The 71,090-nt window shown below is 43.1% G+C and overlaps 5 protein-coding genes across 8 annotated transcripts in view; 2 read left to right on the top strand and 3 right to left on the bottom strand.

Moving 5' to 3' along the window:
- baz1b (bromodomain adjacent to zinc finger domain, 1B) overlaps nucleotides 1-10,663 on the top strand; it is a 19,786-nt gene extending 9,123 nt beyond the window's left edge. For all 3 annotated transcript variants that reach the window (XM_030067134.1, XM_030067135.1, XM_030067133.1), the window contains 10 exons: nucleotides 934-1,021; nucleotides 1,216-1,314; nucleotides 1,737-1,914; nucleotides 2,257-2,442; nucleotides 2,630-2,777; nucleotides 3,774-3,921; nucleotides 4,307-4,425; nucleotides 6,354-6,493; nucleotides 6,830-6,936; nucleotides 7,443-10,663. In XM_030067134.1, the coding sequence (XP_029922994.1) occupies nucleotides 934-1,021; nucleotides 1,216-1,314; nucleotides 1,737-1,914; nucleotides 2,257-2,442; nucleotides 2,630-2,777; nucleotides 3,774-3,921; nucleotides 4,307-4,425; nucleotides 6,354-6,493; nucleotides 6,830-6,936; nucleotides 7,443-8,121 (1,892 nt within the window). In that variant the 3' untranslated portion in view covers nucleotides 8,122-10,663. The remainder of the gene's footprint in view (nucleotides 1-933; nucleotides 1,022-1,215; nucleotides 1,315-1,736; nucleotides 1,915-2,256; nucleotides 2,443-2,629; nucleotides 2,778-3,773; nucleotides 3,922-4,306; nucleotides 4,426-6,353; nucleotides 6,494-6,829; nucleotides 6,937-7,442) is intronic.
- Nucleotides 10,664-27,712: 17,049 nt separating this feature from the next.
- fzd9b (frizzled class receptor 9b) lies at nucleotides 27,713-30,606 on the bottom strand. Its single transcript, XM_030067150.1, has one exon. It carries the CDS (start codon nucleotides 30,131-30,133, stop codon nucleotides 28,373-28,375), a length of 1,761 nt encoding a protein of 586 aa, XP_029923010.1. The 5' UTR covers nucleotides 30,134-30,606; the 3' UTR covers nucleotides 27,713-28,372.
- A 3,725-nt stretch (nucleotides 30,607-34,331) lies between these two features.
- Nucleotides 34,332-41,261, top strand: LOC115369700 (cilia- and flagella-associated protein 97-like). Its single transcript, XM_030066370.1, is given in 5 exon segments — nucleotides 34,332-34,638; nucleotides 34,641-34,706; nucleotides 34,709-34,825; nucleotides 40,999-41,037; nucleotides 41,197-41,261. Coding segments are annotated over 5 exon segments (594 nt in total).
- A 16,172-nt stretch (nucleotides 41,262-57,433) lies between these two features.
- On the bottom strand, nucleotides 57,434-63,707 carry grk7b (G protein-coupled receptor kinase 7b). The gene is made up of 4 exons (XM_030067153.1): nucleotides 63,023-63,707; nucleotides 62,372-62,809; nucleotides 60,615-60,886; nucleotides 57,434-59,545 (listed from the first exon to the last, which is right to left on the bottom strand). The coding sequence occupies exons 1-4, from the start codon at nucleotides 63,617-63,619 to the stop codon at nucleotides 59,236-59,238; spliced, it is 1,617 nt and encodes a 538-aa protein (XP_029923013.1). The 5' UTR covers nucleotides 63,620-63,707; the 3' UTR covers nucleotides 57,434-59,235.
- A 1,920-nt stretch (nucleotides 63,708-65,627) lies between these two features.
- rnf7 (ring finger protein 7) lies at nucleotides 65,628-67,883 on the bottom strand. Of its 2 annotated transcripts, none has more exons than XM_030067166.1 (3): nucleotides 67,592-67,883; nucleotides 67,428-67,475; nucleotides 65,628-66,122 (listed from the first exon to the last, which is right to left on the bottom strand). In XM_030067166.1, exons 1-3 carry the CDS (start codon nucleotides 67,823-67,825, stop codon nucleotides 66,066-66,068), a joined length of 339 nt encoding a protein of 112 aa, XP_029923026.1. In that variant the 5' UTR covers nucleotides 67,826-67,883; the 3' UTR covers nucleotides 65,628-66,065. The 2 variants fall into 2 exon arrangements, with proteins under 2 accessions (XP_029923026.1, XP_029923024.1); XM_030067164.1 differs by having other exon boundaries at nucleotides 67,585-67,850.
- Between the last annotated feature and the right edge of the window lie 3,207 nt (nucleotides 67,884-71,090).

Genomic DNA, 71,090 nt, shown 5'->3' with positions numbered 1-71,090 from the left:
GCAAAATCTAGTGGTACTTGTACATATTACACAGCCAGCTGATCTCCTAAGCTTATGTTGCTTAGACTGAGAGCAGTGCATGTCATGTTGTACAAATTGTCTCTCTGCCTCTTTGACAAATTATTCACAACAGTATTTTAATAGGGAGTGTTTTTTTTTTTTTTAAATAATGTTAACTGTTTCTTACAGGTATTTAATTGTATCAAGTACTTGCTGTGTGCTGCCTTCAGCCCCCCGACAAAGAAAGCTTTTATTTGCAAGCATTCATGTTAACTCACATTCCAAAGACACCCGCCATCTCTAGTGACACACACGTTTTTGTGTGGGTGTTTCATTGGACAAGCAGTTTGGACGGACGTGCTTGAGCACACAAGCTTCATGACGGCGTGTGAGAGATTTTGCTGAGGTGTGGTGTTTGCAGCAATATTTGAGAGAAAACAGTCATGATTGAGAAATACTAAGCATATGGCTGGATACTAGAGACTTGGATTACACAACGTGACAAGTGCGAACTTTTTAAACAGCACTTTTTATAGCATTTTGCTGTTGTAAAATCATGGACCCATGTTTTTCCATTGGATCAGAGATGGCTGGCATTTTTGAAATATGAGGTTACCGTGAAGGCTTTCGAGTAAAGCTTTCTTTGTCGGAGGTTGAAGGCAGCACACAGTGAGTAATTAATATAAAAAATAAATATGACGGGCAAAGCATTTCTTTAATAGAATTTTGATACATTTATCCCACTTATCCTCACCCATATTTCAAGTTGATTAATTGATAATTATGCAGTTGTATCTACACTACAAAAAGTAACAACATAGAGGTGTCAGTTGTTTTTTTGTGGAAACAGTGCTTTCTTTGCTTTGTCTGGAAGTCAGGCTTTGAGATGGATGGCCATTTTCTTTTTGAGACTTATGTATTTATGATTGATAGATGGTGCCGTGAGTGAGGCAGTCCAGCAGGGGGCAGCAGCAGACGTCTGCATAGAGACAACCATTCCTAAGCAGGGACAAAACCTCTGGTAAGAGCGTGGTCAGCTGATCTATGATGACAACTGTTTTGTTTGTTTTCCCCTTTCTAATAACTTTTCTTGAAATTAGCAGAATTTCAGTAGTTTTGTAATGGTGAAATGGCAACAATACATTTCCATGATATGAAACCTTTCAAAAACACTTTTCTGTGGATTCTAATCGCCCTACATCTCTGTGATTTTAGGTTCATATGCGACACCCAAGTTGAATTAGAGGAGCTGATGGAGAGCCTCCATCCTCAGGGAGTCAGAGAGAGTGAACTGAGGTCAAAGATACAAAGCAGGTAAAAATCTGTTTACACACTCACTAAGACACAGGTTCATTTTAAAAAGGCAAAGATGGAAATGGAAATGGCCTCCCACCAAGTAGAAGATGTTATTAAAGTTATTTGTCTACAGTCTTAGAAAACATTGTGACTACAGAGTGATAACACAAATTGTTTGGATGTAGAGAACAAAAAATGTAATGATGTAATTTACATTATTATTTTTAAATCATTTTAATGTAAGATTTATGAAATGCATGTGATGATAAAGTGCTTGATTGGGTCAGTCTCTACGATTGTAGCAAATTTGAGCAATCTGTTATTGTTTTGAATAGCATAGCATCTAGAAGGATGGAGATACAGATACTTAGTCTGCTGAAAATGTAAAAATGTTTAAAGCTCTATACAAATCTAAGGTTCCAATCCTGTTCCTGGTGCAGGTACCAGGAATTAGTCCACTCCATCCATTTGTCCCGCAAGGCCAAGTTGGGCCTCAGAACGTGTGATGGCCACCAGGAGCTGCTCAAATACCTGCGCAGTGACATCCAGGAAGTAGCCTCCCGACTTCAGAAAGGAGGCCTTGGATACCTGGATGAAAACACTGACATTGAAGATCAGGTGATGATTCTTTTCGATACACAGCATTAAGGACTCTTTGATTTTAATTTAAAAAAAAAAAAAGCTTTTAAATGCACAATGAAAGGGGTATTTTGATATTTTAATTCATGATGAGTCCTCTGTCACATCTATGAAATGTTGAGTGTGTTTAGTCTACCCTCTGTGCTGGCATTAAATTAATTTTTCAATTGGTTTGACTGACAAATCTAACTTATCTGTCTGTCATTTAGGGGAGTCCATATTGTGCACAAAATGTCAAATAAGAATCTGAACAAATTGCACATCTGTGTGCCTTTTGACTTGACTTTTTATGAATTTGTCTGTTCCCTCCTCCCTGCACAGGTGGTTAACATGGAGAGCTTGAAAGATTTTGGGGAGTGCATCATCACCATTCAGGCCTGCGTAATCAAGAAGTTCCTGCAGGGATTCATGGCACCTAAGCAGAAGAAGAAAAAGAAGTATGGAGGGGAAGAAAACCCCAAGGCTGAGGAGGTGGATGAGGAGAAGAAGCTGGCAGAAGAGGCCAGGGTAAGAAAAGGAACTTGGTCCATGCTAGTTAAAACAGGCCAAAGATTTAAGTGTCTTATTTGGGTCTATGTCACATTTTTGTTGGGCACAACATAGCATTCTCTGTAGCATGTGTGTGTGTTGTTCAGTATCTTTTTCCATGGTAAGTTGCACTGAGCTGAAAGAAGTCTGGGGCTCTTCCCCTCAGGTGGCAACAGCGGTAGAAAAATGGAAGACTGCTATCAGAGAGGCCCAGACCTTTTCCCGCATGCATGTGCTGCTTGGCATGTTGGATGCCTGCATCAAGTGGGATATGTCTGCTGAGAACGCTCGCTGCAAAGTCTGCCGCAGGAAAGGTAAGGGATGGATTGGAATAAATATCAACTGATGTTTCACTAATTTGGTCCCAGTGTTATAAATGTTACACAAAGTGAAAGAAAGGTATTTACATGCAGTTCAAAAAAACAGATATGACCAAATCAACTCTTTTTCCAAATGAAATGACTACAAACAAACAACAGAAGTAGTGCACCATCACTGACTCATGTCAGAAAGAGGTTGTTTCCTCATCTTTTAAACAGTGCAGTACAGCTGTCGACTTCAGACAGGCTTGCTAGATCGTCAGCTTGTCGCCTTCATGTAAACCCAGTAGCTGCGTTAGTCCTTGTTGTTCTTTGGTTGAATCAGTGCTATTCCAAATCCAACCAAAAGGCGGCGACAGAGCACCATCCTCTAACACCACTGTGGTCTTTACCTTAAGCACCTCAAGTCAATGCTCATCATCTGCCATTGCAAGTTAAGGCGGCAGAAATTATACTGTACTCGGAGGCAACCCAGGCTGTTGACCTGTTGTCTTCTGCTCCCGGTTCAGTGTTCAGGCAGTGCTCCTCTGTGCTGTGGCTGATGGAGGTTCGGCCCAGATCTAGATAGGCCTGCAGCTGCAGGATCAGTGCAGAGCAGCTTACTAATGTCAGGCAGGCCTAAGTTCAGTACCTGCAGCTCCACAGTGCAAAAGGTGCACATGTGGTGATAAGTGAAAGGGTTAAAGACTTGGCCACATGTCCAGCAGCAGAAATACACCAGGCAAAGTGTACAAGAAGTTTGGTCAGTGTCTCCTAAGGTCACCTAAATACCCTGTGTATCACATCTGTAGGCTTTTTGTCAGGGAAGACCAAGATAAGTCTCAAGGCTCTGGGAGAATAGAGATGCGTGTGCTTGGATACTCACTGAGTCCTGTAGTTGTATGAATCTGGAAGGTTTCAGTTCTTGATAGTGTTAAGGTTGACTGGAACCAGCAAACAGCTACCAGCAGTAATTTCTCACAGTCTCACTGATTTATCGTTCTCTGCCAGGTGACGATGAGAAGCTTATCCTATGTGATGAGTGCAACAAGGCCTTCCACCTGTTCTGCCTGCGCCCGGCGCTCTACCGCATCCCTGCCGGGGAGTGGCTGTGCCCGGCCTGCCAGCCTGCTGTAGCCAGACGCTGCTCCCGTGCACGGTACTGTCCACCTGAACACTCAGTTCTACTGATATAGAATGATACAGATGCTTGTAAATAAAAAAAATAACAAAGATGATTGCAAATGCTAAATAAAAAGGGAGATTTTATCAAGAATCTTTTTAAAAGAGAATAGCCTTTCACATCAGAGAAGGAAGAATTGGAGACACTGCATGCAATATTTAAAAAATCAGGAGGCAGATATCGGCCTGATAAATTTGTCTAACCCTAACACTGAGCAGGTTATGAAGAACTGTGGCTACATCTTTCTTTCATTGTCCTGTGTTATTTAATAAAACCTTACTCCGGCTGCTTTAATAACAGACCTGATTCTGTCTTCAGCTGTAATGTTAAATTCCTTTTCAATAACAACTCTGCATTGCAGGAACTACAACGAAGACACTGATGAAGAAGAGGAAGAGGAGGAGTCTGAAGAGGAGGACTCGGATGAGGAAGATGAAGACGATGAGGAGGAGAATGACTATAAGGCCATGGGGCACAGCTGTGAGTATCAGTGGGAGAAAAAAATCTGGGTTTCATTAAACCACTTTGGGAAAAACGGTATTCTTGAATCCTTTTGAGTCCAGCTGGCAGCAGATGATCTTAATGACAGCGTAATATGTAATATTCTTGCTAATCATAATGAAGATCTTAACTTGTTGTATATCAGTGGTCAACCGATAATGGTTTTTCAGTGGCCAATGTTTAGAGAGCAGGGCAGGTGATATATAATATTATTATTGTTATTATTATTGTTATCATTATTTTGCCTCGGATAAAATACAACAATTTAATAATAACAAATGAGATACAAAATTGTTGAACGTAATCGAACATATATATAATACTAATATTAATGCCTTCATTCTCTCTGTTTGCAAAAGCAGATCCTTACTCTTTCTGCAGTGCACGTATTTTAGATTTAAAAAATGTGTCAGTTAAATCTCCATCCTGTAGGTAATAAAAAAAAATGTAACTTTAAAAAAAAAACATGAATGAAAATAAGTTTACTGCATTTGTCAGTAGATAAAAGCATCTCATGCAAACCCAGGACCAAGTAGTCTGTCCTGCCTGTCAGTCAAGCTGTATTTAAGGCCCCATGGTGCATTTTGCGCAAATTTGTCTGCTGTTTATTTCATAATGAAAACTGGCATACAATAGATGCTTACAAGATAAAAACAATTTAGCAGTTTAAAATTGGCTGTGTCTGAGGTTGGATTTCCCAGAAGCATCCTTACACTAAGAACATTGTAGTTATTTGTAGGCTGGTGGATAAAGATAAGATAAAGATTTAAGAACCGAAGCGCTTTTGGGAAGTGGGGCCCCGGGCGCTGAGGGGGTGGAATGACAGGAATGCTGAAGGGGGGTTGATTTGGCCCTTGTCCTGTCCCCGTCTCCATTGTCTGTGTTGTTGTGTAGCGCTGCTCAGGCCTGAACCCTGCTTTGATGTTACAGCCCTCTCACTGCAGCTTGGCTGAGAGTATGTGGCAGGGTGATCCCTCTGTGAGTTCAAGCCTGCATGTCAAGGTAGCGACAGGCTATTATGTCAGAGGCCTGAAACTAAAGCTTTGTGACATTTATATGCGCCCAAAATCTCTGCCAGACGAAAATCATCTGAGGAGCTCTGCGTTGCTTGGTCTGTGTTTTATCCTGTTGCAGTTCAAGGTTATGGGGCATGTCCCCTGTAAACAGGACCTGCTTGCTTGACCAACCAAAAATAGTTGCATAGAGCAGATTACCTGCTGTAGAGAACAATCATGATCGACTTTTCATATAGAATGCGATGTTGTCCATAGAAAACAAAAGACAAAACTGAGGTATATCAAGGAATTTTGTTTAACAACAGTGAATTACAATTTAAAGTAAACAACTTATAGCATGGTATTGGAATAGTGTCATACAGACAGTTTGTCCTGTGAGATAGTGAAGTCACCTATTAAAGTACTGTGGATTGAATTTGCTGCCCAGATGGTCCAAATACAAATCTGGTCCCAGGGCCGACCCCAGTGTTACCAAACGTCTGCACGGTGGAAACATGAATATTTTGTCATTGTTGTCTAGACCTTAATAACTTAAAAATTTTCTTTTTCAAATTTCTGAAGATGTGCTGGTCTTTGGAAATATGTTTTCCACACACAATAATGGCTTGTATGCAGCTTGTAGGGTATAAATATTACTAATAACTAACTATGATTAATTGTGCAGCCCAAGCACCCACAAAGCATGAGTTATAAAATTTTGAAGAGCCTTTCTTCATTAATCAGATGCTGCTGACTGTTCCAGTGCTCCTTAAATGTTCTGCTCTGGTGTATGTGAATTGCTTGAAAAAACATTTCAGGCAATTTTCCACCCTTGTTTTTTACGTCTGCTCTAGCTTTTATTTTATTTTATTTTATTATTTTTTGATCACCTCTTCAATTATTGCTGTACAGTGAGACCAAGGAAGAAGAACAAGCAGTCTTCATCGCGCCCCAAGAGCTCAAAGAGCAAATCCAAGAAGCAGTCTCCTTCTAGTGGTCGGAGTAGCAAGCAGAGGACCGGCCCGAGCAGCCCTGCAGACATCGATGAACTGGTGAGAGGCCGCTCGCACACTCGCTGACCCTAACCACAAACTACTAAACTAGTCCAGACAGTCCATGGGCTCTGTTTCTTTACCAGATCTACAAAATGCCTAAGCTTTAACTTCATCATTACTCTAAACCACTCAGCATGTGTATTCATGTGATTCTGTTTGTGAGGACAGGAACTTGTTCCTCATGAGGAAAAAAGTAACAGCAGGTGTAATATGTGAGATGTAGATTACCTCCTGTCCTCATATGGGAAACGTGGGGGAAACTGGTGATCCAACACTTGCAGATTGGGAATATAGAGGCCAAGGTGGACCTTTCTGTGTTTGTTATTTGTGCAGGTGCGGCAGAGCTCTCGATCAGGAATGCGCAGACAGGCGCTGGAGCTGGAGAGGTGTGAGGAGATCCTGCAGAAACTGATTAAATTCCGCTACAGCTGGCCTTTCAGGTGAGTGCGGAAATCGCTGTCTGTAATTTTATACTCTGTTTCCAGTTTATTAAGTTCTCCTCCCTCTTATGATGCCCTTTTTACCTCCAGAACAGCACCAAGTATTGCACCATGTTCATTCAAAGGGCTAAAATCAGTATCCGAGTGTCTGATTAGTGAAACATGGACTGAAACCTAAATCACCCGGATGATTAGCTGTGTGTTTAAGGATTGGAGTAAATTAAACATCACCATAAATAAATTATAAATATGAATTTGGAGAAGATGCTTTTTAAATCTTATGGATTTCATATTGTCACTATCTTTCCAAGTATTTGTAATACAAGGTAGGCAGGGATTAAACTCTAATTGGTTGCTGTGTACGTCACAAACGTGTTAGTGTTATCCTAGAAAAACTAATATTTGGGTGGTTAGGGATGTTGTTTCACAGGTATGGCTCTTGATTAGGAAATTATACGATTCATATTCCAATGTTTTCCTCACCAAATGCTGTCATCCTCTCACAGAGAGCCTGTGTCCTCAGAGGAGGCAGAGGACTACCTTGATGTCATCGCCAACCCCATGGATTTCCAGACGATGCAAGGCAAGTTCAGCCAGGGCTCATACCGCCACGCCCAGGACTTCCTGGAGGACATGAAGCTGGTCTTCTCTAACGCCGAGGAGTACAACCAGGAGGGCAGCCCCGTGCTCGCCTGCATGACCAAGACGGAGCAGAGCCTCACCGAGCTGCTGCACAAGCTGCTGCCTGGCCTCAGCTACCTCCGCCGGCGCTCACGCAAACGTGCCACCCGGGCACATGCAACCTCTGAGGAAGAAGAGGAGGAGGAGGAAGAGGAAGAAGAAGAGGAGCAGGAGGAGGAAGAAGAGCAGCCGAAGGGGAAGAAGATGCAAAATGGCAAGTCAATCAGGTCGAGGAGAGATGCGGCGGAGCAGGAGAGGAAATCCAGACATGGCAGGGGACAGAGGGAGGAGGAGAGCGAGAGTGAGGAAGAGGAGGATGCTGGCAGGAGGAGGAGTAAGCGGGCCTCCGCCACTTCCAGGATGGATTACAGGGAGCAGGACAGCGATGGCGAGCGGGACACGCGGAGAACTCGGCAGCGGGGGGGCCGGGGGGATGCTGGGGGGGCGAGTAGTGACGAGGACCGGTCCAGCCAGCGACATTCCAAGAGGCAGAAACGCTCATGAAGTCCAGGGTGCTTTTTCTTGTTTTGTTGTCTCCCCTTTCTCTTCATCTCTGTCCCGCTCTTCTTAAAATGATCAAGAACCCCCCTCACACACACATCCTCCTCCCACAACCAGACAAATGGGACTTAATGCTCAGATGGAGTCTTTTTTGTGTTTTGGAATTTATGTTCATATTTTGGAAAAACAAACAAATGAGAAAAGAAAACTGATTTATATTTGTAACATGTTTTCATATTGGTGAAGTGTTTTTTTTTTTTTTTTTTTTTTTTTGTTTTGTTTTTTCCAACTAAGAAAAATGAGACATTTGAAATAATTGAGATGTCCTGAGAGCTCTTAAGAGACTTTAATTTGAATTTCAATCCAAAGTTGACAACCTCACACCATGTTAGTCTTTACAAAATGTAATTTTGAATTAATGTGCCAGAAGTTTTGAGCTGGTAAATAGTAATCCAGGAGGAAGCTAAAAACTGTTGTCATGTGAACTGTTCCGCTTTCTTTCTGCTCTGCGTGACCCTGAAACACCGGCCTGTGGTGTTATCAGAGGTCTGTCGATCTTCCCTCAGGCCATACACACACACACACACACACACAGTCCAGCCATCACTTGACCTGGGTGTTGCAAAATAGAGAATTCTAGCCGTAAAACCTCTGTCCCACCCAAATCTGTTATGATCCATAGTATTATCAGTGACTAGAAGTACTTTTTGTGTTAAAGTGTTGATGTTCTTGTTGCCTGGTTTTAGAAAAAGATCTGACAGGCTGACAGGATTCTGCTTCCTGTTTCCTGTCCCCTGCAGATCGTTCTCATCACTTAAGCATCTTATCACTCAGATTGTCTCTGCTCTATTTAAAGCCTGTGGACAAACATGATGAAATCATATTTGTATCCTGGCTTGAGGCTACTCTCTCTCCTTTTTTTTCCAGCCCAGGTTAAGACAGATTTATTGCGAGGCAAAAATTGAATATGGGGGCCAGGGATAATTCAACTACACTCATCGCATTGGTGCTGAAAATTTGGGTTTCGTCCCAGATTTTGGTGCCAAGATGAATTTGAGAGCGGGGAGCCTGTTCTTGAAATCTCATAGAGCTAACCAGCCTTTTGCCCTGCAAAAGGAAGGATTGGTACCTCCATACTGTCAGTTTGCACTCCACATACAAGAAGTGCACCACTTAGGCCAACTGTGGCAGAACCATGCTTTACTCTGTTGAATTATGTTTATAAACATTTGTATCCAGTGTTTAATACAACAAATGTGATGTTTGTTCAGAAAATGGGCATTTTGAACTTTTTGCACATTTTATTTGGTATTCTATGTGACACTTGTTAGTCTATCTTAAATGCATCCTGTAGATTAGCGAGGTTCAACCCAGGCTCTCCTAGTCTGTGCATCAATCACATGTTGAAGTCCTTTTGCATTTTATTTGGCACCACTCCCATTTTGCATCAGATATTTTGTGTCTCCCAGTTAAGAGACACAAAAGAAGTCAGCTGGTGTCATTCCCAGCACATGTGCTGTCAGAGTCACCAGGTGGTGCTGTATTCCTGCACTCAACACCTTTTCCAGGGTCCCAAAAGTAGTCCAGTGGCCCCGTCTCAGACATCGCTGTGCAAGCAGGACTGTCGTAAACCTAACACCCAGCACCCTGCTGCTTTGTGGGTGCACCCACCTCTGGCAGCCAAGAAGTGGGGCGCCTTGCAGAGCTGTTCCATGTTGGCTCAGAGTTCGCCAGGTCCTGTAGCCACTTTGCTGAGTAACCAGTAAGCTTTTCAATTTCTAAAAATAAATTTGACAGTAACTGTAGCAAGTATGTTTCAGAATGAGATAGGCACAGTGCCCACCAAGCAAATACCTGTTGACACACTTGTGAATGTCCAGAGAATTTTTTTTTTCTTAAAGCGGCAGTGGTGGCCCCTCAGCAGTGTATATATCGATAAGGCAGTGGTTTACAAATATTGGTTTACCCTGTTCTGTTGTACTGTGCTGTGCTGTTTTCCTAAGTGTTTCTAGTGCTGGTATCATCAAGCCTTTTCTGATTTTAGTTGGATTTCATTTGGCCACTTTTGTTTTTTTTTTTTTTTTTTTTCCTTCAGTGCATCAGGATGCTTTTTGTTTTTGTTCACCTCTGTACATGACATAATTAAAAATTCATCATTGGCTGTTAATCATTATAAGTCTTTTCAAAAAAACATGCAAAAGTGACTGCCCTCCTCAAGTTGAGACCTGTCTGTAAATGCTTTCTTTATTTCTGGAGGAACTACAAAAGTCTTTTACACTTTCATTTTTTATATATATATTTATAGTCTCTAAAACTGGGTTTGGGGAGGTTCGGGGCAGGGGGGGATTCACATGTAAAGAATTTCCAATAAAGGCTATGGACGAAGAGCGTAGTCCTTGTTTCTTTGTGTTGAGGTGTTAAACATCTCCAGGCCAGACATCACTGCCAGCTGTAAACTTTGATTGATAATGGGGAGGAGGATGGGGTGGCCATGACCGCAGACCAATGTCTTCTTTACTTTTTAATAAAATATCCTGCAATTGTCTTATTCTCTGGTGTGGACTCTTTCTCAAGAATTCTCAAAGTTGTTCTCTTCATTGAGGGTTAAAAAAAAAAAAAAAAAAGGGTCGAACCTTCATGCAGCAGGTCCACTGGTTACAGGTAGTTTTAGGTAAATTCTGCCACAATACACAAACAGCCTCATTCTTTATAGGGCATTGGGAGACTTTGCCCTGAACTGTTCCATGAAAGCAGTTTCTGTGGAAAAGGTGAAGCTGACCTGATGGTTTCACTGGTTAAGGTGGGACGGTGCAAGTTGACCACACAAGTTAAACCACACAACACAGCCTCTGTACTAACCACAGTTTCTGTGACTCAAAACGGGCTGTGGGTGTATTTCCCAGCAGGTCCACACATGGTGAGGGGCAAATGGACAGTTGGGGCATATTTTCATTAAGTTTGCTTTCACAGTGAGACTAAATATGAAGAATAATTTAAACCAAAAAAAAAAAAAAAATCCATTCCAGTTTGGACAGAAGGAACCTGTGGAGAAAATTTTGCAGTAATAAAGCTGCAATAGTGTCTACATGGTCTGAATCAAGATAATTTATTGGTCAGAGCTTGTTTCACTGAGCGTTTTCTCCACTAGAACAGATGGGCGTTTTCCAGCTACTCACAACGAAACTGAAAACATAGTGATGAATTTAGCAGAGGAGAAGTGACAAGAGGACAAGATCTGATGTCAATATAAAAGGTGTTGACAGCCTGTGAGCTGTCTGTAATTTGGCAACAGGTGTAGGAGCTGGGATGGATCAGAGTAAAGGTCAGAGATGTGACAAGTCACTCGTGGCTTAGTGGAAACACTTGATTAGTGCTACTTCAGCTGATGCTATGTGGGGGAAATCGGTGACTGCTCTGCAACTCCAGTAAACCTAAATTTGAATATGCCAGGACTCTACTGAGCTCCACAAAATGTCAAGCTCTCGTATTTACCCCCCAGGGATTTATATTTACTACTGGCTCTCATTCCTTTTACATGATTCGCTGTACAAATATTGCAAACGCACAAAATCTTTCTAACCGTTCCAGCTTAAGCCATGGAAGCAGAGAGAGGATGCGGGTCCATGGGACATTACGTGCTCTTGACCCAGAAAAAAAGAAGGTAATGGCAGATTGAGGACATTATGAGCTACAAGCCTTCAGGCGATAGTGAGGTATTGCAGTCTTTTGACGGTCTTGTTGTTATTTGTGTTTGAAGTCGTATTTTCTTGCTGACTGAACACCTATGACAGCCAACATCGGTGGCTGGCTGCTCACCACAATGGGAAACGAATGCCAAAACCAACTGCACTGTGCTCTACCAAAATGAATATGTTTTGAACGAACTTCAAATGAACTCTGAGCTATGTTTTGGTTCGCTCTTGGAATGCTTGGTCTTTTTAGCATTCAGGAATTTGACTCGAATACAATATAATACAATGCATTCACGATACATTAACATTATTTACAGTTTACCCAACATTTTTAATTCTGCGTTTAGAATTGCAGTGGTGGATCTATCAGGCTCTCTCTTGTACATGAACAAACATACATATGTCAAACTGTGCATCCTTTACTGAGAACAATGAGACAAGCAATAATAGACATGCCAAGATTCACTCCATACTGAGGTCGAAGCATTCAGCGCATGTAGATGCTGCCTACAGCATAAACCTGTGGCCAAGACAAAGCAAAAATACACATCTTAACAAGACATTTTGTCTCATACTTGTTTTTTTTTTTTTTGTAAAACAACGGAAACAAGCTTTGTGCTCCCCATTCCCTCAGGTTTATGACAGGAGTCAATAAATTTCTCAAAAGAGCAACTTGGAGCAAGTGCAGAGGTCATTTAACATTTAAGAGAAAGTGCCTCAGTGACGATGGTGTATTGCACACTAATGAAGGCTCTGTTCACAAAAATGGTTTTGTTAAGAGTGGAAAAATTGTGTGTCCATCACAAAAGCAAAACCACTGCAGCCCTGCCTCCACCACTCCTGGCTGACCCTGCACTCTGACCCCTGTGGTGAAACGCATGCAAGCGCGAGTGTCCCGGAGGGATTTGTTAAATAAACTCCTATTACACAGCACATGGTGAAGGAGTGCTCTACATTTAGATTGTCCCCTCCTTACCACTAGCACCCTGTCTCAGGATAAGGGAGGATAATGTCAGCACTAAGATACTTTGAGGAAACCCCAAACTTGAGAATCAGCAGAGTCCAATGGGTCAAAGCAAAGTCACACCTGGTTCAAATAGAACATCTAAATAATCCTGTTTTAATCTCCTTGGAGTAGCAGACAGGTGGGGTTTAACTGATAAGACAATGCTCTGAGTCTGTAGGAAACTACTTCAAAGTCTTTATTTGATTATTTCTCTGTGATCTAAACTGTCTTAACGCAGTAAACCCCACCCGTCTGATATGTAAAGACTTATTTGCAAATGCTAAGTTACCAGGTTTAGGGCTGTGTCAGCTACCATGTGACTGCTCAGCTCAAAAATTTGAGCAAAACAGTATCAGGTGCTGCAGCACTTCAGCAAGCAAACACTGACCACGCGCAGAGTAATCTTTGAACCCAGCAGGAGCGTATGAGACAGCCGCAGCCTGTATGTATGGGAGAATAGCAGAGCAACCAACCCAGCAAATATTTACCTATAGTTAGAAGGCCCTATTCGGTGCAGAGGGCATCTGGCAAGGAGCGAACAAGTGCGTTTGCCACTCTCGTTCTCATCAAACATTACGTTCTGCAGGCTGCTGTGCATGTTAGGGACGAGTTTGGCCTTTAGTAAAGTCACACTGACATGGAAAAAACATACATGCAGAATATTCACCAGTTTAATTGTGCACTGTGCAAAAGAATGTCAAGGGTTTGATCAGTGAGACTCGACTAATAAAAAAAACATGCACTAAACACATAATTTATCAGTTACAGGGGCTCATGATGAGAACCTTGTAGGCACAACCACCAAATTACATGCTTACGCCACATTTTTGTTCAGTTGAATCTAAGGGCCCTTAAACCAGCCCTTGACAATTTTTGATAGTAGACCTTTAATAATAAATGTCAGTGAATTTACAGTCTATATTATTTTATTTATCTATTTATGTATGCTTCTATTTTATATCAAAATCCCATGACTTGGGATTGGGATTGGATCCTCAGTAGTGATGTCACTCTGAGCCATTCTGCCTTTTATGCCTCAACCATTAAAAATATTACATTTTAACATATATTTTAATTACACGCCTCCCATCGAATAAACCTGCCTTTTTCTCCTTAACTGATCTACTACTGTTTAATACTTTTGAACAATGCCTTTCTGTGTGAAGCCCCAACAACAACCTGTTTCAAGAGGAAACACATCAAATTACAGAAACACGAGGCTCTGAAAAATGCTGTTTCGCTGTGACTTTAAGACAATTGTGAATAATATTATGACTGTAAATAAAATTTGAATCAGCTAACAGTACGACTGTGATGCCAGTGGAGTGATGACAAAGATGCTACAAGCTAACAAGTGCAGATATCAGATTTCTGTCTGTCTTCAACATGATATCAAAATAATGATGTGTGCAAACGGCTGAACAACATGTAGGGCTTTGTAGCAGTGAGACTTCGCCTAAGAGGAGGTTACAGTTTTTTTGCCTAATTTATTGACACTTGGCATCACCCAGATCACATAGTGAGTCAGGCTCTCTTGCTGTGTGGAGTGTGCAGGGAATTTTGAGCTGAGGGAGTAAACTCAATTTGTGTCATGCCATGGCACAGTGCAGGATGAGCTCAGGCAGCAGCATGGCAGTCGGTATGGCAGTCTATCACCCCAGCAGTTGCAAGAAGGCACACAGTCGCAATAAAAGGAAAATGAGGACAAGGAAAAGAGACAGAAAAATCCTGACAGTCTGCCAGAACAGAGAGAGACAGTAACATAATCATTCACAGAGCATAAAGGTGACCTGAAAATTGAGTGCCAAAACCAACTCATATGACCGCAGCAGCGACATGCCCTAAATTTCGCTCTTCCTTTTGCTTTCAATGCAAGTGCGAATGATTATTAATGCATTATTCACAAAACAGAACTCACTACCCCACCCTTCTCCCCCAATTTTCTCCACTGATGTGCGTCCTCTCCCTTTGATGATATAACCAAAGTAAGTGGGGGAGAAAAAAGCAAGTGAGTGCAGAAATAGAGGAGTTCAGAGGATGGGTTTTCTCTTGGGAAGACAGAGCTCTTATCCCAAAGGGGATCCTGCACTCTTCAGAAACAGTCTGAATCTTCCTGCAGACCAGACTCCAAACAGCAGCATTTACATATCAGTCATATATCCTCTCTGCCATGACTGCAACCAGACGCACGAGCGCCAAGCCGACATCACACAGACTTGGCCAGGCTTTTCATCAAACTGCTAAATGAAGGGCTCTTCCTCTACGTGTTGCATTCTAATTTGTGAATAATAGTTTAATTAAAGGATTTTTTTTTACATGAATAAATATTATAAGAAAGAAAAAAGAAAACAGAGTTACATCTGAAGAGCAAGAATGGAAAGAATAACCTCGGGATCACCTAGGGATTTCTTTGAAGTCAGGATTTGGGATATGGCAGTAGCAACAATTGGATGAACGTGCTGTGGAGAAGATGAAAGGCAGTCAAACTTGTAGACCAAATAAGTAGGTTGAGACATTTTATGATACATTCTGAGGCTTCATCCTATGGTTGAGATCAGGCTAGTGATCCCAAATACTGGATAGGCCTGTATCTTCCAGGCTGAAGTGTTGTATTTTATTTTTTAAAGTTGAGTTGTGAATGATAGAAAGCCAGTTAACTGTCTCCCACTGTTATGAGTCGGCACAAAGCAGGAGTAAAAAATAAGCTCAGAGTTGGCGTAATGGTTCTCTCATAACGTGTGCTTAACACAAAGCCCTGCCTTATTAAATCTTGCCCTCACCACCTTCTGAGATTATATTTTGGCATGTTTGCCTTCACTGGACAGTTTAAAGGTGGCGAGAGACAGGGTAGACGTGGATGACATGCAGCGAAGGTCTCGGGCCAGTTTCAAACTTAGGCTACAGTTCTGTGGCGTGTAGACCACCGAGCCACAAGGACGCCCTGATCCCCTCGTCTCTGCCACAGTATCAGCTTATAAGAATGATCCGAGGAAAACTGACAAAAAATTATTGTTAATAAAGAGGTCCTTGTGTATGGTGAGCTCACGTTTCTTTCTGTGAAGAAGTCAAAGTCTTTAGGACATAAATCTGTACCGAGAAACATGTTAATGAAGGTTTTCAGTCATCCACGGTGGTATGTCTTCGTGTAGTAAGTCAAATGCAGCTGGACGTTCTGCGTAGTCCTGAAGCCGTTTTGTTTCACTCTTCGTCCAAGAAGCTCCCTCGATTCTAATGTGGTAGGGATTTCCTTGGAAATTAGATTTGGATTGAGAAACATTTCTCAATGCAAATAAAAAGTGAAGAAAACCTAGTTTGGTAATTAATGAGTCAGGCCTGGCTAGCCTTGTCTGCCAAAGGAATCTAATGAATGTACAGTGATATTCTATCACACCAGTTTATGTCCTGTTTCCCTTAAAGCATCTTAGCAGATCTATAAGACCATCACTTTCCACTGGCCAGCTCTGTCCACCGACTGACTCCAGAACAAGGACGAACTTAGCACTAACACACATTTAACACGGCCCGATGGCCTTGCTGTCATGGCTCATGTTTCTCGGGAGTGTGCATATGCCTTGTGAGGGGATGTCAGGAATAAATAGATTAAAGTGTGTAATGGTCCAATAACCACCCATGCACTGCTCAACCAAACACGGGTGATTCATTAAAAAAAAAAAAAAAAGAAAGAAAGAAAAAAAAAGCCTGCAGCTGTCAGGCCTGACCTAAGTTCAGATTCCTTGTTTAGTAGGAAACTGGAGGTGTATGCATACACGTGTGTATGTGTGTATGTGTGTGTGAGAGAGAGAGAGAGAGAAAGAGAGAGAGAGAAAGAGAGAACATATAGAAAAATGCTTATTCAAATATGTGTGGGAATGTGAGTGTGAACATGTGTGTAAGTACAAACCTGAGTGTATCTACTTGAGTGTGTGTGTGTGTGTGTGTGCCTGTGTGCGTGTGCACTAAGTGTGCATGTGTCTTAATAGGAAGCAGTCACAGGGCTGCTGACGGCTCCATAAAGGAGTCTTTGAATGGCTTGGCTCTGGTAAATTCATAGCAGATGTGAAGGAAAGAATATCCGCCCAGGTTGAGTGGCCCTTCACTGCAAGGCGACAGGAGTCCAATCCAGGGGAGGCAGACGGACGGCAGACAGGAGCCAGGAGAGAGAGAGACACACACACACGTTGGGTGAATTCCAATCAGGCAGGAGGGACCTCTGAAAAGCACTAAGCAGGAGAGAGGAGAGAGTTTTAAATCGCAAATAATTGTCCTAACGTTCTCAGAAAGGCGCTTTGGGCTCCCTGGGCTGCTCACACAGGGTTTCCATGAAAGTATAAAAGTCCTTGCAAGGTGGAGGCTGTAGCAATGGCCCCAACAGACTGAAACATGCCTTCTGCTTCCCTCTGGACCCAGGGAGTCTGGAGCTCTCTGAGGCCAGGCTTTATGCCACCTTTCCTGGCTCGGACTGACGCCGGCGGAGGGGTGCAAAAGGGGGGAGCAGGGGGAGGGGGTCTGGCGCCTCACCGCCAATTAACATCCTCTCACACTGAGAGCATGGCCAGGTAACACATGATAGGTCAGACACTTTTGAGCAAAGGGCCCAGCCGCCAGTTGCTGAGTGACAGTCAGGTGAGGTAAGTCTCATTACCGTATCCATACGCTGGACATCTGTCAGTGGTAAGACCCCAGGCGAGCGCGTTTCAGAGCCCGGGGTGAGTCCCAAAGGTGGCTCATGACAAGCAAAAAAAAAAAAAGTCACCAGATCAGTGCTACCCATAGTTGCTGGGTTTGTTGTATTGTAAAAAGCTTTTTGTGTTCCAAGCTGAATAAAATACCGCTAATTAGTCAGGTAGGAGGCTTAAAAAATAGAATAGAAATAACAACAGAGACATGTTTTGGAAATCTAAACCTTGAGAAAAATCTGAAAAAAAAAAAAAAAAAAAAAAAAACAGACTGTGAGTCATGTTAGTGGCTCAGGGGGCTGACAAGAGAGCAACAATTTAGAAAATTAGTTGCTTGAATGCTTGAATAAACTCACTCTGGCTGGTCGTATCACCAGCAACCCACTCCAGAACGATTTATGGTCTGCAAACGCTCACATTGTTGTCAAGTAAATTGTAACAGGGAGTTGATTTATCATTTGTTTTACAAGTAGAAGTGCTGATTTAAAGTCATGAGAAATCCTACAGTTTAAAGTTAATCTAGGGCATGCATGCATATGGACATAACCACTATAATCCCTTATAATAACCTGTTTATTGAGCACAGTAACCTGACCATTGGGGTGCTGGGGCTGGATGTTAACAATATGAACATAGCCTCACGTGCACATAGTTACTTGATCTATGCCAACTCAAAAAGCACAAGCCTGGATTGATAAAAAGTGGCATCACAACCTAAGGAAACAGCAAATGACTGATGGAAGGTTTAGCTTTATTTTTATAAACAAAGTGTGTATATAGAAACAAGCTTCAGGTGATGAGTTCACCGTTTTGTATTTATGATATGAGCACTGTATCATAATTACAAGCCAGTGAACTCCCATTCTTAAACCCCAGACTGTAGGTCTGACTGTGTGTACAATTACGCAAAAGCTGCAGTACTGTCAGCCTCACTCAAAATATCTTCGCTTGAACTGAAACGAATGTTCGAATGTCATCGTTCATTCCAAAACTGCACACCATCTGACAAAGGCGAGTTCCAGAAGAGTGGAAACAAAGAGCAGAGTGGATAGAAACAGATCAGTCCAATATAACTTTAATACATTTCCCCAAAACATTCCAGTGCTAAAATCATGTTTGCTGAACTTTAAGTTCCCATTTGAAAATAGGGGTTGGCACTCTTGGAGTTTGCCTTGGGCACTGGGCTGAGAAAGTGTAGGTACGCCTGCTCTGAGCCAGGAGACAGAGGTGATCTTGCATGCAAGGGTACTTTTGGGAAACCAGGCCCTTGAGAGTAAGCAGATTTTTCTGTAAGCAATACGCCCTCCCTCTCTGTGTGGGGGCACTGGGCACTTGTATGTGACCCAGGCTGTTCCGTCTGACTGCCACTGAAAACAAACGACAAGGAGGGAAATTTCACACCATCAGCACCTCCTGAGTGGATAGATCATGTCCCCTGCCTCTTCGCTCTCAGCCTGCCTGCCTGTTCCTCTTGTCTGTCTGGGTGTCTGCCCCCTCCACCCCACCCCTTCTCTCTCCACCTGTCTTTCTCTAGTCATTCCTCTCTCTCTCTCTGTACCTCTATCCCTTTCTGTTCCACGCGTAGATGAAACTTAGGCAACAGACAAAGCCGAGGGGTGGTGAGAGGTGGAGGTCGGGGGGGTTGCTGGCGGGCATCGCTTTCACTTTTAATTAAAACTTCACACCCAAATAAATGCGGCAGAGTATCACACCCACTCATATCGCCGTATGAAAAGAGCCCGCCGGGGCCAGATGTTTGCCTTAGCGAGGATAAATATCTAAGTGGCAGCTTTCTCTGTAAGGGAATCTGCTCCCTCTGTCGTTTTGTCGGATTAGCTAGGGTAAGGAAAACATAGGGATCGTGTTCCGTGTGTTTCCCACTCTCTGGCTGTTCAGCATAAACACCCTGGGTTCTTGGCCTCCCTCACATCCGCCCCCGCAGCTCCTCCACCACTCGCCTCAGCCCCCGGGGTTCCAGTAGAGGGTTTGTTTTAGTAGCATAGCCCCAGAAGAGTGTTTGGTTGTGTTGTGTGTCACACTGGGTGAGTGTTTGATTATGTTGAGTGTTACACAGCGCCGGTGTGCGTGATCAGGGCCGCAGCAGAAGGGGGGGATCCCTAATCCCTCTCTTGCTTTGTCCTATGCTGCACAATTTTACTCTTGCCGGACACTTCACGCTGGATCTGTGGAGGAATTCCTGTAAGTGCTTCGCCCAGAGGGGCTTTGTGTGTGAGGGTGACACACAAATGATGCACAGGGAATGGGCAAGTCCCCCACACACATCCACAAGTGTGCCATATGTGCTCATGCAAAGACAAGATGAATCAGCCGCAACCGCCCAGATTTATTCAGTCATATTTAAGGAAAGGTTTGGGATCTGTTGCTCTATGTTCACATGTGATCAAGTACAACACCCCTTAATTTGAAACTGTGATCTGACAAATCGTCTGTGATGGAAACAAGGCAAAAAGAGTAAACAAAAGCCACATGAAACTTCAGTGTGGGAGGGAAATTAGTGGTACAAATAATGAGTAAGGCGTGTTAAGCCCTGTTTGGCTGTGTTGTGGAAACCGCGCTGCAGTACGGAGCACCTGGCCCAGTTGGGTTCTGGTCTGGGGCTACAGTCTGGCTCCACTAATAGTCACGTCAGCCCCCCCTTACATCCGCCCTGCACCATGTTCCACTTAATGAGGCTCTACCCTGGGCTGTAAACAAGCCCAGATGCAACCCCAAAACACACACAGGAAATGTCTCATGACCATAACAACACAAGGATCATGCCAGCTCAGGCATGATGGGGTGTGAACAGGAAGGCTGATCCTTGCAGGTTTTCTCCCTCCACTCCACAAGCAGTTATTATCCTGAGGGAAAAGACTGCATGTGGTGCTGCTGCTCTAGCTCTTGCTCTGCATGCCAAATCCTCACCAGCCGCCAAGATCATCACAGACCGCTGCCTTGCTCCTTTTCCAAAGCCTACAGTTACTGTATGTACACAAACCACAGTTTATTCAGCACCGTATTGGACCTGGCATGTAAGCTTTGACACGCCACAATAGGAACAATGTCTGCCTCTACATAAAGAATATCTCTCATGCAACAAGGTTTTATTTTAGTTGAGGGGGGCTGAGACCTTGACAAAAGGTCCAGTGTGTGAGCGAGTGTGGCCCCAGCTGGTTCCCTTTACTACTACACTGGCTAATGTACAGCGATCAGCCTGAGTCAACAGCTCTCACCGGAAAAAAAGGCTTAATTGATGATAGGACATTTTTTGGGCAAATGCGTTTGAACTGCCCAGATCTGTCCTGTTGAATTTTCTGTCTCATTTTGTCCACAAAATACAGACTACACTGAGCAACCTCACCGGCTACCTCCTTACTGTAAATATATTGTGCAATATGGACTAATGTGCACTGACCGATGCTAATTAAAACGTTCATGTGGAGAACACAAACCAGGACTAAAGAACACTGTTACCATTGGGGAAACATGGGTGACACTCCAAAGGCCCCCCATACCTGCACACACGAGTACACAATACATGCACACACACTGCTTCTCTCTCTCTCTCTCTCTCTCTCTCTCTCTCTCTCTCTCTCTCTCTCTCTCAAACACACACACACGCTCACACTCAGACACATGCACACCATTTCCTTAATTAGCAGTGCACTGAATGTGGGAAAGGTCCGGGGGGGTGGTTTGTCTCATTACACCCCTCCATCCAGACCCATCAGCTGCCGCACAAAGAACTTTTAGACCTTCAGATAGTCTAGTTGAGTAAAACACTCTTTTGTCTCAGACTAGTACATGTGCCCTGTGGGGAAATTGCAATTAGCCACCCACCCCTCTGTCAGACACTCACTTCATTCAGTCTGTATTGAGATACAACCACTTTAATCAAGACCAATACCATGTCAAGACTGTCCAAATGGTGCAAATTAAGACTGGGTTCAGATCAAAATGAGAGGAGGTTCAGAGCACATCCAAGACCAGGACCAGCACTTAGTGTATGAAGGAGCAGCGTGCACAAAACACACTTGCACAGTCAACCCATGGCCTATCTCCATGGGGATGAATGTGACTTTTAACATGCCAAAAGACAAATTTTCTATCAGTGTAAATAAGGCCCTCACTCACACAGTGCAGTCTAATCTCGCATTTGCAGTCTAATCGCTCATATTGAATGATTTGCTTAGTCTTTGTTTGGGAATATTAAGAGTTAAAGCAGTTGCATCATCAAGGATTAAAGGCGGTTTAAGTGTAATCAGTGTTAAAATGCCAAGCTTGGAGTAGGTACCTCATCTGGAAACTTCATGAATCTCACCAGTCAATATGAAACAAAACCAAGTATGGGAAAAAATAGACAAGGAAAAAAAAACTTCAAAACTCCAAATCAAAGAGGGAGAAATGCAAGGGAGAAGAGAAGATCCTTAGCGACCCGGGGGGATCAGTGGATGGGGGAGGGCTGTGCCTCCTCTCTCAGAACACAGACCCGAGGGGTGAGCCTTTGATGGCGGAGCGTGACATGAGCACATTTAGGATGGGGGTGCAGCAGCAGTGTGACAGCAGCCGCACTTGCCAGACAACCGAGCCCTGGATCGGAGCAAGTTCTGATCCCTCTCAGGACCTGTTGACAGATGCTTTGCCTGATTGTGAATCACACAGTTGCTTTGTTTTCACTGACCCATCACTGAGTTTTTTTTTTTTTTTTGCAACCTTTTTTCAGTGGTTGCAATGACAAAACATTTAACTAAATCCCCATACTGATGTTAAATAACCCAAATGCTGAAAATTGTTTCACGGCTTCGTATGTTGAGTGGACAGTGTAATCTGCCATGCCGTTTTATAGAGGTCATTGTGTGACCAGACGATCCTTCCTTTAGTTATTGAGCTAGTGCCGCAAACAAAACCAAAGGGGTGTAAAGAAGCTCAGGCATAAAGAGCAAGGTTGGAGGAGGTTTCTGGGCCGAGCTTAGACGCTTACATCCTGTCCTTTTCCACTCCCTCTCTTTAGAGTGTTTCTAAAAGCAGGCCTTTGCATGAGTTCGTGTTCTTTGTTGATGTTGTTTTCCGATTTTTTTTGTCCTTTGTAATTCCTGCTCCCTCTCTTTTTCTCTGGGGAGAGACTCTTTGGTACAAGAGATTAGAGCGGGTGCTGCCTAGCAACTGAATAAAAATGGCAGCTACAAAAGGGTTGCTCTCGCTCTCCAACGTCTGACCTACATAATCCCGAGCCTCTGATCGTGCAACATAACAACATGATGAAAGGCCTGCCGTGATTTAACCCTCAAACAAATACTTGCCATTGCTGACCCCCAGCTCAAAGACCAATCTTGCCTGCTGCAGAACACCAAAGGATGACTTTTGAAATCTTGACGGTGTCTAATTGGAAAGGAAGAGGAGGCTGTGAATGCTATTGGAAATGAGATGAATGTATTTGAGGATATGGCAGCAGAGTGGCAAAGGAGATTAACAGTGATCACAGCAATGCTGTACGCTTCAGAGCGAGAGAGCGGCGGAACCTCCCTCTGTTCACTGATTCATCTCTCACTTCAGCCACAGGCAGACAGAGCACAGGAATGAGTACAGAGGGATGAGAAAGCTTTACTTCTCTGTCTTCTGCTTATTGATCAAAGGCGATGAAAAAAACACACTGAAAAAAGATACAGCAAAAAAGCTGGAAACTTTGTCTAGAAACTTCCTCCTGCTGCACCATGTTCTTAACATAATCTTTCGTGCCTTTGTGCTTCCTTATCTCTATCTTTAGTGGTGAAGTAGCAGCAATGGCCATTTTTATCTTTGACAGTAGCTTAAGTGTTTAGAAAAATATGAGTGAAAGTCATGGGAATCCCATTTATGATGACCCCCTTGTTCTGGTTGGTAAATTGTTCCACTTTGCACTTTCTGCACTCAGTCGAATATATATTCATCTTGAATACAAACCCTCTGATGTTCTGATAGCATGTACATTTCCTGCCACTTGATATATATGTGTGGAAGCAACTCATAAACTATTTATTTTGATAAGATACAAATACCTATTTATTCTGCTATTATTGTGTTGTTTCCTCTGGACAATAGCATCAACTAAATTCCTAAAATGCACGCATAAATGTCACTGGCTTTGATTTGCAACAGTTCACTTTGCCATATAGTGAATTTAAGTTAAAATCCTTTTCGAAAGTCTTTTACAATCTTTTTCGTTGAGTGTTAATTAATTATTCGCTCTGATTCGAATTAAAAGAGGTATGTCAAATCAGTTCAGATTCTTTCCATTGGTATTCATGTTTCAACCCTTTTAGATTGAGATGAAAGGAGAAGACTTGAGATGTTGATTGCGACTGACAATTTACATCCTTGAGTTCAGTTCAAATACAGTTACAACTTTCACTGGGCTGAGAGGAGGGGGAATGTGACAATAGAGAGGAACTAAAATTGTTTGGATGATTAATTTGTCGCAAATGTTGATGTATGGGCTCCTATAAGTGTATATGTGTAGGTGCAGTGATGTTACTTTGAATGGTACCAAAGTCTCGGTGTATGGCATTGTGCTACAAATCCTGACTTGAGTAGTTCCTCTGCAGAGCCACACTGGACAACACAGCCATTGCTTTGTACTGCAAAAAAAGAAAAAGAATTAATTCTCCTGGTCTGTGAGCTTCAGTTTCATTGACTTGGTAAATGCTGCAGTAAAAATTCAGCTGCTGTATCTCTTCAGCCAGATACTAAAGACTTTTTTCCTTCTTGGAGCAATGCATTACACTAAGGCCAGGCTGTCAAATTAGCCTCTGTTGCACCTTTGGCACTGATTCATCTCAGACGTCACCATGTAAATGTTTATGTTTGCATAACCATATGAGCCAGCGTGTGTCTGTGTAATTGTGAGTGTAATTTCATGTTTGTGTGTTTGTGTATGACTGTGTGTGTATGTATGTGTGTGTATGTGTGTGTGTGTGTGTGTGTGTGTCTTGCTCTAACAGGCAGGACAGCAGTGGCAGACTGGGTGTCTGATTGGAGTCTGGTTGCGAGGAGTGGCGAGCTGTGTGAACTCTGGTGCTCTCTGACTGCCGCATTTTCATGGAAAGCATCTCTTTGGGGGACTGCAGGTTTTCAATACGCTCATTTACACATCAAAACAGCACAGGAAAGGGATAGTGCTCAAGGGGGGTGAGGGACCGTGGAAGGAGGGAGGGCAGGGTAATGAAGGATGCTTTATTTTCCCTTTTTTTCCCCTCAGGGGTGGGCAGGGGTTTGAGTCTAGGAGGGAGGGGCCTTGATACCGTAATGATCGCCTTTAATCAGACCCATGACCAGATGGAGGGATTTCTACTCTCATCAGCAGACAAAAACATAGTGTCAGCAGCAAAACCAGGAGAGCCGCTTAAGTTTTCAACACACACACCTTTTAATAGAAAACAAATTCTACAGATCCTAAGAAAATATAGGTGTAGCATATTTCTTCAGTGTCAATAAATACCCTGTTGGGCTCCCAGTCAATACAATGCTGTATTCCCAAGAAATTAAGAGGAAAAAATTTCAGGGAGTAGCCTCAGTTTTGGCCCAGACAAACGAGCTGCTCAGGGCGACTGACTCTGACACTATTTAACCTCCTGAGCCAGAAGAGAAGAAAAACACTGTGGATACTCAGCCAAACTAAATCTTTCGAGCGAGACCAAGCTCACTTGCTCCTGAAATTGGGCATTACTGGAAGATGGGGTGGGGTCTTCAGAGTGGCCCCTGTGCTGATTGGCTGGCCCAGGTCCAGCAGTGCAGACCTCAGGTGTGTGTCTGTGTGTGTGTAAGGAAGGTGTTCCCGGCAGCGGCTCTGTCCTGCACCAGCAGCCACAGCTCTGGCGCCAAAGGAACCACAGCTCAAACAAACTCTGTTTTTGGAATGAACCTCCTTTTTTGCCTCTATCTGAAGTATATTGTGTGACTTTTTTTCCCCCTTCTACGAAGACAGAACAGCGAGCTAAAAATAGCTGTCAGTGACCTGAAAAAAGTAACGACAGAATTCATATCTGTGGAAAGAGAAACAGAGCAAAGACTTTGTTATAACAACATCCTGTTGCCCCTATAACCAGTTATTTCTATTGGCCTTCATCATCTGGAGAACCTGCCTCGGTAACATTCAGCAGTAAATTGGATGAATGAAAAAAGGAGAAGTGCAGCAGCAGCGAAAAGTAAATGAAAAAAGAAATGCTGAGAAAGAAAAAGAACAGTAAAAACAAAGCCATGCTGCAGAGGGTTGAAGAGAAACTTGGCCTGTGTGTTGTCCCCCCCTGCACTTAGTTCCTTCCTATCTAATCAGTGAAGCCAAGCACAGGTGGGACAGGCTGCTCTGTGTCTCACAGAGCAAGTGTCTGGCCTCTCTGGGTCATGTCACTGGAGTGTAAACCAGGGAGGAAGCACGCGCCCCCTTTCAGGCACCCATGAACTGGAACATGTGGCTTAAACACCACCAACCAAGACTCTGGCTGCCGACAGGCTCCAAGCAAAACACTCTTTTTTAATAGTTAAATGTGATCCACACAGTGTCAGAGCCCAGAACTCACAGGACTCGCCTGCCAAGCAACGGACAACATCTACAATGGCTAAGTAATGAAAACAAGAAGGAGGATGTTAATAGTTAACCCAAATCTTGTTCTGAATAAGTAAGGAATCAGTAATTTAAGTTAACTCATGCGTTCCACACATCCACACAGCACAGAACCAAGTGGAAATGTGGTTAATTTACTACAGTGACAGCTTAAATACAACTTTGATTTACTTTAGTGTGTGTTAAGTAAATGAATGCTAAACTATACATGGGACAAGCTGTAGTACAAGTTTAAATGTTCTTTAACCCTTGTAAGGCAAAGAGGGGAAAATGAACTTTAAAAACATAAACACCACCTTTTAACCTTTGGAGAAATCGGCGAGCACATGGCAGGCTCACACTAAAGGAATTTCACTTGAGCCAGCTTCCAGTAATGTCATGACGCAACATATAAATACAAGCTCCTGGTCATCGAGCTTTTCCATGCTATCATTCCTATTTGCTGGTGGTGACACCGCACACAATTACACACAGACATAATAAACAATCAAATTCACTGTCAAACACTATAATTTCCAGCGTATTTTGTTGCAAAATGGCTTGAGAGTGTGGCTGCAATTGGAGTTGACACTTAAATTGTTAAAATATGGTCTATGGATCTCAAAATGTAACAGCTATTTATTTTTACTTTTTTTATGGCCCATTTGGGAATATGGCTCTTGCACATAATAAAAATGCTTTATTGGCGAGAAGTTAGTTACAGGACCTTCTGACTCAATCACCAAAAAAAAAAAAAAAAAAAATCTCTCCAACTTGGAGTATTTTAAATAAAAGGAGTATTATGCTAAACTTTTCCTTTGAATATCTCACTAATCACAAATTAATTATATCTGCTGGTAATTATTTGAGAATAAAAAGCTTCTGTATTCTTTAGACAAGCAAAATTGAGAGTCAGTTTGCTGAAAATAATCTTTCAGAGTTTGCAGTGGAATTCTTTCCAACTGCATTAGACATAAAGCTCCTTGTACTTAAAAATACACCTAAGATAATCATAAACCAGTTATAACATTGAATATTAACAGTTTATAAACCATGTAATTGGCAACCACAATTTTATATGCTGGAGCCAAACTTAAAGCTGCCAGAGGAGCCATGCAATAAGGATGAAAATCCACTTCAGATTTGTCCTTCTAGATCAAAGTGCTGAGTATTTGCATGGGGATCAAACAGAGCAGGGAAAGTAAGAGGGCACAATAGTGATTCTGGGGAAGGATTAAAACAGCCATTAATTAAATATATTCTTCCGCAAACTGCTCCTGCATTTTAAAGATGATGATGCGAACTTGCCATGGTTTGTCACTCTATTCATCAGCGATTCTCTTTGAGGATTATTGTTGGGGACGCCTCTGGGATATAGCAATGCACTTGGAACACAACACATTTGGCAGAGTCCCACTGTAAAAATGTGTGAATCCCAGGAGAAGAATGGCAGAAGAATCAGAAGAGGAGAAGATGAGACTAAAATGAAAAAAAAAAAAAAAAACAACCCAAAAAAACCCAGTTGTGTCTATTCATATCTTCAACTGTTTAAGACTATTAAATTGTTCAATATGTATTACACCACAGTGAGAGGGGTCCAAAGCGGTTGTATACCTTACCAAGCTTCAACAATAACATCACGCAGTAGGAAAGTTGAACATGAATTCCACGATTTATTATCCTCAAAAGGCCAGAACCAGAGTTCTTATAAAAGGCACTTAATTTCCCTTGACCTTCAGAACTCAAGCCTTAATGAATGCATCCAAACAATGAATTCAGTAAGAGCCAAGGTAAATTTAAATTAAATATATTTACAATAAATAAAACATTTATACAAATTTATACAGTTTATCACGCCACTTTCAGGGAGGAGAACAGGCTAATATTTTCCAAGATACCCCCCATATCAGTCTCTTTGCTTTGCAACACTGGGCATGTCTACTGCACAGAACACAATGTAACAGAAAACTATGGATAACAATACTGAACATTTCCCTTTATGCATTGAATACTGTTTATGGATAGTTTCTCATACTGATACCTGTGCCTGTGTGTTCCTTGGCAACAGCAGAGCAGTAAATAACAGTTCAACTGAATAACTCAGCTCCTCACCATAACAAAGTCTTTTAGCAGCTCCTTACACAGGGCATAGGTGTGTGTGTGTGTGTCTGTATCTGTGTGTGTGTGGTTGCATGTATGAGTGTCTGTGCATGTGTTTGCATTTGGCAGTGTGTGTGTGTGTGCGTGTGGATGCGCTTGCACGAGTGCCTGCATGTGTACCTACGTGCACGCGCGCGCTCCCCCCTCAGACGTGCGTCGGGCTGTCTGAGTGAGGGTCTGTCTTGGCCATGTGGATGACCACAGCAGGGGATTTGTAGTGGCAGTGTGTGCTGCCACAGCTGACTCCACTGCAGGGTTTCCTACTACTAGTCCTGTCCGCCAGCTTCCTGCTGCACAGGCCCTGCCAGGTCTGCAGGGTCTTAGAGCTCCACACCCACACCCCGCTAGTGATGCCAACCACCAGGGACATGAAGATCTTCAGCATGAACACTGCCACGGTGGGCACCGACGTCTCCAGCGAGCAGTCCTCATTCCTGCGGCCGGGGAAAGACACACACTTCGCCTCCAGCCCCCGGTACTTCCAGTAGTCCATGTTGAGCCTCTCATAGAAGTAGCAGACGATAACGCAGGTGGCGGGCACCGTGTAAAGGATGGAGTAGATGCCGATTTTCACCATGAGCTTCTCCAACTTCTCCGTGTTGGTGCCCTCCGTCTTCATCACTTTGCGGATGTGGAAGAGAGCCACGAAGCCCGTGAGGATGAAGGAGGTGCCGATGACCAAGTAGCAGGACAGGGGGATGAGGACGAAGCCGGTGAGCGCCCCCGAGTCCATGCTGCCCACATAGCACAGCCCCGTCAGCTCGTCCCCGGCCACCTTCCTCATTGTGAGGATGACGATGGTCTTGAGAGCAGGGATGCCCCAGGCGGCCATGTGGAAATAGTTGCTGTGCGCCTCAATGGCCTCGTGGCCCCACTTCTTCCCCGCAGCCAGGAACCAGGTGAGCGTCAGGATGACCCACCAGATGGAAGAGGCCATGCCAAAGTAGTAGAGGATGAGGAAGACAATGGTGCAGCCGGTTGACTCCAGCCCCTCCTGGATGATGTACAGCTCGCCGTTCTCACGGTCACAGGCGATGTTCTCTGCCCCGGCCACCGAGCGGATGATGAAGGCCACAGAGTAAACATTATAACACATGGAGAGGAAGATGATGGGCCGCTCGGGATACTGGAAGCGGTGCGGGTCCAGGAGGAAGGTCAACACGGTGAAGGCTGTGGAGATGAAGCACAGGATGGACCAGACTGTCATCCAGATGAAGGCAAAGTCCTTGTCCCGCCTGGACCAGAACACGTCCACGGCGGAGGAGCAGCGCGGCGCACAGGAGCGGCTCTTCTCCACATACTGGAACTTCTCCGGGTTCTCGCAGGAGCCGAGGCTGCTGGTCGAGCGCCCGCCGCTGCTGCCCGGTTGCCTGGGGCGAGGAGGCACTGGAAGCATGCCCTCTCCTTTCTTGGACTCGGTCCTGGTGTCGTTCTCCGGGGCCTCCATGCACAGAGCATTGGGGTCGTTTCTGGTCGGCAGCTTGGAACAGTCGAGCGAGTCAGGCCAGGCGTAGTTGAACTTCTCCATTATGGGGGAGCATTTCTGCCTGGCCTGCTCACACATGGGTCTGCAGGCGGGGATGGAGGTGGACACTTTGTCTGTGCACATGGGGGCGTAGAGGGAGCACAGAAAAAAACGGAGGTGCACATCACAGCCGTACTCCACCAGCGGGGCAAACTCATTGAGCTTGATCGCAGCCTCCTTCTGGTTGTCGTGGTCCATGAAATTGGGCATCCTGGTCAAGTTGTAGCCGATTCCCTGGCACATGGGGATAACGATGGGCTCGCACTTGGCTGGTCTGCCGCGCTCCAGATCATAGGATCCTATCTCAAAGCTGGAGCCAGAGATCACCAGCAGACACCACAGGAAAATCACCACCTTCAATGGACAGCCATCCATACTCATTTTTAGTCATGTGTCAGAAAACAGAGCTTTGGCTTCTAAAATAGTGTCCATACAAAAAAAAAAAAAAAAAAAAAAAAAAAAAAAAGTCAGAAACACAGGTTCGGGTCAGAGATCCCCGCTATTTCCCCATTGCGACGGCAGGTCCCAATTTTGAGTTACCGCTCCGCTACAAAATAATCCCAGAGGCCAAACGCAAACAAAGTCACTGATTAATTACTGAGAAGATACGCGTCTTTAAAAACGAAAAGCCCCCAGCTAACGGGGATAAACGTCCGCAATTAAAATGTGAGAGTCGGAAACTTCGAACAACAATGGAGGAAAAGTGAACCACGGAGACACCGACAGCGACAATTACGCAAAAATCCGTGAATCGATTGCCCGTAAAGTGAAAAATCGCCTTTCAAGCAGCGGTTTGTAGCGTCGGTGGATCCAGATCTGTTTAGCTGGGGACTCGGTCTGCTCTTCATCCAGTGCTTTCGGAGTCGACAGTGAAGTTTGTGTGCAGCTCTCTGGGACTTCAGTGAGAGGGGGGTGGGCACTCGGTGACGCGCACAGCTCGCCTGGCGCGCAAGCAACGCACCACACAAGGAAAATTATCTGACATTTTTTGGAGGTCGGTCAAAATACCGTACACATTTTTACCGTGAAGTAGGCGACAGCCCCACGGGCAGAGATGGAGGAAGAAGTATTCACTATGTTGAGACACCATATCATCTACCAGGCTACCAACTGGACAGAACAGTTAATATCAGTTAAAAGCATAAAATGAAAATGAGTGCTATTTTAGGAAAAGCGTTAATTTTTTCCCCCTTTTAAGGCTATATTCTGTCTTACAGCAGTTTGACACTTACTGCTATGATTTATAATACAAACTAATTCCATAAAGTGGCAGCCTAAAGAAATAGGTAAACTATTCTGACACAAAGGTGGATGATCTGAATCTGGCCAGGTTTTCCTCCCACTAGATCCCTTATCATGAGAGAAATTCCAATATTACATTGAATCAAACACCGAATGGGTTATTTTGCCACAAAATGCACCCCAAGTAGCCTATTGGTAAAAAACACAGTCCCAATAATGGGTTATTAATGTTGCTGATTCAGATGTACTTGAATCTCTGCCACTGTTAGTCATCATTTTCATGTGATGTTACACTTTATGGATCCCTGCAGGAAAAAAAAATAAACAGCAGGCCTGGAACTGGTAGAGATTCAGCATCTTGCTCAAGGACACTAAGGCAAGATAGATACTTGAAGTTGGACTGGGTAACAGATGTGTGTGTGTGGTCAGAGACACCATAATTGATTTAACAATGGGGTTGCCTTCTGCCCTCAGAATCATGCCATTCAGTTCAAACCACCTCTGACTATCATTTCAGAGGCAAACCAGTGCAAAGAGTCAAGCTTAACATGCAACAAATGAATGCTAAAGCGATTGTGCTGTGGAGAAGGCTATTGTTTCCATCTAGTGGTTGAATGGGAGAGCCAGCAGCTCCACAACTGTTCCAGTGAGCATTTGATCTATTCTCAAACAGGGGTGGAACCTGAGGATTTTGGCCTCTAGCCCCTCAGGACTCAATTGGCTGTCAACTGCATACTGTCTCTATTAGCCACTATTAAGACAATTACAATATACAGAGTGGGTAAATTTGCACCAGCCTGGTCACAGAAATAATTGTCAATGAACTTGAACCTGAAGCAGTGACCTGTTGTACAACAGCTAACACATACAAGTATATATAATTTTTTAAAGATCACTACCTTCCCACACCAGTTTTTAAACATCTCACATATCATTTGAGGTGTAAAAATACTGTTGCATACATACCACACTTTGGTCAACAGACTGAATTTACAATATCTCAGCAAAGGAAATCTCTTTTTCTTATGGTTTCTTGATGACAAATTGAGGTGGATGAAGGCAATGTGTGCCTCTATATCAGATCTGGCGTTAGGTAAAAGCCCCCTTTCCCTTAGCCTCCAACTTCAAATTAAGCCTGATCGAGCAAAGGAGGAAATACATTCCAGACGCTGAGATGATATCTTATTTTACGTCAGCACAGAGACTTTTGGTGAATCAAATAGAACGCTTTTGACTGAAGTCCCATTACCGCTTAGCAGCCTCGCCACTTAACCGTTTTTAAGTTCACACTTCAAAGACAAGGGGCCATTGGAGAGGGCCTAGGAAGCCTGAGTGTGCCCTTAGAAGGCTACAGATTACTATCAAAAAGATACCTCTCCAAGGAAAGCAGCAAATATCAGGATGTGTTAGCATCAGGCTGAAATACCGAGGTCTGTTTGTACAAAGCTTCTTAGAGCGGGAACACTGATCATGGATCAAAGTTTGTCTTTTGAAGTGGGTTATATCAGAGAAATGGTCTCATTAACTGACTTTGTAGAGGGTTTGTAAATATATTGTAAAGTAGGTTATAGCGCTACATAAAGAGGGGGGTTAAATTTGAGCTCAAGAACACAGTAATCCCGATAAAGTGAGTAGCGATGTGGTTGTGATTTAGATACTGAAAAAACTCTCTGATATTACTTGCTGTGACAGACTAAATTTATACCAGATCTTAAAGACGTGGCTAAATTATATTTCACAAATAAAGAAGTAGGTACACTGAGTTTTGGTGGGTTTGGGCCACATTAGACGGTGCTCTGTGATGGACTGACAGAGGCACAGTGCCATTGATTAGTTAAGGAGACATAGGGTCTGACCACAACATGGGTCCGTGTCATAGGTTGTACAATGCAAGGCCATTGTGCTTTCTTTGTGTTTTCTTTCAGCTAATTGTGTTATTTCTTTTCATGACCAAAAGAAAGAATGGTGAAAGAGAAGCTTTATGCACAACTGGGTATTTTGATTTGGTCATTTGCTGGCCCGCAAATGATTTGTTTTTGGAAGGTTACTGTTTACTTTGCCAGTTGGTGCAGGAAATGGATATAAATTATTTTTTTTCTCTCTCTCCCTCTCTCCCTCTCTCTCTGTCTCATAATACCTCCGTGTGTCAAGTCTTTGAATGTCTTTGTAATAACTAGCCTGCACAAAGAACCCCCCCCATCTTTTATTTCACATATTCATCAGGCATTCTGGTGGAGTGTGGGCCTTGTAATTATTACCTCTTACTTATTGGTTATCATATATCAGGCACACAGCTATAAACGTCCCGTGGAGAACAATGGGAGAGCCTTGCCACAGCCCGGCATGACATTGCTATCCCAGAGACACTGTCTGTCTGAGATTGTTATGGGTGTAACAGGAGACACCTCACACTTAAAGCAATACATCTGGACCAGCACACTGCCTGTGACAGAGAGCATTATAGCGAATTGTTGAGGTTTGGTTCATGTTATTATCTCTGTGTTCATTTTGAGTTGTAATCCTCGCACCCCGCAGTGAGAATGAGGAGACAGAGGGTGAAAGCTAACAGGAGCTGTAGTATAAATTGTTCTTATGTAACTGCTTGCGCAGAATTATGTTGATTTAAGTGTTCGCAGCCGTTCCTCCCTTTTGTTCCAAAGATCATTTTAATTTAAGTGCCATGTGAAAAAATGTCAGATTTATACATTCTCTTAAAGCACCATACCAGTGATTCTGCATTTTTAGTATAATATCTGCAAAATTTATATACTTCATATTTCTGCTAATCTTTTTCCAAAGTAAGCAGTGGCATTTTACAACTCCACTGTCATTCTTCCTATTTTATTGGTTTCCATTCATTCCATTGCGATATAAAAATGAACTTTCAGAGGCACAAACTTTCTTCACACTGTAATAAAGTCGTCCACATTACTTTTCCTAAAAGCAGCAGCACTGTTGTGTTTTGATCACCAGAAAATAGTCCCCAGGGAAATGTCTGCATTACACAGCAAATGATCAGTTCTGTGGTTTTTGAATAGCCATGACTTTGTTAGCCGCACAAGCAGAACATTAAATGACGAATGGACTGCATGTCTATGGCACGTTTCGAGTCTACTGAAGACTCAAAGCACTTTACAATGCTTTGCTTCACATTCTCCCATTCACACACACTGATGGCAGAGGCTGCCATGCAAGGCGCCTAGCTTTCCATCAGGAGGGGTGAGGGGTACAGTATCTTGCTCAAGGACACTTCGACACACTCTGGAGGAGCCGAGGATTGAACCGGGAACTCTACAGTTACCGGACGGCCCCTCTACCTCCTGAGCCACGCCGCCCCATGGTGGTCTTCCACAGTCTCGGAGGGTGGCACAGGAAGAACTACTCCTTCAGCAATGATGAGGTTCAACGCATACATTGAGAGAACCAGCAGCTTCTGCGAGAGCTGTCGCGCCTGTCTTTCAGGCCAGGAAGTACAGTAGGGAAGAAACCCCAAGCAGCAAAAAACTCACCTGTCGCTCGCCTGTCTCACAGTGCAGTCAACAGGCAGCAGGAGCAGAAGCGCATCGAGAGGGAGAACCTGGCATTCCTGAAGAGGCTGGAGTCTGTCAAGCCCACTCCTGGCATGAAGTGCTCAGAGCAGCTGGCAGATACCTGGGAGCTTCCTCTTACCCAATCTACAGGGCCACGTCTAAAAAAGAGAGGCCCTCCAGCAAGATCCCAGGCCAGCCAGTGCTGCTCAACGCGGCTCTAGAGCGGTCTCTGCCACCGTTGACTCCACCACAGCACCTGCACACCGGTCCAGAAAGGCCTCGGCTCCACTGCCACGGCTTGGTGCTGAGAACGTCACTTTATTTACAGGAAGAACATTATTAGGTGGGTGTTTGAATCAAAAATTCACATTTGAAATTGGAGGGATTTTGATTATATGTCGTGAACTCTTTAGTGCCTCCACATGATTTGAAAAATGGTTTGTTGTAAATGTGGGTGAATTGTAGCCAATGGGCCAAACATTCAAAATCAGTGGTATGGTCCTTTACATAGCACTAATATATGACAATTCATTCTTTGTACACTTCAGTCCAACTGAGTTCTCCATCCTCCAGTGTTTTGGAGTGAGATAAAGTCCTTTGGCACAAATGACACTGCTGCTAGATTTGAGAAACTGATTTACAGGCCTCCTTGTGTGTGATGAACTTGACATAACTGAGGACCTCAGAAAAGTCTTAATAGTTATTAAATCAACTAGAAATCCTTGAGAACAACTAGAATAACAGCTTGAATTTAGCAGAAAAGTTAACTAGCTCCCTCCTAAAAAATTATGTTCACCTCCAACTAAACTGCATTCTTAATCATGTTTGGCGGAAATGTATCTTGTGACGAATTTTGTTAGTTTTTGATGCATCACAAATGCATGTCTAGCCACCTTACCTTGTTCTCATACATCTAAATTGCATTTTCAGTTATGTATTTTTGTCACTGATTATGTTTGTTTCTAGCGTATCACAAATGCATTTCTAATCAACAAATGTTGTGTATCATGTTGGGCAGGATTTAGTCAGTTTTGTTACCTTCAGCCACCAAAACCAGGCATAAAACCAGTTGGTTACAGCACTGCAACAAAGAACAGCACTACGACTTAAAGCTGAACTCAAACTTGGATCACTTAGGTGAAAGTCGGTTGTTTGATGCATCTGTCGGCCTGTCTAACTGGCTCGCTTGTATTTTAGATTAAAGGCCCTAACGCACCAAGCCGATGGTGGCCATTAGCCATTGTTTGACCATAGGTGAGCGTCTGTGGCACAAGTTTTCCGGTGTTTCCTACACCTTTGGCACTAGTCAGACCCTTGTTGGCAGTTTTTCAGCTTATTGAGCATGTTGAATCAACAGTGGAGCCAGTGGGGTGACATGATGTGATGCAAGAGTCCACCTTTGTCACCACTTATTTCTTTGTTGGTTTGGTGTGTCTGGGCCTTAAGTGATTACAAACATTCATGTGATACATTACAAATGTAATCTGTGACAATCTAGTCATGCTTTGGCCCTGTGTGGGTGTGTGTGTGTGTGTGTGTGTGTGTGTGTGTGTGTGTGTGTGTGTGTGTGTGTGTGAAAGTTTGAACACAATCTGTTTTGACGATGACATTATGATTGACAAGGTTACAAATAACTGGACTCATCCTTAAAATGTCAGCCAGCTGTAAAAGTAGCCTTCATCATGTTAGAAACACCTTTCTGATATTGACTTGGAGCCCGTTTTGCACAATCCACATTTCACTTGTCTCAAATCTTAAAAATCATTCTCTAACTCACCTGCCTCTGTTTTTTTTTTACATAGGTCCTTCTGGTGATTTGTATAGGTTTAATAAAAGAAATCAGTAAGTTATGGAGGATTTGAGCAGGATTTATCTCATCAGTCTACTTAATGAAAACACTAAAGTTTCCAGTATTTGTACATTCAATCCTCCAGATTTTCTAGTCCCAGGTGTTTTATTATATTTGTTGCTGGTTAATTGGTTATATGATTAAAGTGATGGGTCCCCAGTGTTTGTATAATGCACAGCTTAGTACATAGCAGCTGGGCAGCTGGGCTGTATTTGCCCTGTGGGGTTTGTCACCCTGAGTGTTGTTGAAGTTCAGAGTGGCCTCTGTGGGAAAAAAAAAAAGTCTATTAGTATTGCCGTTTGAATGACCAAGATTTTGTATCTGTTTCAAGCCTAATAAAGCTGTTTTAACATTATAACACAGGGTTACACTATCAAAGACACCATATTTTTTTCTCAAGCTTTTTCACACCACTTCAGCCTTAGGTGAATTACTGCAGTCTTGAAAATCATAATTAGTCACACAATCACTTAGAACAGTATTTATCGAAGAGTAAAGGGCACTTTTGTGAAAGTGTGACTGCTGAATTTCAGCAGACCTCTGTAAGGCACGGTGACTCAGTAACCACATGCCAAGTCTCCCAAGTATGAACTGAATGTGAGGTGCCAATGGGAGCAAAATATTTTTGAGAGATTTTCAAAAATAAACCTGATCTCTCGGTTGATGTGAGAAAGATTTACCAAAGTTTCAACAGTATCCCAGTGTCTATATATATAATATCAGATAATGCTGACAAAAAACACAGTCATCAAAATGAAGTTTTCCGCAAATATGCCTGACTCTAAGCTGCCATCTGTCTTTTAGCCATGTCCACAGTGGAATAAATGCCTGGTGTGTTCCTGTGTGGGTGCGTGCTGGTGTATGCCGATGTTTGTATGTGTATGTCTGTGTGTGTGTTTGCACAGGAAGGCTGATGCTGAATAGCTCAATTTGCAACAGTTAACCTTCTCCGCTTTGTTTTTAAAAGCTGAAATTTCTGGGCACGCTCGCGTCCACTCTCAGATGTCCTTGGGGAGCAATGCAGTTGAAAGCAATACTACTGTGTGGTCATACAGCTGTAGTAGAGACGGGTGGGGGTGTTTTGAATGGCTGAGGCTTTGCACAGAGGGAAAGCGGGGTCAGAGGATTTAGAAGAATTTAAAGATAACGTTTTCAGAGGAGGGCAGCCTAAATAATGACATTTTACTGTTTATTGCACCCTTGAATTGTTCACATTTCTGTGGGAGGATAGGAGGAGAAACAATGCCTGTTTGCCAAGCTTGTATAACTGGAGAAGATGTTATATTCTGCTTTCCCAGAATGTGAATTCTCAGCAGGCATCGCGCATTGGTGAACGTCGGGGTTGATTGTATTTCACTATGGGTCGGAGTGCAGCTAGTGAACGACTTTAGACTCTAGGCCGGGCCAGCCTGGAAGGACTAAAATTGGACTGGGGAGGGAATGGAGCCAACAAGGTTAAAGGAACAAGTAACATATCTGACTTGAAATAACACTAGCAGTTGCCATTTTGCTTTTCAAGACCTGTCCATCAGCTTTAGAAGTCATACTTTCACTGGGTGAAAAAAAAAAAAGAAACATTTAGGAAATTCTACTTGAATTTCCAGAAAGCCCAGTAAATTCCTTTTGCTTCCTTTCCTTTTGAAATCCAATTGAGAGAAGGGGATTATTCGCTACAATATTTGGGCCTTTCACTTTGCAGTTTCATTTTTAAAATCCTCCCTCTTTTACCACACATGAACAGAAAGCATGCAAATCATCTTGCATGTATATATCTTAAAACCTCAGAAGGAGCTGTTATGGTGGAACCGGTCTCAGCAGAACTCTGAATTCCTGTAGCGTAAGTCGTGCCAGCGGTGTCCTAATTAAGCGTCTGTCCTCTTTTCATAATGAGCTGAGAGAACGCGCCCTCGTCGGTGATGGTTAGTTTAACTGGTGCACCAGTCTGAAAAACTATCCGTGAAGCACAGGTTCAAATCCCAGCTCATGCCAGGCTCTCACATTTCTCCCTCCACTCTTTCTCCTTTCCTCCTTCCTTCCCTGTACTATCGGAAAAACTAATAAAATTCTGAAGGAGGGAGGATTGCTCACCCTTCTTTGAAAAAAAAAAAAAAAACAGGGGAGAGGATTATTCCTCACAGCTGTGCAGTCCCGAGGCCATATCTAAGGAGCCGCCACCAGAGAGGTCAGCCCTGTCGCAGTCTCACACTAGCCTTTAAATCAATCACATGTCAAGGCTGTGAATAGCAGGCCAATAAGCTCAATTAACACCAAAATACTCTGAATCCGTGCCCTTCTGCCGCCCGTCACCACCTCCTGGGAGAGGCCTCTCAGATCTCGGGACATGAGAAGACACCGACAGTCCAACCCACCAGAGCTCCCTGCCCAGCGGTCTCACACACTCTCAAACAGCCCCCATCAAGTTATAGTCACATAGCTTATGCCTTCACTCACACAGACACACACATACACAAGCTGCCTGCTGCCTATTTATACACCACATCCTGGCAACACACATGGGAAAACAAGAGCCCTGTACTATCAGTGTATCCAGTGTTGTCTGCCTCTCGCTGTTCTGTCCCCGTCTGATGTCTGAGAGGACAGAGACATAAGATAGCTGCTTAGGATAGCTGAAAGATGGCTGCTTTAGATAGCCGGAGATAGCGAAACAACTTGATTATGCATTTGGCAGCAGCAAGCGGTTGTTGATATTCCAGACGTCACGTTCACTTGTTAAATTCCTGTGTGTGTAATTGTCTGTAGTGTCGTGTTATCAAATCATTATTGACATGAGTTTACTACAATACGTGAGTGCGACTGTATGACCTAATTCTGGTGGCAAGCTGTACTACACAAGCATGAGAGCGAGCTTTTATTTATTCTTTCATTTATTCTCTTCAGATCCACATTGGTTGATGCCTCAAGGTCCACAAAAATACTTTACAGCTGGCATCACAAGACAAAGATAGCACAACATGAGAAACATAACTATACATAGATATTACGCCATAATCATTTTGAGAAATACATCAAACACTATACATGGCAAAAAAAAAATCTACAATTGATAAACATTAAACATTGAACATACTGTACTCTTTAATTCTCTCCATTGGTGGGTTTGCCATTACAAATGCATGCCGGGCAGCTGAGCTTTGTTCAAACCCACACAACTTTAAATTATAGTGGAGGTCCAATGATTTCCAAAGACACCAAATATGTCCTGCTGATTTTCAGAGAAATGTGTATAAAATGATGCACGAGACATCTAGACATTTTCTATTTGACGTGAGGGTGCAGCACAACAACGGCCTCTTGGGTTGAATATTTCACTCAGTATAAGTGTGATGTAGCTTCAATAAAGCGTTAACATACTCTGTACATGCTGGTTGGAAAATGAGAGTTCACAGGGTTACAGTGTGTGGAGGCCAAGATACGTTATGAGAGATGCAAGGTTAGGTTAATCATTAGATTTCCAGGAGATTAGTGAAGCATTTAGATGCTAAGAACCTTTCTGAGGGTGCAATTTGGATAGGAATTCCACTTTGTAATCAGCCTATCAATATTAGTGTGCTTAACGTGATTTTTTTTGATCGAGCAGGACACCAAGTGACCTGAGCAAGCAGAGCAGGGACAGGGTGGTGACCAAACCTATTTGTTGTTCTCCACTTATGTAGACGGTGCAATTATCTTGTAATCTTGTTTAATATTGTTAATCTGCATATCCTTGTTCCCAAAATGACTCTGTACAGGCAAAATAACCCTAATCAATTCATATTTCAACACATGTAGACTCATTCAGTGTTAAGGCCAAGTGTGCAGATATTTTAGTGGGGTGAGGGTTCTGGGTCCATTATAATTATGATGATGAAGCACAAATATCTCCTACCATTTGCCATGTGTTTGACCAGTTCAATTACAAGCTGTTGGCCAAGTTCCAGTTGGAGAGAGAGAGAGGGGAGAGAGAGAGAGAGAGGGAGAGGAGGTGCCGGGAGAGGAGAGAGAGGGAGAGGAGGTGCCGGGAGAGGAGAGAGAGGGAGAGAGTAGGAGAGAGAGAGAGAGACGAGAGAGATGAGAGAGAGAGAAGAGAGAGAGAGTAGGACGAGAGTAAGCAATCGGTAAAGACAGAGGCAGAGTGTGTGAGTGATAGAGCACTTGCCAAAGAGAGAGTGAGAACACAAGACATGAGAGAGAGTCAGAGAGAGAGAGAGAGAGAGAGAGAGAGAGAGAGAGCAATTTAGTCTCTGCAAAGATGATGATGAAGCACAAATACCTCTCGCCATTTGTCATGTTTTCATGTGTTTGACCATTTCAGTTCCACACTGTCAGCTGGGGAGAGAGAAAGAGGGAGGGAGGGAGAAAGAAAGAGAAAGAGTGTGTGAAAGACAGAGTGCATGCCAGAGAGCAAGCGAGTGACAACACATGTTAGGCAGAGGGTGAGTGAGAGAGAGAACACATGCTGGACAGGGACAGAGTGAAAGAAAGACAGGAGAGAGAGAGAAAGAGAGTGCAAAATTGCATGCGAGACAAAGCTGGCAGTGTTGAAGCAGAGAGACGGGGCTAGAGGGAGCGGCTAGAGGACGTGCACAGGGATATCAACTATCTGTGACCCTCATCGCCTTCTGCAGACCCCCTCCCCCCGTCCACCACCCCAAGGCTTACCACTGGTAAGTCTGACGGGCCAAACAAGTCCTATTTATAACCTGTGGATGGATGAGGAATCAGGTGACTATCCTCTGGAGTAAGTCCACATTTGAAGGGTGTGTGTATGCGTTAATGTAAGGGTGTGCGTTGGTGTGTGAACGTGCATGGGCCTGTGTCCCAAGACTTTCTGATCTGCAGTGCTAATGCGTTGTGGCACACAGATCCACACACCATGAGTGTGAGATAGAGGAAAGCCTCTATCCAGCTATCTTTATTTCCTGCTTTTTCTGTTCGCTTATATATTTTCTTCCTCTTTTATTTCTAACTACATGAAGGGCTGAGCATTGGCAAAGACCTCATGATACAACACATATCGTGATACATGGGTCAGAATACAATTTGTACCATGATAAACTGTAATATTGTACCAGATTGACTGAAAATATGTAAATAGAGCTTAATTTATCGCTTAACACCTGGGTGGACTAATAAAATATATTACAGCATATGATAAACTGGGTGACAGATTGACTTAAAATGGTTTAAAGGAAAACTGAGCTTTGGTCGAATGTTGGGTTGTATGGTTAAAGCAGGTCCCGGGACCCTTTTTAAATAATCACAATTATTTGAGAAAGTTATATTTTAAGACTATGCAGACATTTCGTGCAGATGCTACCTGCCAAATGTACTTTCCAGTTCAAATAGGAAAGTAACAAGAGATGAGCTGGTTAATTTCCTCAAAAATGGGTGCCGGGACTTGTTTTTTTTTTTTTTTTTTTTTTTTACATTGTTTTGTTTCATGTTTTTTACATTGCAATCCTTTTTTTCCCCTATTCTTTTATGTTGTGACCTGTTGTGTTGCACTATGGACAATGTGGAGAAAGAAATGCACTATTCTGGAGTTGCAGCCCAGGGTAGCCCAGACTAACTAATAAGGATGTTTCACCACCGTGTGGACTCTTATCACATGCAGGGAGCTATACAACCCAAAAGTTCCCATTCCAATTTATTCAAAAAAAAAAAAAAAGAAAAAGAAAAAAGAAAAAGAAAATGCACTTAATGTAATGCACTATAATGCAAATGTCGTGATATCATATAAAACTGAGGAGCATACACGATACATACACAAGAGGCTAAAAAATTTATACAGTACTACAAAAAATATTATCGTAATACTGAGCAGTATTGATTTTTCTTGTGCAGGTTGCTCCAGATACAACCTTATTCAGTTAGTCAGAGACGGTCAGTGAAGAGAGAGAGCCAAACGAGGAGGAGAGAAGTGTGATAGCACAGAGTTAGCTGGGATTTGAACACAGGCACAGCACAGCTTTAGTCAGGCCGGTCCACTCAGTGATCAGGCCAGACCTTTGCAGTCACCAAAGCCTCTCCCTGTCACAACTTTATCGTGAATGCCTCCCTTTAAAAAAAAAAAAAAATTGATCAAACCGGTTCCCCAAGCAGTTTCTCTTTCCTCTTCACTCTGCTTGCCATAATCAACAGTGGTGTGTGCCACGAGGCAATGGCTGCTGAGGTGTAAGGCTAAACCCGCGCTAAACACTGGACAACTAATAGGCTCATCCATCATGGAGGAAATGAGACAGGCTCTCCCCTGCTCACTCCTCTCCACTCTGTGCGAGCCAGCCGCACTCAGCCAACTCCTGTGCCCAGACACACTCACACACTTAAAGGCAAAATTATTGGGAAGTTCTCTACTAGGGTATCCTTTCTTTATTATTCTAAGTGAACAAGGGGGCCCTTCATAGTCAACGTAATTTATCCAGTGTCTCATTTCGGAATTAAAAAAAAAAAGCCCAGAAATGAAGCAAGAGGAGCGAGAAGGTCGTTGCGGTTTGAAACTTCCAAACCTCAGGCGTCCCTGAGCGGCTTGTACGCGGAACCAGAGGGTCATGAGGAGGCCCATTCAATCCTGGCTCTGTTTTGATATGGGCGAAAACACAGATCCATCAGTAGGTCCATTTAGAAAACCTTGCATTCTTGAACATTGTTGCCTCCCCAATAAATTGTTGGCTGCAGTTTCAGAACATTTTACTTGCACGGGCTTAAGTGGTGACTTCTGACTGTGAGATTAAAATGAGTTTTATTGTCTCATTTTTTGCAGCATTCATGAACCGGACAAAGAATAAACAGTACATACGTCTGACGCCACCGCGAGGAGGCCTCATGATCCTCTAATTCAATTGAGGATACTTGAGCATCAATGGGCCATCAGACTTGTGGTGTTTGAGAAGAAAGTGTCTAATAAAACATAATTTTTACAGCCATGATGTGAGCCATGAAAAAGTCTTTGGGCTGTTCAGCCAAATACTGAATGCGCTCATTTAAACTTTGTGTGGTGATTGGCTGATGGATGGCTCGGTTTGCTTTGTGTACATATTGCACATGCATGCACGCTGTACACACAGATAGACAGGTAAACACACACAAAGACATGTGTCTTGATGGGAAAAAGGTCTCCTTTGATTTGCTCCCAAAAGCTATACCCAGAAGTCTGTATGTTTTCCTTAAAGCAGGAAAATCATAAAAAGTCCAGGTTCCTAAATTACTGTCACTCAAAGGGTTCCTTTCTCTCTCTCCCTCCACCTCAACTCCCGCCAGCCCAACAGGCTCCGACCCTTTCCTGCTTCCACCGGCAGCAATGGGGGCTTTCTCTTGTTTCCTGGTGCTGGCGCTGCTGGATAAACACACAACCTCCCCCTCATATAAAGGCTCAATTCTTCTCCATCATGTTTAAATATGGATACAAAGAGAAACTTGTATGATAATTTTTGGCATATGGTGGTGGGGGCCCGGCGGGTGGGGTGGGGGTAGGGGGACTTGAGGTGGCGGTGTGGGGCGGGGTGGCAGGCCAGACAGTGTTCTGCCTTGTTCCGATCCATGTCTAAGATTTCGAGGTAGGGATTTTTTGTGTGTGTGTGTTTTTATGCAAGACCAGACCGATGCCATCTAACAGCACGGGCGAATGAGTGAGCGAGCAGCAGTTTGTGTCTGAGCGTGCCTGGAAATGTGAGGCCCTAACAAACAGTTGTTTCCTGGAGTCAAATGCAGATATGATAGCTGTTGGCAGAGTAATAGCAGCACTGTTGTAAAATTTGGGTGGCATGTAGAAACACCGGGTGGTAACATTATTTGCCAACCCCAAACTGAAGGGGATCACTCCTCCTCTGGATGGCGGGCTGTTGTTTCCAAGTACACAGCTATCTTTCATCCTTGATTTCATGATGCAGTAATGGAAATGGAGACAGAATCTGGCTGCTGGGTTGGAACATGCCAGAGATGACACAGATACCCTGCTTGATTCTGATGGCCTGCTGATAGCCGCTAGATCACCTTACTGCCCCGGTGCCAACATTACCACAGGGCATGTACGGGCCCCTGAGGAGAGAGATATTACCCTCCATAGATGTTTCACTGACTAACACAGCTTCCTTTAATACAGCAAAGTGATTTGTTAACTTTTTTTTTTTTTTTTTTTTTTTTTTTTTTGAAGACCTTCCTTTTAAAAGTGCAGCTCAAGAAAAAGCAGATCTTGGTACAGTGTTGGCTGGTTTCTTTTTTCACCAACATGAGGGATATCTATGATGATTGGCAGCCCAGAGCAGGGGCAATAAGCAGCTCATTCTTCTGGCTTTCAGACCATAAAGCACACATTCACCAGCAGCCAGTGGACACAGGCTATTTTCGTTTTGCCAAGGAGGACATATTAAAATCGTGTTTCTTTTGTAATTGTCCCAAAAGCCTGTTTGATATTTCAGTCTGGTCGCACCTCATCCCTGTCTCTCAAAATTAGGACGCCAAGGATCTGGAAGAGCAACACATCAAGTTTATATGCGGGTGAATCTTTTCCGTGTTTACTTTTTCCAATGAGATTGTTTGTGTTTTTTGCGGGATAGTAAAACGTCCACATCAAATGGCCTGAAACTACTCATGCCCAGTCCAAAGGGAACTATTGACAATTCCAGCTGCAGTTGGATCCTTCAGCTAGATTGCCACCCAGATACGGCAACAGAAAAGTTCATTCAACAGAAAACATGTTTTTCCGTGAATTTCCTCACTTTCAGCTGTTTAATTTTTTTTTTTTTTTTTTTTTTTTTTGGTGTTACAGCTCACTATCTGCCAGTGACCTTGTGTTCATTAATCTTTCATGCTTGTGGAACAAATAACACCCGGCGAGCCTCGACGCCAAACCCTCCCTACACATATTCATCAAAAGAAAGAAACCGGCTATGCACTGACACAGAATAGCTACATTGTCGGCCTTTTCCATGAACCTATCCATCCCAAGTAGCAGAAATCCAAAGGTAACTTTATTTGGGGTGGTTTGGCTGAGCGGTGACCTTTTGTAGCGTTTTGAATCCATTTGTTTAATGTGGTTTGTTAGATTGAAGCCCTGCAGTGAAACAGGATTTGTGCATTTTAGCTTGTCTGTGCAGTGGAGATGCCGATGGCGATGGCAGTGTGTGTGTTTGTGTATGTGTGTCTGTATGCAGAGGGCGAAGCATGCAAGTGTGCGCCTCTTGCCCTCATACAGTGTTGAAGCACGAGGGAGATTAGGTGGGATAGGGAGGACGATTTGAGATAAAGAGCCCCTATGCCATACTGTACAGCAGGAAACTGATCTCAGTGATAGTGGAGATCTAAAACGCTGATGTTTCAGGTTTCGAGCTGGTAACTCTGGCTCATAACAACCTCCTCTATACGGTAGACATGAAAGAGGAGCCTTGAATGAATTTGACATGTGGAGGAGTAAGAGAGATACGGTCAGTGAGAAAGGCAGGAAGAAAAAAAAAAGACAAAGCTTTCAGTGTTTCCAGCAAAGAATTTTATGTTGTCTGTTGGTATGGAGGTACGTATATGGGACTTTCTGACCAGATCTCACCATCTAACCCCTGTTTTTGAAAACGTGTCCTGCCAACGATATCACTGGAGACCTTGATAGTTCCTCAGCTTCCTGTTTCAATGTTCAATAAGCTAAATTCTCTGGCAGTGTAACACAGTTTCGACCAGTAGTCAGATTTTTGGCTAATACTGCTTCGCATCAAATTTGGTTCCAGGATGTAATGACTAGATCGCTATAGCCTTAAATGATTCCAGCCCCAATCAATGTCATGTTTTTTTTTCATATATTATCTCTAAGAAAATACACAAGCATACCAGCACATTTAATGGATTTAAATGTAAGCCCTGTGACCTTGCTTTTGTATTAGTGAACATAATCTGCTCTCTTCCAGGAAGCGCTTGTCCTGTTCAATAACACGAGATATTCTAATGATGAGGAACTCAACAGAGAAGGGGTTCATGTTGGTGGCCGTAGCTAGGAGGGATTTTTGGTATAGGTTAAACTCTCTGCTTATAGGACGAGTTCAAGTAAAATACAAAACAAGATATTTTCCCAACTACTCCTATCAATGCATCCAGTTAGTTTCTGTGTGATTTGGCAAGGTTTCCAATCTGCCGCAACCTTCTCCTGTCTCCTGGCTCCCTAATACAATGGACCTGGGTGGGAATTCATTTGTGGAGCTCAAACCGCTAACAAGTTACTTGCGAAAACCAACAGGAACAGGTCTTTCCAAAAACAATGACATGAATAGCCACCATAATCCACAGCCTTTGGGTGCAAATGTTTTGATAGGAACTATTTCCTGCTAAAGAACACCAGTAAACACCGTTTCTTTAACCTTGTTCAACTTGGACTCCTTAGAAGTGGATAGATACAGTTTGCTGGTGTAAATAGGTTCTGACAAAACTCTGACCCCCCCCAAGGTTGTGGATTAAGTGGGAAGAAACTTTTATTTATTTATTGGGATGTTGGGTGAATTGTTCCTTTAAGATAGCAATGCCAAAATGTTAATAAGGATGTAAAAGCGCAGAGAAACATTCTCCGAATCTACAAAGTCCTTATACATATCGCTGTAGATGGAGCAGGCTGTTGGCATTACCTCACAGCTTTCTTCTATGGTTCTGTGGCTTCTGACTTGGGAGAGTGTTCATGTTCACAAATACTGTCTGGACTATCTTAGGCCGTAGAAATAACATATGTACTCTTTTAGGTTTAGTGAAGATCTCCCTTAAGCTTGCGGCCGAATACATTCTGACTCCGTGTCTGCAGCAATGTATAGCAATGATATGATTTTGGGAGCGCTGCCACTGTGTAAGGCTCTAATCAGTCAGGGCTTAGTCTGTCAACATGCAGGCACAGACGCCACTCTGTACCTGATCTTATTCAGCCTCAGCCAACACAGGGGAAGCCATAGTTATGCCTGTGTATTGCATAATTTACACAAGTTTAAGTATTGCTCTCTATCACTTCTCCACTAAAATCCTGCTTCCAACTACTGTCGGATGAAAACTTTGTGTTTCCAAAACATAAACTTTTCAGGACAGAAGGAAAAATTTGCATAATACATGAATTTCTGATTGACAATCATGTAGCCACAAGTCCACACTATTTTTGAATGTTTTTCATCGAGGGAAAGCCTGGGTCACACAACCTACTAGGTAATGTAACCTTTCATTTTGGTGTTGAGGTTTTCATGGAGGTTTTCATCCATGCTCATTTTCCCCTTCAGATCAACCTCTGTTTATCCATGTGTGGATCCAGGGCTAAGCAGACATGAGTTATGGTGTACCTTCACTGACAGGAGAGTTTTAGGGCTTTAAAATTCCTCAATCGCCTCTTTGGGTGTTGTTGCTCTGGCTGGAGGTAATGCTGCGCCTGCTGATTTACAGCACGTGTCTTAACCATTTCCCATTTTGGTGCTAGAGACCCTGGCCCATGGCTGGGGGGGGGGACTCCCAGCCAATCCTGGTCCAGAGTGGTGCAGATCATGCTGGGAGACGTGGTTCCACAGGGAGGGACTCTAAAGTCTAATAAAGCTCCAGTATGTCTGAGAGCATAGAGGTCTCGCTCCGCAGGGGGGACTCAATCTGTCATGGCCTATCAGCGAGGCCCTAAAGCGCAGCGATGGCTGTATTCCTAACAGCTCACAGGGGCAGTTTTTGTTAGTGAGTAGGTTTGAGTGGGGCTGCTACTGCCTCTAAAGGGCTCCTCTCCAGGGCTCCATCAGGAGGAATGGAGCTCTAGATATGGAGATGCAGTAATGCCCAATACGCCTGTTCAGTGGAGGCTGATGTGGCTAAGCTCTAAACTGTGTGCTATTAAGAGACAACTGATGCTGACTGACAAACACAGTGTGATGCAGTCTGTCGGTGACAGTCAGACATGCAGGCACTCAGCCTTGTTATGGCTGACATGGACAAGATGGAGTATTTTATGCCTGATTGTTGGACTGTAAGGCTCATAATCAGGACAATGCATTTGAGCACTATGCTTCTTGTCCTTGATCATATTTTTGGATGGTTCATGATGTAATCCAATTGTCATCAAGTAGTCAATAAGCCAAGTGCACTCATGCCTCACTGTAGCGGTCCACAGTAAGGAGGGGACTGGAACATCATTTCAAGGGGAAACATTTTGCATAGATCCATCAACTAAAAGCCACAACCCTCCCCAGGCTCAGTGACTCCACAGATGATGTCCCATTTGTAATTTTCATGGTAGTCTTTTTTTTTTTTTTTTTTTTTTTCCTAATTTGCATTATGGTTTTCTGTGATACTATTTCTGCATTCACTATTTAGCACCCCTTATTCATTTGTATGGTCTCTCTCTTATGTCTCATTTATTTTCCTTTTACATGTTTTGTACTTTTTGTTTTGTTTCCATTTTCCTTTGTTTTTTCTGTGGTTGCACCCTCCACGAGCAGTCTATATTTACCACACCTGTTTATTATGTGCAGCCTGATGAAGGCCTGTGTGCCAGGTGTTGTCACTTTTACTGCCACATGGACCAATTAATGAAGGCTTTTTATATTTTTGTCAGGCGACTATGCCTTGGACCTTTTCACGTTGTAAGATACTTTCCTACTTGCTCCTAGTACAAGCTATCCATCCAGATAGCATGCGATTTGGTGAGGTTTCCAGTCTGCTGTGATCTTCCCAGCCTCCCGGCACCCCAACACAACAGGGCTGAATGGATATTCACTTGTGTAGCTCCAACTGTAAGAAAAGAGAAAAATGTATATGTGAAAAACTAAACAGCAACAGCTCTTTCCAAAAACAGTGTCACTGATACCCACCAGAACCCACAGCCCTGAGGGATGAAGAATTTAATTGGGAATCATCTCCTATTGAGGAGCACAGGCAAACTGTATCCACTCCACCAAAACTTTGCTCATTGGAGGCAGTTAGATACAGTTTGGTATTCTTCAGCCTCTAACCTCAATAAATTATGCATCTTTGAGGAGTTCTCCACACTGAAATACAGTGAAAATCAAATTCTACCGACAGTGGAAGCGGCTTGTTCAAGGATCCTGTTTGTGAATTTGAATAGTCAGGAGCCCTACCATACTTACAGCCTTTGGACATTTGAAGAACTTGATGTTCCTTGATCCTTGAGGCCCCGTGAAGTGTTTCACTCACAGGAAAAATCCAAGATCGGATACACTTGATATTCACTATATTTTGAGATTTATTTTGTAATGAGGTGTGGTGAGTAACACATTTTACCTCAGTCTGCTTTGTCTACCTCAGCTAGTTGATTCCCAGAATGAAAAACCTCAGAGAATGAGCATGGACTTGATGCAGTCCATGCAGAAACTGATGCAGTATCGCTGCTCCTAGGATGGATTTGTCCAGATGTAAAAATGGTGAGTAATGTTGAGCCTCATAAGAAACTCTCGCCCTTTGACTCTGACCTGATATTTACCAGAATGATGAAGAGGGTTTGCTATAAAAATCCTTCATAGCTGCAATGGGAAACCATAACGTCACTTTGACTATGTTTGGCCAGTTATACACAGGAATATGAAAAATGCAACAACAGACAACAAAATGCAAAGACACATCACCAATAGCTGAATTTATGACAGTGTTGAAGTGTTCTGCCTGTGTGACTAAGCATTGCAGAGCCTCTTGAGAATCCTTTAATTTTAAGAGTAGTTGATAGGCTACTGAGCTGACAGAAATGCCTTTACTCTCTGCACGTCGCCCAACCCCTCAAAGGCGCTCACTATGTTTTCTATGTGCAGAGGAACGCTAGCTCAGCTTACCCAGATCTCACCGAGGTCTTCCCCTCTGGTCATAAAGGCCACTTTATACAGCTGTGCGTCTGTGACCCAGCGCTGTGGAAATGTCACACACAAGCTGTTCACAGCCTCTGTGCTCTTCCTGGCGTGAGGGACACACGCACTACTCTGTTACACTCTCACCCAGAGATGCCAGCGAGGGAGACTGGGCCTCACTAATGAATGCTAATGCATTCAGAATGGAACATGTGCCGTGAACCGCAGATTTCTCTGGAACTTGACTCATAATCTATGGCGATACTAATGTTTATGTAAAACATGTGACCTCTAAATCTTGATATCAGCGCAAACCAAAATGAGTTAAATCTAGTGCGGTCATTGTGATGGGTGCTGTTACGAGACCTCTGCAGCACATGTGTGCAACCCATCACAAAGCGTATTTGCAAGGGATTACCAAGATGATCTGTGATAAAGTGCTCAACTGTTTTCCACACACTGCTGTCATGGCCACAAGGACATTAGAGAAGGACAGAAACAGAAAGAGAGAGAGAGAGGGTGACAGAAATAGCTAGCTAGATGGATAGACAGACACATAGATAGATAGAGTGACACAGAAACATTGAGATGTTGAAACACAGAGAAAGACAGAGTGGCAGACAGAAGAAGGGAAACGAGCAGTGGCAGGAGTGACAGAGTGCAAGTATGAGATGGCAGAGAGGGAGAGTGAGAGAAAGAGGGGAACAAAGAGCATATTGTCAGTGCTGGGCGCTAATCGTCTCCTCTTAGGCTGCCAGAGACAACAGGTGAGAGCAGTTTGACTCCCTGCAGGCTCCATGAAGCTTTCAGGGCTGTGTGTGTGTGTGTGTGTGTGTGTGTGTGTGTGAGTGTGAGAGTGTGCGTGTGTGTGTGTGTGTGTGTACATGTGTGCATGCGTGCAGGGGCCGGGGGACCACGGGAGAACTCTGCCAATGCCAACTCAAACGGCAAATGAGGAGTGAGGGCCGCACCATCAAAGGGCTCTTTTCAGAGGTGCCAGGGCCTCAGCTTGGGTGTGTGTGTGTGTGTGTGTGTGTGTGTGTGTGTGTGTGTGTGCGTGTGCGTATGTTTGTGTGTGTCTGTGTGTGCGTATGTTGCTGCATTAAGAGGTAATATTTACAGATCCTCCAAGAAATGCTCCTTGTCCTCCCACCAGCACCAAGCCATCTTTAAAGCAACAATGGACAGGATATTGCAGTGGGGAAAAAAAGGTTAGTCTTTGATGTTTACAAGAGTGTGTGGGCTTATTATGTGTTAACAGTCTGACAAAGCATGTGACCCAGAGCAGCTGGCTGGAGGACTCATATAAGAGCATGGATGTACAGTAACTACGGGATTTGGAATAAAAGCAGCAATCATATTCAAATCAACATTATCGAAGGGCATGAAATATATGATATACAATATATAAATATATTGCTGTGAAAAAATATATATATGTTGGTTCAGTGGTTGCTGATGAGAGGAAGCTACTAGGTTAACAGTGCAGTGGCATTTAAACTTAACGTCACTTCCCTGTCAATTACATATGCTACCAATCTGTGCAATACTGATGATTTCCAGGGAATTCTACGCAAAAATATCTATTGCTACCATTTTAAACACATGGAGGAGGATTACCACTCAAGCCATTGTGTTTCTATGGTTGCAAAGGGGGGAGTAGAAATGCGGTCCACTGGAAAAGTGCAGTGTGCAGAGTTATGTTCTGCAGGACATGGAGAGTTAACTGTGCATGCAGGGATAAATATACAGTGTTGGAGGGAGTCACTGCAGACCATAGCAAGAAACATCTGGGGGCAGTGTGTGTGTGTGTGTGTGTGTGTGTGTGTGTGTGTGTGTGTGTGTGTGCATGTCTGTCTGCAAGCACATGCATGTGTGTGTGTGTGTGTGTGTTTGTGTGTGAAAGTGAGACCACAGACCACGTCCTCATGATCATCACGAGATAAAGCCCATCCCATTAATCCATCGAGCATTTGAGTATAAAATGTCCCTCAACAAAGATAAAAATAATAGCGATAAGGTTACGGGGAGTTTTTAGATTTGAGGCATGTTACCAGTGAAAGCATTCTCAGCAGACGTGATGGGCACTGGTACTGGACTGGCAACTTGAGTCAGCTGGATTTTAAATACCAAGAGACAGTCTGCGACAAGAAAGAGCCTAAAGTAGTAGTCCTTAAATTAGCCTGTCTGTCAAAACAAGATGAAGTACCTCTGAGGACACAACGTCCAGTGAGAATTGTAAAAGTGTCTGAGGCACCGTGGTTTCCAAGCCTCTTATCTAGGAAGCAGTATTTTTAAAATCATAATTTTATAGCCCCAACTGATTTTGCACCTCATTAGGATAATTTAAAAAATATTTATTCACTTATTTTTAGATTAATAACTCACTAGACTTCAACACGTTACTCCAACTTCAATACTTCATGTTGAAATGACAAGAGTACGGAAATGATAAGTTTGACTAGAATCAGTTGCATAAATCCATCTATTTTCTGGCTGCTCAACAGAAACAGACTGTCCAGATGTCCTTTTCCCCAGCAACTTCCTCCATTTCCTGCAGGGATTCCCAGGTGCTCCCAGGCCAGCTGGGAGATGTAGTCCCTCCAGTTTGTCCTAGGTCAGCCCTGAGCTTGACTCCCAGTCATTGACTCTGGACCGACTGGGGTCGCTGGACTCTGAGGTCCTCCCAGACGTCTGAGTCACTCATGAGGAAGAGTGAACTCCTCCACTTGGGGTGGCTGCTCCCCCCCTAACCTAGACAGAGCAAGCCACTTTTTTTCTGGGAGAGAACCATGGCCTTGAGAGGCCAGGGGAGAAGCTGATCCTTTTTCCCCATCATGCCACACTGAGCTGCAAACGGTCCAGGATACAGTGGGGATCACAGTCTGACAAAACCAGAAGGATGATATCATCAACAAACAGCCGCGATGCCACCCTAATACCACCAAATCAGACACTCTCCAGCCTGCACTTTGATATCGTGCCCATGAATATCATAAATAGGAGACGGGGGCCACGGGGCACCCTTGTAGGAGTCTGATGCCCACCTTACTTGATTTGATTTTTCGCTCCTATCGTGTAGGGACTGAATGGATTTCAACACAGCCCCGGCACCCTGTAGTCCTGCAGGACTCCCACACAGTACCTCAGGGAAAACAGTTGTGAACATTTTCCATGTCCACAAAACACATGTAGACAAGATCAGCAAATTCCCATGACCCCTCAGTTAATTGCAAGAGGGTTAAAAACTGGTCCGGGTGAACCTGAGAGGTGTGATTCCTCCACAGCTGGAACACACCTTAGAATGATTTGTGAATCCAATTTAATGTTATGGCACAACCCAGACTGCTGATTTCGTCGCTTTGCATGTAGGTTTTAAGGAACTTCCAGGGATGTGTTACTTTATGTCACAATACTAAAATTTATCTGCAGTCCTCTATAATTTTGTCAATGCATGTTTTTTTTTTTTCCATCAAGATTGAGACCACTTCATTAAGTTTATCCTGCCTTTATTGTGGCTGTTTTTTGTTTGCTGGTTTGTTTTTGTTTTTTTTTTTTTGCAATTTTGGCTTTGCTGATTCAACTTACTATACACACTCTATTGAAACAAAGCAAAACAAACAAACAAACAAATAAACAAACAATTAAAAAAACTCATTCATAGGAACTTTAATTAATAGGCAAACATCCTGTATGTCCTTTTTCAGTGACAACCACTGAACTCTGCAACTGTTACACCAAGCCCTTTATCATTGAACAAAAAGCAACAAGCAAAAATCACACACACACACACACACACACACACACACACTCAACACCTTTGTTTTCTTTTTCGACACAACCAAATGTTCTGTGATGGTGTGACTTAAGTGGATCAATAGAGAGGGAGAGACAGACAGACAGACAGACAGAGAGAGAGACAGACAGACAGACAAAGAGAGAGGGAGAGAGAGAGAGAGAGAGAGAGAGAGAGAGAGAGAGACAGACAGACAAACAGACAGACAGAGAGAGAGGAAGAGAGAGACAGACAGACAGACAGAGAGACAGACAGACAGAGAGAGAGAGAGAAGGAAAGTGTGTGTGAAAGAGAAACATACACGCACTGTGACAGTCTTGGACGGAGAGGCAGGCTACAGGGTCTGGGAAAACACACACACACACACACACACACACACACACACACACACACACACACACACACACACACACACAGCACGGATGGACTTGGATTCAGTCCAGGCTGCCTGCAGTGCCAACTGTCAGTCATATTACACCAGCAACAAAGAATGCAATAAGTACCAGCTAATTAAATCAACCTGGATACACTCTTAGAGACTAATAAGATCTCACAGCTTATATTACTGTTTGTGTGTTATAGTCACCCAACGCTGTGGAATCGATTGGCTTTATACCTGCCTCTGAGCACTGCAACAATACAGCACACACACATGAAAATATGTGTGCAGTTGTGTATGCACATGCAGGCTGACAGAAAGACCGAGATACACACAGACACACATGCACACACAAGCACACACACACACACACAGAGTTGCCAAAGAATGCTCTGCCAATGACCCCTGAGGCAGCGTGTTGTAGTTAAAGTACATTAACACATGCTCCACCCCCGATTTTCACAGCTGAGGAAAAATGGGGTTGTAAAATGTTCCTCTAATATTCTATATCATTACATCCCTCTCCTCGCTTTTGATGTGCCGATCTCTGATTACCCTGCAGTGGAGGGGCAAGGAACATCACAAAGCTTTATGGTGTGGCCAACTCAGGTTTCAGAATGCAGTAACTTTTGTGTGTGTGTGTGTGTGTGTGTGTGTGAGACTTCCGGTCAGGCACTTTGGTCGTTGGCTAGTTAACTCAGTTTTGACTGCAGCAAATACCACAACAACTGATTGATTTTTGGAAGTGCTCCCACAACATCGTCAAAATGATCTGGTCAAGCTAATGAGCAGGGAAGTGATCAAACGGAAGTGCAGTTGGACCAAATGTTTGCGTCCACATTCCAGAAGAAGGCTGACTATGAAAAAGATGTTTTTTTTCCGATCCCTCATATTGCAAACCTCTGCTTAGCTACGCCACCAACACATAGGATGGATCAGAAAATTTGGTCTATTCTTTTTTTTCAGCAAAGATGTTGAAGCATCAAACATTGATGGAGAATATGGATGGAGCAGGGACGCAGAGTAAATACTGGGAGTGTGGAACTTAGTGTGTGTGTGTGTGTGTGTGTGTGTGTGTGTGTGTGTCTGATCAGGCTCTGTCTATTATGGTGCCCAGCCACTGGCAGTTGGAGGGGTCTGAGGTCTGGGCGCCATGGAAACTACCCACCAGGCCTCAGCAGAGAATAACATCACACACACACACACACACACACACACACACACACACACACACACACACACACACACACACACACACACACACACACACACACACACACACACACACTCTGTTTCTGTTGGACTGCCCTGCAGGAATTCACTTATTTGTGGAAATGTTAAGAATTCAAGCAATGAAGCTTAGAAAATTGAATGTTAACCAAAAACTAAACACTTCCTGAGCGGTGGTGGGGTCATCCTGGCAGCTCAGGACATCGAGTCTCATGCCATGTGCCATCATGTGGGTTTTAATCTGCTTCTTGACCTTGATTGCCTGTAAACTCCCCTTTTCCCTTCCTGTCTTTCTTGTCCCTCAACACTTTTGCCATCTAATAAAGTGAAATGGCATGAAAAATTACATAAGGAGAAGGATTTCAACCACTGAAAAGCTGAATGCAAACCAAAAATGACTCCACACACACACACACACACACACACACACACACACTCTGGCCTCAAGTATAAGACAGCGAGCAGCGACCTACCGTCTTCCTCCTCAATCTCTCTCACACATGGCTGGCTCTCACTTTCCGTATGCAGACAATGGCTCCTCTGTGTCGACTGTTTAACCACTTTCTCACCTATCCTAAATACTCACACACACTCCCACTCACACGGACACACCCTGATACACACACACACACCAGTGCCCACACTGACTTATCCAGACGCTAATCAATGCTCTCTTTGCATATTTACATCCATGTAAACACACACGTACAGATACAGACATCCACACACACATAGGCACACACACACATTTTCCAAAGAATGAAAAAAGCAGCAATATCACTGGTTTGATATCATCCTGAGGATGCCAGGGCAGAGCTGAAGTGTGGCACAGTCCTTTGATGTTAATCCAGAGCATGGGCATGTAACAAACGCAGATACCAAATTACACCCTGTCCCGCTTTGATCTCTAAAGCCCCATGCCTGCTTCCACAGAGGTAATAAGATTGTGTGTGTGTCTGTGTGTGTGTGTGTGTGCGTGCGCTCGCACGTGCGTGTGTGTGTGTGCGTGTGATTTTGTGTGCATCAGTGAAAGAAGTGTTTATGCAGATGTGTGTGGGGTTTGTGTCAGTGGAGGTTTGTTTACATGCATGCACAGGGGTAACATAAGCATGTGAAGGCGTGTGTATGCTTGTGCATGGGTGTATGAATGTGCGCGGACCCCTACAAATGTGTGTGTGCTGCAGTGAGCCTGTGTGTCTTACAATGTGTGTGCGTTTGGAGGGCAGCAGTCGTTGCGATGGGCCTTGGGAACCAAACACTGGCAGAGGCTTGTAGGCGCCTGGTAAAAACATGTTCCTGGAGACCTTCTGCCGAGTTTGTCTTGTCGTCACGTCGTCCATGGAGGACTCCCCACTCTGCCATTACAGCTCATGATGATCAGGTTGCATCTTGGATTTCCATCTGAACCACCCTCTAATCTCATGACAGACGAGCGTGAACGGAACCACTTCTCAGCCCTGTAAGGTCACCCCCTCCAAGGAATTAGCACAACACATGTTTATGTCTCCCTCATTACCGAAATGTGTCTGAGGTTTTGGAGAGATACACTGAGTGACATGGGCTACCCTCTGAATCAATTATTGAACGGACATTATGTTGGATTTCTAAATGTACTGAGGTTGTACAATGTTTTAAAGACACAAGCGCCTCCCTGTTTTCCTAACTGATCCTGGCTGTTGGCATGGATAGATGGTATCTGTGCTCTGAGATTATCATCATGACGATAATCAAGATAACTGGATCTAACAAAGCTGTAAAATGCTGTAACCCTGAATGTTATTGCTCTGAGAGACTCACTTGTTGGCAGGAATGCTCGCAGCAGACATGTAAGTGGAGATATAGTGCAAAGCAGTGATTTATTTTATTCAAGGCTTTTGGAAATTGGTCCTTTTCTCCTGCCTTAAATCTCACAAAAAATGTTATCTCCTTGCTTGAAAATGGAATGGAAAGAACAGAAAACACTGTACTGAAAGACACAAACTGTGTAAGGCAAATAAAGAATCACCCAGCTGGGTGTATTTGCAGGGGATTATCAAGATGGTCTGTGATAAAGTGCTCAACTATACACACATTGCTATCATGCCCACAAGGGCATTAGAGAAGGACAGAGTACAGAGCAAAGAGAGAGAGATCATATGCAAGGATCTGTATCTTGTTCAATGCTTGAAACTTTTTCTGATTTAGCTTTTCATTCTACACAGTATACGCAATTACAAAAAGACATTACAAGTAAATTGCTGTTATGTATAAAACGTAGAAAATAACGTATGACTGTTACACATATTTTAACATGCTATAAAAATATCACAAAATATGTGCACTGTCAGGCACTAAAATTCATTTTTTATGGGAACATGGGTGCAACTCATGGATTATGGATGTAATTAATTCAAGTGGGGAGGACTGGAACAAAAAAATAGAAAGTTGTTTGTTTTTTGCTGATCTTTTGCTTGGAGAGCAGTGCTGAAGCGGATCTGTGATGAACGTAATCAGCTTCCATTCAAGTTAAACTTAGAGTCTCTAATCTAAAATTAAGCAGCAGCCCAGCCTCCTATCGCTTTTGTCAAGCCGTAGGAGAAATCTTACCACTCCAAATATGGATTTGAAGGCTAAATAGAGTAGTTGCTATAAACAAGCAATACTGTTTGGATTGTTAACTTGGTTTATTTAGGTTGTGTGTTGCTTGTAAACACAGGGTTATTTGAGGGGTAATAAAAGGAGGGGGTGGCATTGCCTTGTTAGCACCAAAAATTTAATGCATCCCTATTGTTAACATTTTGTGTGAGAGGAAAATGTTCGGGGAGACAACAATTCGTCTTCCACTGTCCTCTGGTTAAATTTGTACAAATGATGCAGTGCTTGTAAATACTTGGGAACAACAGCCAGACCTCTGGAGAGTTTTGTAGGAGGTTGAATCGCTCACTTAATGGGTATCTGGCGGCACTTAGTGGTGAGTGTCTGCTAGTGAGGGAGTTCACCTCAGTCAGGATTCAGATCGTATGAGACAGTACCCTCACATGAGGAAAGGCATTCATGGCATTTATGTGACACTTCAGATATTTCCGACCAGTGTGGCGCATAACTGCAAATACTGATCGTACTTTGGTTGTCACTGGATGACGGACAACTGTGATGTAGCTTGTTTACAAACACATGTAAACACTTAGGCCTGCCAAAGTGGCTGAGTGATGTAATGGAAACTATGAATACACTGGGATACGCTGTCTCACCAGGAATAGAGGACAAACTGGAAAGAAGCAACTGCAGTACAATGTCAGCGTGTGTTTCCATCCACGCATGATTCTGAAAACTACAAAACTGAGAGGGCTGTCCTATTATTTTTGGCTTCATGTGCCCTTAATTTCCCTGTGAGCGCTCTGGGTCTATTATTAGTTATTAATAAAATGATTATTCTTTAGTCAGGAAATGCATCAGACTGAGGTAAAAAGGCAAGCCACTGGTTTCAAAATATGTGAACAGGGTACTGTTCAGGGTACTGGATTTAGATTTATTTTGCCAGGCACTTTGCATTTGTAAGATGAATTAAATTAAGGGCTCTGCATGATTTTTCAAGTATTCAGTATGAATTTGACTGCTTTTTTCTTCTTCTTTTTTTTTTTTTTTTTGCCTGGATCTCGATGCTGTGGATGTGACCTAGATGTGACCAGATAAAAGACTTTTACAAAATGACGCATGACCTGGATTTCCTCTCAGCCTCACAGTCTTCATTCAGCTCATCAAACATTCCACTGTCAATCATCTCCCTTTGCCACGGGATCGAGACAACCCCTGTGCTGAACTCTTTGAAGAATTTCTCATCCTTGGCATCGAGTTCGACATCCTTGACCTCAGACATGTCCCTGAACTCATCTGTGTCCTTGGCGTAGACCACATCAGACCGGGGCACCCAGGGGGGCTCCACCAGCCCGGCCTCAAGGCGATGGAAATTTATATTCTGGAAAAACTTGTGCTCCCGCGGGTCATCATCACTGATGCAAAGACAGAGAAAGAGAAACAAATGTGTAATTATTCTGTGGATGACAAATGCATTTAACTGGGGTGACTCTTTCTATTGTGTTTTCTTCTGATCCAGTGTCAGCTGGTGTAAAACAAAAGAATGCCTTTTGATTGAAACCCTGCAAAGTTATGCATCGTACAGACATAAAAAAGCAGCACCAGAAATGTTCACAACCTATTTGATAATGATACATGTAGAGAAATTCCTATAAAGGTTCTGTCTGTGGATTATGAAGGAGACACTGTAAGTTATGCCAAATGTGCTGTATTAAAAAGACAATGAAACTGATCTTTTTCGTAGACATTCAGCTCCCCCTTGTGCTGGCAGGAGCTTGGTGCTTTGGCTTTGTTCAGCTGCAAGATAAAAATTTCTGTGACCCCCATTCTCTGAACGTTATATATTAGTCTTTTTAAGAGGCAGAGGTAACAAAGAACATTTACTCAACTGCAATAAAGTACAATTTTGAGGTATTGGTACAGTTTTGAGGTACTTCCAGTTTAGGAGATTTCATATTTTCCACTACATTTCAGAGGGACAGCATTAATCTGAGAGCTGTAGTTACTAGTTAGTTTGCAGAGAAAGGTTTTGCATGCAAAACATAAGATAAGCTCATGAAAGCTAACACATTGTTAGGGTTTAATCAACCTAACAAACAGTATATGGAGTAGTTTAGACCCAGAACCACCTGGACCAGACTGTCGACAACATTAAAATGCTGCTTATGGGTTAGTGCCTCAACAATTTGATGTAGTGATGAAGTACATTTTACTGCTAATACTTGGAATATTTTTACATTTTTGTATTGCTACTTTTATATAAGTATTGATTTGAGCACTTTTTACACCACTGCTTGTTTCTTGAGGAGTCCCAAAATACCAAGGCAGACAGTGTTTTAATAGGTCGAGGGGGCATGACACATTTTCTGATATGGTGAAGAATCTGTGCTCTAACCTGACCTTGTGCCTGACTGTGACACCGTTTCCAACTCTTAACCTCATGTGACAGCCTAATGTTTGAGAAATTGCATGCTTTTTACTCACTGGCACCCGAGGCGTTGCTCAATCTTCTTCTTGAGGAAGAGGCTGATGATATCCTTGGTGGGAGCATCAAAGCTTCTGTGTTCAAACTTGCACTCGTCCTCCAGGGTGCGGCGAGTCACCTCATCCTCCTGCACCTTCTCTCTGAAGTCCCTAAAAGGTAACCGGGCAGCCACCATCTCATAGATGCTGCAGCCGAGAGCCCACCAGTCCACAGACGTGCGGTAATACTCCTGCCTCAGAATCTCAGGAGCCATGTAACCAGTTGTACCAGCCTGGAGACACATGGGAGGGAGAGGGGGGAAGATGAAAAGGAGGGAGAGAAGGATCAGGCAGAATATAGATAGACACAAGCCATCCCTGCATTTCAGGGGTACAGCACCTTCAAAATAATTCTTGGAATTTGATAGCCTGTCAAGTGGAAACAGCAAAACATTTAAAAAGTGCATGGATAAGATTGTGAATAGCTAGTCAAAATACAAAATATAGGTTTAGGTTTAGGTTTGGATAACTTGTGCTCTAAAAATGGATGGGAGCGCATGACCTGAGGCAAGTACACACCCTGCTATTTTTGACCTGTGTTTTATCTATTTTGCTCTGCCTCTTCATATTTAAACTGGATAGAGAAAAAGTAGATAGCTTTGACACTGAAAGACGAAGGTGATGGTAAACAAGGGGCAGGTATGTATGCCTGTAGTATTTTAAAAATGCAGCATTCTGACCTATTTTATTATGCAATCAAATTATTACAAATGCATTCAGTTTTGGATGAAATCTATGCAACACTTCATTTTATCAAAACAGGAGGGGAATTCTTAACCTTTTTGAAACTGGTCAGAATAATCTAATTTACTAGTATTCATCCACTTAAAATTCAAGTTCATTCTTATTATCAATAAGAAATATTCTTGACCAGCTTCCACATGAGCAAAATGTGAAATCAAATTGTTAAACCTGGCAGTAGATGTTCAAGGCACATAAAGAAATGTATGTAAACTAAGAAGGTTAGGGCACAGGAGAGGGAACAAGCCTCTGGTCAAGCTGTACTCGCCCTCTATCAGGCCTGTCAGCCTACAAACAAGATTGTACTGCCCGACCTGTATCCCTTTTCCTTGGGTGCAGGCCTGCTGTGAATCTCCTGATATGTCAAAGCCATATCTGGTTTTAGTAATACAGTGATTAGTTTGCTAATGCTAACAGGCTCTGGGCAATTTACCATATGCTGCTTAACCCAGGCAACGTCCAGCCGAGGATGAGGACAGGCACCTTTTAATAAGATTAATTTGGGTGACACTGGGTTACAATCTCTTGTGTTGTCTGTCAAGAGGGCCTAATGTCCATATCTCCTCCCGGTAAGCTACTTTTAGTGGTGTGCTGCCAAATATGACCTTATGTTAAAGAGAAATCAGTTGTTAATTGTATCAGTAAAGAGGTGATTGTGTCACACATGCAAATAAAAAGTGACATTGAAAACATCATTTTGCACGGAGGCATTTAAGGTATGGTATGGAGAATAATGACCACAGTGGTGTCTGTATGTGCAACACCATATATATGAAATATGCCATTTGGTGAACACTTAAACTTATAGAGCCTTAAATGTGCCTTAGCAATGGTTACATAGAAATGTGCAAGTATGGAGAGGACATGCACTCCATTCTTTATAAGCACATACACAAAGGCTTCACTGGTGACTTTGTAGTATAATTGTCTCTCAGTGTACAGTTTAGGCTAATCTGGGAACAGAGAGCCACACTAACCTTCTGGAAGATTGTTTTGCCTTTTGGCAACACCACAGCCAGTCCAAGATCTGACAGCCGGCACTGACCTTGGCTGTCCAGCAGTACGTTCTCAGGCTTCATGTCCCGGTACACTATGTCCATCGAGTGCAAGTGGAGGATGCCAGTGGTGATCTGGGCGGTGTAGTAAATAACACGCTCCATACGCATTCCCCTGGGCCCAAGCTCATAGATGTGGAACTTGAGGTCTCCTCCAGTCATGAGGCTCATGACCAGGCACAGGTGGGTCTTGTTGTCATAGGCATAAACCAGGTTTACAATGAAGAGGCTGTTAACCTTTTCAAGGATCTGCTTCTCTAGAAGTGCCATCCTTTCTCCACTTTTCTTCTTCAAGCGTCTCTTGTCCAGCTTCTTGCAGGCGTACATCTTGCCTGTGTGCTTCACCTGCACAGCACAGACCTGGAGACATGACAGTATATTTTTAATTTGTTAACTGGTTCTACAACCTTCATTATTTGTTGATACTTTCCCATCCTTGACTATGTATTTGGAACTTTCTGGAACAGCTTTAAAAAAGCTGTTTCCTAAATAGCTATCTGACCTGTACATTTTAGTTGTTATATCAATGAATTATTTTATTTTAAGTCAAATGCTGGGATATCTGGCACCTACCTCACCAAAGCCACCTCTTCCCAATGTCCTGAACTCATAAAAGTATCTGTCAGTGATCCTCTGGTTCTCATACTCCTTCCACTGTAAGAACTTATCAAAGAAGGGACTTTTTTGGTATTCTGAGAAAGGCTTTCGTTTCAGGAAGTCCCTGGTGGCCTTTCTTACCTTACCCATCATCACCTCCTCAAAGTCTTTTTCTGATACAGCCTGGCATCTTTCCGCTGCCTCTCCAGTAAGATAGGAGAGAAAGCTGCTGGAGCCAGCTTTACAGAACTTAGCAATGATGCTCTGTTTGGCTTCTTCCTTTGCTTCATCTTCAGCCAGGTCCCAGATGTTCAGTTCCTCAAGGAACTCAGCAGCTGCTGCATACTGCTGGTTGGAGGCTAGGAGAAACTGCCAGAACAACTTCCTCCCAATCGGCTGGAGCTCACAGAGTGATGCGTAGTCTCTCTTTACAGCTGCCCTGAGAGTGGAGGACCTCTCTAGTTTGGGCAGTGACAGGCGCCTCTGTTTCCGTACCTCCTTGTGATTTACCTGCTGAGCCCTTAGGTAGGCAGTGTTGGCCACCAGATTATCTAGTCCTGCCAAGTCACCCATGTTTGATATATCCTGAGTTGTCCATAAATGTGCCCATAATATCTGCAAGAAGCTGGGCCTTAGAGGCTGAAACTGGTCCACTCCTCCAGGTCCCAGGCACAGCTGAGCACCTCAATCACCTGAGCCGCTGCCTCAACATCTTCCACGTCTCGCGTTGTGTCTCCTTGGGAATTAAAGGCGTCATTCTGTACTTGTCCACAGGGATTTGTTCTTAGGTAAGTGACTTTGTGCTCTTATGCGTAGACAGTTCTCAGGGAAAGCAACTTATGTGGTTTGAACTTAAGAGGCTTTAGAGTTGTCTATATTTAGAGAATGCAAAGTTCCTGTGTGCCGTAATTGGGCAGCCAACATGAAACAGTGAAGTGGCAAAGGCTTGTCTTAACATATTATGGTTGATTACACCTTGATGTGACTGTGAGAGATTAAAAAGCAATTGTGAGGACAATGTCCAGTTTAAAACATCAAACATTCGGCACATAGCACACTGATGGCCTCTCATTGCATACTATGATAATGAAGGGATAATGAAGAATGACGACTTTACTAATTTACTGAACAAGGTAGCTGCACACTATATACTGAAAACTGTGGGCTGCCAAGGACACTGTGCTTTGTTTTACTTAAATAACCCTGCACTATTTCCATCTTTACTGTCCTCAGCATCAGCATGCACAATAAACCTCTAACATTAACTGTCCTTGAGTATATTGGGCATTGCTTCTTGAAAATGGGGGAAAATACAGTGGAATATTGTTGCTACACCTTGACAATTACATGGGACTTACATGTTTGACAAGTATGACTTCTCAAACTGCAGAAATACAAAAAGTTATGACTTGAAGTTGGTGAGACTGCGAGTATAGGTGGCTGACTATGAATCCGTACAGGTATACAGTATTTGTTCCAGTGACTGTAGATGTTAAAACCAGGGTGAAGTATCTCTTTAACTGGCCCTTTCAAGGGAAATTCTCCGGCAGATGTTGAGGGCAGGGAGTGCTTAACCTCTATTACTAACTGCATCACCTCAGCCTCACCCTGACTGTGACTGCCACACAGAAACAGCTGTTGTCCCTAATAACAATTTAGTCTTCTGTATCAGCATGAAAGCAATTAACTCCATGCTGAGAAAAGTATTCACCTCATTTGATTGTTCTGCCTTTAACACACTTTTTTTCAGACTTCGTTCAGCATCAAGTAAGACCCAATTTAGACCAGTCCAGCCTAATGTCAGTCAGACAACTTACTGGCAGAGCGACACTGTCAGCACACAGAGGTTCTTCTTATACCAGGTCCCACCAGTAAATATTCACATTTTGGGGTGGAGGGTATACTGTGCTCCAGAAGTATAGAGCACAATGTTGGGTTACCTGTGCCCATTATGGATTATATTTTTTCTCAGATTCCCTCTACAAATACTTACAACACACTGAAATGTATGGATAATTCAATATACAAAATATGCAACAAAATACTGTGCATAATCAGTGTATATGTGTGGTACACTGTGGGTAACATTGCATTTGTTTTAAAAAATGGACTAAAATCAACACAGCGTAAACCAAAAGCACAGAACTAAAGGATAACTTGGCTGAGATCAATGAAGTACATCTTACATGATGATATAGAAATCTGCCTGCTGTAAGGTGCCCAATTTGACAAAAATAAGAACATATCAAGTGTATGTACATGTGACAGAGCTGGTGTTAAGGTCAAGGGATTGTTGTGGAGTAAAGGGCAAAATTAGAATATGTTTCTTTAGATGTCCTCCTCTAATATGATCAATAAAAACCACTGGAAAGCAGCCCACCTGTTTAGAAAACGGCCCTGGGGTAACCACCACCTCTGATTCCCTCAGTTCGGTTAGTCAAGCCAATGCACACCATATTTCACACCCACACCTAATTTTTACCTGAATCTAAATGGAAACAGCACAGTATCTGTACTTGTTTAGAAGAATTACTTGGCAACTTAATCAAACAGCAAGTATAAAAGATGAACACAGTGTACATAGCTTTAGATCTATACACAATTCTTTATTGTTAAAAAGACAGACATATATTTAATATGTGTTGAACACAAGAAAAAACAATGTAAAGCTAAGATACAACCAAGCACTGCAACAAGATGAGTCCCACTCCTCAGAGCCCTCCATCCACTCAGGCCAGATCAGCCAATCAGTGACCATCGAGTCAGCAGGACTTCAATTTTGTCCATTGTCCCCCCTTGGACATCAGGGATGACAGCATGCACTCGCGCTCACAAGGAGAGCAGTAGATGTCGGTGCCTATGCAAAAGGGGACTGCAGTGATCGCTGTCGAGTCTGCCACCACTCTGAGGTGCGTTCAGGCAGTGGGAGGGAGAATCAAACAGCCTGCGAGCGGAGCTTATTTGCCGATTCTCTGAACAACCCAGTCCTGCTGGCATAGGGGACAGCGATTGTTCTGCTTCACCCAAAGGGACATGCAGCAGTTATGGAAGGAGTGGTTGCACTCTCCCCATACCACTGCATGAGAGAGAGAGAGAGGGAGAGAGAGAGAAAGAATAAATAAGACAGTGATTATTTACAACTTCAAACTTTTTAACAATGAGCAAGAATAATACCGACAATAACTTCCAAGACATCTCCTAAAGCTGATTCCATCTCAAAGAAAGGAAGCAGAAGTTTTCACAAATTATGTGTCAAAATCACATCACAACGGTTGTTGTTTTTTTAAGTAGCTGAAAACACTGTGGAATTAATTATCAACGAGGACAGCGGGCAGGGCAGTACCTGAATATAGTTCCCTGCACATATTTTGATTAAAGTATAGATACAGTGCACTAGGGCTGAACGATATATTGTTAACATATTGGTATCACTGTTGTATTGCTATCTGGATATGAACATGTCTGACATTAACATTTCAAAAGGAAAAGGTAAGGACAATATCAAGTTTAGGGTTAGACTAAGACAGTGATTGGTGTGTACTGATCACTAAAATATTTTGTGAAGAAACTACATTTTCTACGTCCATTTTCTATCGTTATGCATGTTTTTTTTTTTTTTTTTCTGAAGAATGCTCAATTTGCACTGCAACTAAGTGTGAGCTCATAGTCATATCATATGTCATATTATTGCTTATCTAGCATCAATATGGAGGTATTCAATTTTGCCCACATCATGCACCCCTACAGTACACATAAGCACCTCTTCAAGCATCTATGTCCATATGGATGCCTCACTATATGAACACACAGTCTCTTGCACACCTGCAAATCTATTCATGTTGACAGACATGGTAACTGTATATTTTGCACACACTGCATAGACACAGCCAGTTATTGAATTTAAAAGTGCACACACCGGCTTGCCTGCACATCTAACGCTGGGTGCTCCTTTTACCCCGTGTTACCCTCCTTGTGCCCTTCCTTTTTAATTAGTTGTGTTACTGTCTGCAGTCCGTATTGCATTCCTGATCCCAGTCTCATCTTCATCCAAGTTAATCTGTTAAGTAGGCTTCTTCTCCATACTATGTTCCGTAACGTTAGCTAGCTCTACTTTAGCCTAATTAGGAACGTAATACGCTTTCTAGCATTCAAAACAACACTATGACACCATCGCTTCCTATACACATGCCAGTTAAATCCAGCTGACAAACTGGGATAGTGGAAGCTGACAAGTTAAAGATAATAATAATAATCTCTCTTGGACCTCAGTCACCGTGACAGCACCGACAAAACGCTGAGCTGACTTTTAACGCTAAACGGTGATGTAGCAAGCACAACCAGCCGGACGTTGTTAGTTATTTTATCACTGACAGGGTCTTACCAACACAGTCCTCTTGTTTATTTTCAGCCTGGCATCGGAGACAAGCGTCTGTAAGTTAAAGAGAATATGTTACAACGCCGTCATGTCGACACTTGGGTTTTAAATGCCAGCGTTAGCCATGCTAGCTCCGTTAGCCGGGCTAGCTCGCCGGACTCACCCATCACTTGCACCCTACAGATGGCACAAGTGTCGCACTCAACGTCCCAGCTCCACATCGCTACGGCATTCCACTTCTTGAGAGAAAACATCTTGTCACCGCCCGATTTGGACCCTGAGGAAGTGTTGTGAGAGAGAACTAACCCCGGCTCGTCACCCTCATCCATCTCTGCTACACAGTCGGTGAGGTAGCTGGGCCAGCTAAACAAAATGGACGGTGCTAGCCCCGATGCTAGCTGCATGATTTAGCAAGACTGACAGCTGTTGCGGCTGACAGGGACACAAGAGGGCGCTGTTTCTCCAGGTGTGAGGGCCCATCACAGTGTGTGTATGTTTCTCTCTCTCTCTCTCTCTCTCTCTCTCTCTCTCTCTCTCTCTCTCTCTCTCTCAATTCACTTAATTTGAAACTTTATTGGCATTGACGTTTGAAAAAAAAAAAAAAGAAAAGAAACATGTTGCCAAAGCAAATATTCTTATTCTTAAATAAAGTTAAAGATAACAAACAAAGGAAGCAGGTGAGACTGACTCGACCAACAACGGCTGCAAGTCGCTTGTCGTTTGTGATGTTGAGAAAGTTTAAATTAATTTATTGAATGTGAGGAAGAAGGATGCTAAAAGACAACACCCACCCCAGCCACAGCCTGTCCACCCTGCTGCCGTCAGGCAAAAGATACAGAAGTATCCGCTACTGTACCACCAGACTACAGAGCAGCTTCTTCCCTCAGGCTGTGAGACTACTTAATGCACCATCTGCACTCCTCCATGTTTAATAATTTTATTATTTTATACAATCAATTAATCAATCAAGAGGGAACCACATTTTAATTTCATTATACAATCTATTGTATAATGACCAATAAACTTCCTTGTATCCTTGTATCCTTGTATTTTATTATTTTTGGATGTTATTTAAAAAGTGGATTTCTGGACACAGACACTTTTGTTTCTTTGTTTCTTTGTGCCATTCATCCTTGTGATGTCCAGTCTCGACAGCAGCTTCATGGTCACTCTGTCTGTATTTAGACAGTCATTTTCTTTGAGTGGACTTTTTTGTTTGGGGTAAATATTTTTCCACTTTTGAAAATATCTGAATTCATTATTTTCATCTACTTGTGGGAGAGGAATAATTTTCATAGTCTCTGCTCTCTCTCTCTCTCTCTCTCTCTCTCTCTCTCTCTCTCTCTCTCTCTCTCTCTCTCTCTCTCTCTCTCTCTCTCTCTCTCTCTCTCTCTCTCTCTCTGGAGTTGCCAAAAGCATCTAAATACAATCAAACAGCATAATCCAAAATATATAGGCTTACATAATGATAAACACCCATTTCAAGACTACTGTGTGTGTCTGTGAGAGAGAGAGAGAGAGAGAGAGAGAGAGAGAGAGAGAGAGAGAGAGAGAGAGAGAGAGAGAGAGAGATTGAATCAGTGAGAGTTTGTCTGTTTCTGTATATGCATCTGTATCTGTCTTTTTGACACAAAGAAATAGTCCAAATACATAAAGGAAAAAAAGAGCAATGCTGTTCAAAATCACCACAGATTATCAGCCTTATCTCATCAGGTCTCATTATCTTCAGTTATTAAAATATTTATCATCAGGATTTATCCACTTCTCAATTTTTTTTTTATGACACATCCATACACTTTTAATTACACACATTTACAATAGCAATTCAATCACCATTAAATTTGAAGTTGTCTTTACCCAGCCTATTAATCTCACTACTCACTTGTCATGATATTATCCAAGACTCTAAAAAAATGACTTCTCTTCTCTTCTCTATTTACCTTCTCAATAAGCAGTGTTGTCTCAAGATTCTGTCAGAGAAAACACTTAACACCTGTGATATCGTTTGCCAAAACCCTCCCATCTGGAAAGCATTAGCACAGAGTTAGTTTTAACTCGTTTTATGATCGAAGGAGCTAATGACCAGGTTTTGTTCTGGATGGTTCACCCAAATTGCGTACTCATCTTGACTGACTGGTGCCCGTTATTCACAATTCACATCCCTTTAATGCAATTGCACTGAGATGTTGTGAGATTTTAGACCTGATTGTGATGGACCTGGCTGTCCAAAATGCTCTGCATTCCTGCTCTTTCTGTGCATTCGCTGCCATGCAATAGTTAACCGAGACACCGCCTTTGACTGTAGTGATAAAACAGTGTGGGGTCTGATGTTTACCACAGTGAATTTGTGCTTGGTTTGCTCAGACCTGGCTTCTTTTGGAAGATCATTACTTGAGTCTTTTAAAATCAGGTCCAAATGTTGCTGTATCCTTTGTTCTGGGAGCGGAAGCAACATCAGGTCAGCTGCAAGGACTTAGTTTGCATTACAGCATATGATTGCCATTATACGATATGCTCTCAAAGAAGTTAAGAGAAGCTGTTATTGTTTGTAGTGGTTCTGTGGGTTCACGGTTATGGTAAGGTTCAATCTTGGTCTCAAAGGATGATGCCATAACCCTTAATCAGGGGTGTTGAACCATGTGCCATGGAGGACCAGGAGGCTGCAAGGTTTCATTCCAACTAAAACCTCCACCAGGGGATTTCACTGATTACTTCCTCCTCTTTGCTTGAAGGTGAGGTCATCAGTGAAATCCCCTGCTGGGGTTAGCCCTGCATGGCACATGGCTCGACACCCCTGCCCTAAATCTGTGTCAGAACAGAATTGCATCTTTGACCACGCCGAACATCACGTCTGAAGTGTGCTCTGTTGCATTTCTGCTCATAGCCACCACAGAAGGAAGGAGCTTTTGAGAGACGGTTGGTGTCAAATTCAGTTCAGTTCATTAATTAAGGTTGCATTCCATTACAATACCATTGGTAACACCTGAGTTTATTCTGCTATTCATGTCAAAATGGCTATGCTGTGAAAAACGTCCATTTACAGTTACAATTACAATTCACATTTGGCAGACGCTTTTATCCAAAGCGATGTACATATGAGATTTTTATACACCACAAGCGAGAAAATAATGACAAAATAATGACATCTCATACCGTAAAGCTCTGGTTCTGGAGAAGAGTCGCACACACTGGGGTCATCTCTGCCTGATTTCAATGAAACTGGAGGCGTCATATTTTCTATTTTGGGTAAATTCTCAAAGAGCTACACTGAGTCACGTTATGGGATTTAATGGCCTTCACTAAAATAATGGTCCAGTGTTGTTTTGTTATAGTTAAAAATGGTAGCCTGAAGTTATTTAGACTGCTGTAGAGCAGAGTTATTATAGTTTTGTATTCTTCTTTACTTTTTATTTTTATTTTAATTTTTGTTTTAGTTTAGTTTTTATATTATTTAAGTTAACTAAAATGTTTTTCCCCCCACACCCAGTTTTAGGTTTTAGTTAACTGTAATAACCTTTGTGTGCAGGAAGCATCAGAATGTTGTTGTTTATGAAGGAAGGACTGGCTCAAGAACCGGAGGCCAGACTCTCATTTCAAGACCACCGGCCTTCCTGAATTCATGGCCACGACAATCACGTCTCAGCCCCTCCCTGGAGGACTCTGCATGTC

Source organism: Myripristis murdjan, chromosome 13, assembly GCF_902150065.1.
Source record: "Myripristis murdjan chromosome 13, fMyrMur1.1, whole genome shotgun sequence".
Lineage (NCBI taxonomy): Eukaryota > Metazoa > Chordata > Actinopteri > Holocentriformes > Holocentridae > Myripristis > Myripristis murdjan.
The sequence above is the reverse complement of the archived record's forward strand: the minus strand, read 5'-3'. Positions and strand labels throughout refer to the sequence as shown.

Bases quoted from the DNA above. Each gene is read 5' to 3' on its own strand.
- fzd9b (XM_030067150.1), bottom strand. From the start codon at position 30,133: ATGAGTATGGATGGCTGTCCATTGAAGGTGGTGATTTTCCTGTGGTGT.
- grk7b (XM_030067153.1), bottom strand. From the start codon at position 63,619: ATGGGTGACTTGGCAGGACTAGATAATCTGGTGGCCAACACTGCCTAC. The intron at 62,810-63,022 runs GTAGGTGCCAGA...TCATGTCTCCAG, and splicing joins GAAGAGGTGGCTTTGGTGAG to GTCTGTGCTGTGCAGGTGAA. The intron at 59,546-60,614 runs GTGAGTAAAAAG...TCTTTGCATCAG, and splicing joins GAGCAACGCCTCGGGTGCCA to TGATGATGACCCGCGGGAGC.
- rnf7 (XM_030067164.1), bottom strand. From the start codon at position 67,825: ATGCAGCTAGCATCGGGGCTAGCACCGTCCATTTTGTTTAGCTGGCCC. The intron at 67,476-67,584 runs GTGAGTCCGGCG...TTTAACTTACAG, and splicing joins CTGTAGGGTGCAAGTGATGG to ACGCTTGTCTCCGATGCCAG. The intron at 66,123-67,427 runs GTAAGACCCTGT...TCTCTCATGCAG, and splicing joins TAAACAAGAGGACTGTGTTG to TGGTATGGGGAGAGTGCAAC.